The sequence below is a fragment of the Lathyrus oleraceus genome, chromosome 1 (assembly GCF_024323335.1).
Source record: "Lathyrus oleraceus cultivar Zhongwan6 chromosome 1, CAAS_Psat_ZW6_1.0, whole genome shotgun sequence".
NCBI classification, from domain to species: Eukaryota; Viridiplantae; Streptophyta; class Magnoliopsida; order Fabales; family Fabaceae; genus Lathyrus; species Lathyrus oleraceus.
The window spans coordinates 305,460,421-305,532,509 of NC_066579.1; the positions used below are offsets into that span (position 1 = coordinate 305,460,421).

Consider the following 72,089-nt stretch of genomic DNA (forward strand, 5'->3'; position numbering starts at 1 on the left):
ATGTGTCATGGTCAGTTGTATCAGCAAAGGATGAAAAAAGCCTTTGATAAGAAGGTCAAGCCTCGTGTGTTCCGAGAAGGTGACCTCATGCTCAAGAAAGTCTTATCTTTCGCGCCCGATTCCAGGGGCAAGTGGACTCCAAACTACGGAGGTCCATATGTTGTTAAGAGAGCCTTTTCAGGCGGTGCTTTGATGTTAACAACTATGGATGGGGAGGATTTCACTCGTCCTGTGAATTCAGATGCAGTCAAGAAATACTTCGCCTAAAATAAAAAAACAGAATAGCTCGCTAAGTTGAAAACCCGAAAGGGCAGCTTAGGCAAAAATGAGCGTCTCGGTGGATTGAAAACCCGAAAGGGCGATCCAGGCAAAAGTTAGAGACATGAAAAAATGAATATATATCCCGCTAGATTGAGTACCTCACTCTAGGGCAATCTAGGCAAAAATTAGGGATTTGGCAAGTAACTGCATCCTGACAAGACTTTGTTCTATAACTGTCGTCTGTCAAAGATTCTTGCTCAGTCATCGTCAACTAAAGCTTCAAATACATTGGATTCAGAGTTGGTGGAGAAATGGTCATTATTTTCAATGTAGCCCTTTTTCCAATATATATCACCAATTTCAAATTTGTAAAGATCCATGGAGTCTTGCCATTTGTGGACTACCATTCTATCAAATAAATTTGAGCCTTTATCCAATTCTTTGCACTCTTATTTGTTTCTGTTTAACAAATGTTTGCATGTTTTTGATTGATAAATATCATTGTTTTAAACAAATTAAGTTTTATAAACTGTTTTAAACAAAGTGAACATTCACAATGAATGAAAGGATAGTTGGAACGTCTTCCGTGCTCTCCCAAGGATAGTACGATCTCCAAAAGGTAAGACAGTTGTTCATACTTCTGGCATGTTTATATCCTCTTCATCAACTTTCAAGTTGTCTCCCCAGTGAACGCAGAAAGAACAAAACATTATCAACTCCCCAGAGAGTCTAGAGTTTTGGCCTCGATCTTTTAGAGATGTGTATACCTCTATATCAGGCACTAGCATTTGTATTTTATCAATTATATGGTTGTCATCCCTTGGGTGGACTGACCTAAAATCCCTTATAGATTGATAAAAATTGATATTCTATCTATTCACGAGGAAGTTTGTCTTTCCCCAGTATGAGTAGAAGTCCTCTGCAGAGTAAGCATTTGTTCCCGGCATAGTTATCTTTCAGATATCTCCTCAGTAGTAGTGGCCTAGAGCAGTTGGTGAAGGGTTGTTCCCCTTTTTCACCCCCAGCATGGCACATGTTGATGAAGTATTCATTTCCGATCCCCTCAGCCAGGACAGTTCCTCCGGGAATGCTTGCAGTTCATCCCCAATAGGGTTGTCAGCAGACTATCCCCAGTATGGCCGTCCACAGTTCATCCTCAGTGGAGTTTCCTGATCCTAGCTTGACATTTGTATCCCCTCCATGGTTGAAGATTTCTTCCAGTATTGGACGACAATGAGGAAGATGTGTTATTTTCTTCCCCAGTGGAGCAATGGTTCTTTCTTCCCTCAGCAGAGTTGGTTTCTCCAACAGTTAGAAGGGAGTGTTTGATTGATGAGTATCTGTTTGGCGGTTGTTCCCCACAGAGTTTTACATCATTCCTTGATAAGATCCCCAATAGAGTTCTCCTACGACAAATCTTATTGACATCCAGTCACTTATTCCCGAGAATTGTTGGAAGATCCCTGGCAGTGACTCTGCATGATCCCCAGCTGAGACTTTGCCTGTCCTCAGCGGTGATTGGCATCTCTTGTTATTTGATGCATCTCCACCAGAATTGATTTCCCCTGTGGGCCTGGTTTTTTTCTCTTTTGAGATGTTATACCGGATGTCCGTCCATTGATTCTCGGACCTGTTTGTGTTAGATATGTCTGTCTGTCTGTCAGCATTAATTATGCATAAACTGCGCATATACATGCATAATCATAGCATTCAGATATTCATGTTGCATTCTTTGCCATATATCTTTGCTTGTTATCTCCTGCTAGTGGTGAAATGTTCTTCCCCAAGCAGATGTTTGTGATCTCTCCATTTAGAGTCAGCCTCATAGGCAGAAAGTGTCTACCTTTCCTTCTTTATTCCCCACTAAGTTATGTCCTCGTGGATGATTTTTGTTTCAGTTCCCTCCCCAATTATGTGTCGGGATGGAATTACTCCCCTGAGTTATATCCTCATTGGGTTGAGTCATGTTTGATCGTGTCTTTCTAGTTTGTTCCTGGATTGACTTTCCTTTCTTGTTATTCCCTCTGCAGTTCCCTGTGGTTTAGCTGTTCAATTGCTCAGTAACCAGTAATTGTTCATCTTTTCCCCAGTGGATCTTGTGGCCTTCTATCCAGTAACCGGTAGTTGTAAGTCCTATTTCTGTGCTTTTTTACCCAGTATCCGGTAGATGTAATCCCCTATTTGTTGGTTATCTTTATCCAATATTCGGTATTGATGTTCCTTCACTTTTGAGTATATCACCCAGTAATCGGTGATATATCTCTCGGATGATTGCTTTTGTTAAAGCAATTCATCCCCCGCGAGTCATCTTTCATTTACCCTTGTTTGGTGATGATTGTTTCTCCTTTTGTTTGGTCATCATTTTATACCCAGTAACCGGTATCCCGATGTCCTTTCTTTTTGGTCGATTTATCCTTTATTAACCCAATAACCGGTTGTGGATAATCTTCCATGCGAGTATGTTATCTACGTTATGACGGTAATAGATAATATATCTCATGCGCTCTTCGGTCGAAGCCTTTTTCTTCCCCAATTGAGTAAGATTCGTATTTCCCTGTGGAATCAAATATCCATCCTATAAGTCGAGTTTGCTTTTTCAGCCCTCCTTTCGGATGATGAGTGTCTTGGATATGTTCCCATTTCACGCCTGGTTGGTCACCTATTATATGCCCAGTAACTGGTATCCCTGGTGTTCTTTCCTTCTGCTCCCTATTATGACATTTTGTCCCATGTGGAGTCAGATTTTCCTGAGTTGAGATGTGCCTTTTAGGTCCTCCTCAGATGTTTCAGATGATTTATATCTCTCACCCTTATACCGGTCTTAGATATTCTTTCTCCCTGAGCGTGTTGTCCTCTCACCCAGTAACCGGTGTCTTAATAACATGTCTCTCTTAGAGTTTATTACCCAGTAACCGGTAATATCTCGTTGTTTTCTTCCTCAACTGAGTCCTTTGTGGACGTCCCCGCCTGAGTCCGGATTTTCATCCGATGTATCCTTTATGGATAGCTTCGTTGTATTGGCATATTCCCCAATGCATGCGTCTTTGCGTTAGCTCGAGTCTTTCCATCGATTTATTTTTTATGGAATCCCTTCATGTCTCCCAACAAGTTTTCAAGTCGTGACATGCTCACGCATTTTTGCCCTATTTTCCCTAAAGTCTCTGTACCCCTAGTGAGTGTGTTACTCCTACGGGTTCTTCAGTTTCTTCTAATTTTTTTTCCTTTGTGGTAAGTATTCACCATGAAGATTTATTTTTTGCATGCATACATTTGTATCATGAGGTCTCTTAGGGACCAAAATTCATCTCTTTGTTATTATTTAAGCCCATTCTACCTCGTCAGGACGAAGATTTTAACCTTCATATCTCCGGCTAGAATGACCTTAAATAGGGGCATATGTAAGACCCTAATTTTGACCCTAAGATCCCTCATGGCATCATATCATTGCTCATTGCATTGCCTCAAGGATCATAGCATGTTTGGTTCCTTAACCCTAGGGGTGGGACTTGTGTGAGTGTTTTGAGACCACCAAGCATGCTTGTATTGTATATTATTGCTTTTCTTATTTTGTTTACTAACCAAAAGCATAAAAATATGTCACTAACCCTTTTTTTTGAAGTTCAAGTGATCATGTGTGCCCTTGCTCCTAGGAGACTCCCAAGCTCAATGAAGTGGCTAGATGAAGGTGAGAACAAACATGAAAATGGTCCATAAAGTTCCTAATCATCATATATGCCTCCCAAGTATCTCAATTTGCCAATTTGATCAAGATAACCCAAAGGGCTTGAGGATTGTTTCCTAAGGAAACCCTAATTCAACTGTGCATTGATTGTGCCTTGCTCATGAAGCAACCTCAACCTATGATCAAATTCAATCAAGGGAAGTTATTTCATTCACTATTTTATGCATATATGTGGCTATGTTAGTATCCTCAATCATTCATTCATTAAGATTTGAAGTTTGACCTTGAGAAGTTGACCAGTCAAGTCATCTATCTAAACTGAGGATCACTGAGATATAACTTTTGATATGTTTGTAAAATGAAGATGACCCCAAGAGAAACACTGTTATTAAGAACCATATGAACAACTTTCATGTTCATCAAAAATCCATTTGAAACTTGTAAAGTTATCATTCATTTCAAAACATTATAGGTCATTTTGACTGAAACCCTAATTTTGGGTCAAATTCCCAAGGACCTAACTTCCTTATTTTTTATGATTTTGAGGTGAGACCAATTGAATTGGAAATTTTAAGATGTCTAATTCAAATGTTATGTTGGACAAAATTTCATAATCCTAAAATAAACACATGTGATAGTAACAAACATTATAGGTCACTTTGGACCAAAACCATTGAATTTGAAAAATGTCCAACTTCAAGGGCACATAACTTTCTCATGAAAATCCAAATGATTCAAAATTTAAGTCTAAATTTATCACCTTGAAAATATCTACAACTTTGATATTGGAGGTTTTTCCATTTAAGGCTTGCATCATTGAAACAAAGGGGTTTGAAGTTGCTTGGTTTTGGCAAAATTTTTCAAAGGGAACCTAAACATGTTTTGTACCTCAAACTTCACAGCCAGTTTTCATAAATTTCCAAACTCCAAATGGATTTTTGACCAACATGACTTTTGTTCCTTATGTCAAGAGATTTCCAACCATTACTCACATGCCAATTTTTGGATTTTGCATGTGGGAGTTTCGAAGAGATAAATGTTTATGTGCATTTTGGCATTTCACTTCATAACTTCATGTGCAAGCAAATACCAGGCTAATTGCACGTCCAATTCAACTCATTTTGATCTCAGTATGCATTTCCATCCATTCTTGGGCTTTGCACGCGCCTGTACATGCCCATGCATGGAAGGTCCAAGTTTCATGCACACGAGCAAATCACCACATTGCATCAAGTTCAACTATAAATATGAGTGCTTGCTCATTCAAAATTCAACCTGAAGGAGATCTGAAACTCTGCTGAATTGGAAACCCAACCCGCACTAAAAGGAATTTCAGTTTTCATTTTCAATTTCAAGCTTGAATTTCAACATCCTTAGTTGATCTTCAAGTCTTAATTCCTTAGCCTTGCATCATCATTACATCTCCAGATCAAATTTGGATCAAAAGCTTGGAGAGATCGTGTTGTTCAAAGCTGCATTTCAGAGGTATATCATCAAACTATTTTAATCTGGATCTTGCTATACAATGTGAATTGTTTGAATTTGAACTGTTTTCTGAAGTCCTTAAGCAAGAGGTAGGCCAGTGGTGGTCTTGATTTCATGAATCGTGCCATTTCAGTTTGTGTACCATGATTTTCTAGCTCAGATTTCTCATTAAATAGAAACTTTGAGGAGGATCCAAGGTTACAGGGGGGATGTACATCACCCCAGCTTCATTTTGCTATCTTTAGTTTTCATTTTTATTAAGGTTGAAATCCCTTTGCATGGTGGCCGGAATTAGTTACCTGACCGGAGAAGATGGTGGTTTCCACCACCATCCCCACGTGGGAGCATCTGAACCTTTGGATCTCATTTAAATGTTATAATCCTGGCCGTGTGTTATATTGACTTGTTTTAAATCTTTATGTGGCGCGCTTGACCAAGGTCCTTTGTGCACTAACGCTTCTAAGCCGTGTGATCATGCCACGTCAATTAACGAAAGGATCATGTGGTGCTGGATTTTTCTTATTTCTGTTTTAATTTCATTAATTCCTTTTATTTTCAAAAATGCATAAGTATTTTATTTGAAGTCAAAAAAATATGAGACCAACACCAAAATTTTTCTTGAAAAATCTAGTTTCATATTTTGATTTTTAATTATTTTTGTGACTTCATTTAATATTTTTTATGAATTATTTGGTTTTTAAATAGTTTTAGTTCATTTTAAATACTTTTTGATATCTGAAAAAATTCAAAAATATTTTCTTAGCACATATGGATCATGATAAGTTAATGAAAAATAGTCTCATCAATTTCTTAATTGATTTGAGATTTATTTGAGATTTTAATTCATATTGTATTATTTTTATTATTTTTAATTATTTTTAAATAGTTTCTGATTTAAAAAATTATTGAAAAAATTTGTCAAACCTTGTTTGACCATGTTAGACCTATGAGAATTTAATTGGAATTGTTTAAGTTGATTTGAATTGAATTTGAGGTTTGACCATATTTTATCCATTTTAATTTTGCATTAATTTTAATTCCAAAAATACCAAAAAAATATGTTTGACTTGTTGACTTCTAACCTTCATTTCTCTTCTGTTTAGCATTGGTTGATGATGATTTGATTCACTTTTGACCAATTGTGTTTGACATTTGAATTCTCCTTTTATTCATTTCATCTTCATCTCACTTCTTTTTTTTTATTTTGGCCAATGAGTTAATGTCTTATGGTTGGTCTTGACATATGAGAGGTTTAACCTTCTTTGATCCAAATCAAACTCAACTTGATCCATGATGAAGTGAGTTGCTTTGTGTCCAAGATAGGTTGCTTCTTGGTCAAGCAAAAAACCTAAAGTCCATACAAGACCCTTCTTCTTTTCTTTTGGCATGACAAGTTGTAGTAGCTTGGCTTACTAGTCATGATCTCTAACTTGTGTTTATTTGCCTATAGTTTTATTGACCGGCCTCAGATAGGTGTGACTACTACATTAGTCCACTTACGATTGCTTAACATAGCGCTAAATTGTCTTATGACACACTAACATAACCACTAATTACTAACTTTAATTTGAGCATTTAATTTCTTGCAATTTACTTTAATGCAATTTACTTTCTTGCTCATTTATTCATATTGCTTTTCCCTTTGCTCACTTGAGCACATATTTTATGTTTATGTCATTTTCCTTTTGCTCATTTGAGCTCATTATTGTATATAAATATATTGTTGTCTTGTGGTTGTTCTGTCTTTGTTTGTGTGAACCCATTGCAAAGGGAGAAAGGACTTAGAATTAGGACTTACCCATGCTTAAAGGAGTTCAAGAGCAACTAGGCCTCATGCCTTTAGAATGCTAAATCTTAAAGTTGATTTCAAAGGACCCCTAATCTAAACTCATTCTTTGTCCATTCCTCTTATTGTGTTGTGAACTTTTTGATGTTTGCTCTTGTGTGATAGGGATTCCATCTTGAGATAGTAAGAAGGACCATTGTCATGAGTAGCCAAGTTAAGAGAGACAAGCCAAATGGAGATCCTAGGAGCTTGAATCCCAAATGTTGTGATTGCTTGTTGTTTTCTAAATTCAAAGGAAAGGAGCATCTTGAATTATCTCTATGATTTCAAGAAAAGGAACTCCAAGGGTTTTATCTCTTCTCTTAGCTTTGTATGCTTTAGGACTAACCCTTCTCTTCTTCTCTCCACTCTAACCCAAGCCAAACTCTTTATGTGCAAACTTTGACATTATTTTCAAATTAGAAACCTAGGCCTTAGGCCTTTGAATTTTCAAATTTTTTTCATAAATACTAATTGTGAATGAATCTTAATCCAACTTTGACTTCATTTTGTAAATACACTTAACTTGTAAATGTAACTCACTTCAAGTTGTTTTTGTGGTTCCAATGACCACCTTTGTTAAAAACTTTTCATAAACATTAGTCATAGGTTTGAGTTATCATAGTGGTTGATGTAAACCTCACCTTATCCTTAATGATTGGATTATAAGCCTTCCATACTTATTATAGGGTTAACCCCTCACTAGTATGTTGAAGCTCTCCTCACATGGTGGATTGTTGGTTTAGGTTGAGTTTTCTCCCTTTGATAACAAAAGACCTTAAGGCTTTTGATCAAATCAGTTCACCAATATTTTGAGATTTTTACCCCGAACTACGAGATTTTGATCCTACCTTTGTGATGGTACGTAGGCAATGGGTTCATCCATTTAAACAACAAAATTGTAAATATAATCTACTCTCTTCTCATCCCCCCCAATCTTTTGCACATATTTTCACAAATACCAACCTACAACACATATTTGCAAAAAGAGGTTCCCTTAGAGTACTAAGGATGATTTGGGTGCATAAAACCTTCCCATTTCATAACCAACCCCCTTACCTAGATCTCTAACATTTTTATTAGTTTTTGATTTGATAAAACTTCTTACCTGGCTTTTGTTCGCTTTTTAGCCTTTCCTTTGGACAAATAAAAGTGCGGTGGCGACTCGAATTGTATTTTGGTTTAGTCAATAAACCATAAGGTAACGAATACTCCGCTACACTCACAAGAGAAGAGATCACTGACCTTTTTCAGCGAGAAATTAAGTAATGCTCGCCAAAAATGTAGTCCTTATGATCAGGAATTCTATGTAGTCTTTAGAGCTTTCCGCTAGTGGGAACATTAATTAGTTTTGAAGGAATTCATTTTGTTCACTCACCATCAATCTTTGAAGTTCCTACACAGCTAGAAGGTGATAAAAAAGATGCATGCTCAGTGGGCGTGTTTTGTGCAAAAATTTCCTTTTATTATTCAACACAAGTCTCGGCCTTTTAACAAGGTAGCATATACATTCAGCAGGAGGGCCTCCTTGCTAATTACCTTAGTGCTAGAGATACTAGGCTTTGAGTGTCTGAAAGAGTTGTATGAAGGTGATGATGAATTAAAGGATTTATGGGCCAAGTACAGTGGAAAATATCCTTGTGCATATTTTCATATTCGAGATGACTATATTTTTAAAGAGAATCGACTATGCATTCCTTGCTTATCTTTAAGAGAGAAGTTAATTCGAGATCTGCATGGTGGTAGTCTTAGCGGTCATCTGGGTAGAAACAAGACCACTGCTATCCTGGAGAGTAGATATTATTGACCAAACTTGAGAAGGAGCGTTGGTTCTATAGTCAAGAGGTGTTATACTTGCCATGTTTCTAAAGGACAATATCAAAATACTGTTCTTTGTATGTCTTTACCTATTTCTGATGATATTTGGCAAGATTTAGCCATGGATTTTGTGTTGGGCTTGCCTTGTACACAATGAGGTGTAGATTATGTGTTCGTGATAGTAGATAAATTCTCCAAGATGACACACTTCATTACTTGTCAGAAGACTATTGATGCATCCAACATATTGAATAGAAGTTCTATAGTTCATCCTCAGACAGATGGAAAAACTAAGATATCCAATACATTTAAAGTTGCTGACATTCATGAGTATCAAGTAGATGAGACTCTTTATCAAGAAGAGATTTCTGGGTCGAGTTCTTCAGGGGTGGAGGAGACCGATGTAGAAAAGTTGACTGCGCATATCATGAAAAAATCACGCATCGGAAAGGTTCGACGGACTTTGTGCAATTTTTTGGCATCCGATATCAGAATGGTTATTATTATACCAGATCTAAAATCAACATTTTACTATTTTACGCAATTTCTATTTTATTAATGTTTTGGATTAAAAATTTATTAAAGTTTCTTTGTTTATTTATTTAAACACCTTTGACGTGGCTGTCACGATTATTTTTTAGCATAATAAAATTCAGCACTTTTTTTCCATCCGGTGGATTCCAGAATTTTATCTGGCAAGTTTTTTTTTGCTTGCAACCTGTATATTCATTCTTGGTTTTACGCTTAATCCGTAGTATTTCCGACTGTGTTAAGATAGATAAGTAAAATCTCACGAATTCACATTTTTATCTTAATATATATATATATATATATATATATATATATATATATATATATATATATATATATCAATTAAATTGGCTTAATCAATCTCAGCACTAATATTGAATCTAATATAAAAGGAGGGAGAGAGAGAGAAACTGCAGAAAAATCAAATAATGAACATTGGATTACCAAGAAAAAAACTGAATGAAAAAATAAACACATGAAGACTTAAATGGTATATACTATACTATACACTATGTTCAACTCTTATATGAGTAATGAACATTTTATTATTTGTTATAGTATAGCATAAAAAAAATTCTATACATATAGTTATACATAACAACATAATATAAACTCTGATACACATCATTCTTGTGACAACAACTGAGAAATTAAGTACTCAGCAAAAACATGTAACCAGAGAAAACAGTAAAAAAAAAAATAGTTGAGATCAACTTAGGAGAATTTTGAGATGAAAATCAGTTTCTTTGATTATCATCATGTCTTGTTGTTAAACAAATTTCAAAGCCATTCACTAACCGAGCTGACGGAAAGAAGGACATTCTATCTTCCTTCATTTGTTTCCATCTGTCATACATCATTCAATTACATTAGCTACATATAAACCAGATACATCAGTCGTTCAATGAACTATCGAAAATGTGCATAAGATGGACAAGAGAGCGAGAGAAGTACCTATAGTTTGTTACGAAGTAATGAAGAAAAAGAGCGATTTGAAGACGAGCTAACTCGGCTCCTGGACAAAATCTAGCACCTCCTCCAAAGGGTGCAAAATATGGACTAGTTCTCCAGTTTCTCTTTTCTTCATTTTCAGGTTCCATCCATCTCCAAGGATTGAAGTTTGTAGCTCCGTCGTATACCTTTTCGTCTAAATGAACCGCCGAAAGAAATGGCACCACAAAGCATCCTTTTGGAATAACAAAATCTGCTCAAAAACAGTGACCTTGTATCATTAGCTTATTATATAAAGCTGATTATAATAAGCTTTTACTCTCAAAATTTATGTACCTTGGTATTGAATGTCCTCTTTTGCTTCTCTCATTAACCAAATTGCAATGCCTCCAAGTCGAAGCGTTTCATCAATAACCTGTTATGAGATGAACTATCTCATCAAAATTGAGTTCGAGAATCAAGATAATCGGTTACGAAAAATAGTCTAATGTTAATCACTTACACATTGAGTAAACGGCATTGCTTTATAGTCCTGCCATGTAAGAAATTCTTCTCTAGAATTAGTCCTTAGAGAATCTTGTTCATCCTGTGCAAGAGAAGAAGTTGCGGAAACTAATAAGTTGTTTATCCAAACAGGACCGAAATAAGAAAAAACGATTTCGAAAATATATCTATTATGCATACCAGAAGTTCCTTCATGGCATTAGGAGATTGAGTAAGGAAATAGACTGCAAAAAGCATTGTTTTTGTGGTTGTTTCATTGCCGGCAAAGAGAAGATTGATGATGAAGTCTGCAACAGCCTCATCTGGCAAGCTATCTTCCTCTAGTAACCTTCCAAGTACACCATTATTAGTACCTTCTTTTGCCGCACCGTTTTTTCTGTAAGTCTCTATGATCTTGTTTATCTTGCTTATGATTTTATCCCTTGCCTAAGAATAAAAATTCATCAAGAACAATCTTATAAAGTTATGTATCAGTGTCAGTGTTGTATCTGTTGTCCGTGTCTCAGTGTCCGTGCTCCATAAATATATATCAGTGATTCTAAGAGTTTATTCATGGTACCTTCATAGCAGTGTGATATGAAGAGCCTGGAATGTTGATTGGAATGGATAAACAACCATCAACAAAATCAGAAAACAATTGAGCCATTTCATTGACTTGAGACTCACTCGAAACTCCTAATAGTTGATTAACCATTAAGTTTATAGCTACCTGCACAAAAACATTGATCTTAAGATTAATCATGCGCCCTCTACAAATGAAAATGTTGGAAAGTAAACGCGTCATGGGCCATTACCTTTCTGCAAACATCTTGGAGAAGAATGACTTGATTGTTGTCAAAATTGCTCAAAGTTTGGATCATAACATTTTGTATATCATTCATGAAATGGAACTTAAGCTTATCTAGGCGCATCATATTTGACGCAATCCCATGTAGCTTCCTTTGTTGATCTCCTTGAACTGTTATCACACCATTTTTACCAACCAAATCTCTAAAAGATTTTGGATAACTCGAAATGAATAACTTCCCTTCGTTTTGCATTACAAAACGGTTGAAACTCGGCTCCAACGACACCACTGCCCATTTTCCAAATAGGCTGCAAGAAAATATCTTACCATACCTACGCCAAACGAAAAGTTTTATCGGTTATAATCCGTGTTTGTCTATCGCAGATAACAGAAAATAATCGTCTGTTTAAATTCCGCTACACATAACACATAAGTGCTATAGCGCGATTATAACCATTATTTGACAATATTTTGTACTAAATAGAGTATCATCAGAGAAAAAAGTTGTGACATACTATACCTTTGCGCCATTTCTTCAACGAACCGAGGAGGATGAGAACTTGCAACAGCATTGTACCAATTGATACTGTCACCAATCAAAGGCCAGCCTCTCCTTCCGGGCGGTAATCTGCATAAACTCTTCTCTCCTTTCCTTTTCTTGATTTGAATTAGTCTTGCAAATAATGCAGTCACCAATATCACAATGATCATAACCAACCATGTTTCTGATATGGTTTCTCTCATTTTCTGTTTAAAATAAAATAGAGAAAAAAAGATAGTCACAACTCTACCATGATGAGAAATAAATACATTTATAGTTAGATAGACAACATGGTAATCACTTTTTCAATTCAAATGTGAACTTATTATTATAAAAATGAAAGAACAAAAAATGTAACTGGTGAACATGCTTAGTTGACCTTATATGAAGATCTAGTAGGGCCATGTTAAGTTACTATTGTACATGAATAAGTCATTCTCAGAATCTATTTTTTTTTATAAAACTAGTAATTTGAACACATAATAGAGAGAAAATTAAATAAATAATTAAGTTGTAGCAAGATCACAAGCTAGCATATTCCTATTTTTTTGAGTTAAATATGAAATCTAAAGATAATCACATATCTAAGACTTGCATAATCAAAAGATTTTCTGACATTTTCATAATCTCAGAAACAAAAGTCTCAAATCCTAACAACTAAATGATAGATAGTATGAATCTTTCTGATGTGTGAAACACTTAAAAAAGAAAATAGAGCAAAAGGTGTCTATAGTCACCTTATGATTCAGTTGATGAGTGTGTTTAGTCCTTAGAAGCTTATAGCTAGACTTGGAGAGAGGTGTACAAAGAGAAGGAGATTAGTTGAAGAAGCTGTTTTTTTGTAATGAATTTGTTGTAATATGAATATATATATAAGGAAAAGGGTGTGTTAAATTGGTCCAAAATGGCACTTTTTTAGAGTCTATATTGATATTTTAGAAGTTAAATTTCTTGAGCATAAAATATGGTGTGTAATCATCAAGTAGTAGAGGTTGTCATAAAGAAAAGTTAGCTAGAGTTTGACTTGTCCATTTTACGTTATATAGTTATGTGGCAACTGGCAATGAATTGAACAATTTGTCATATTAAGTGATGGACACATAGTTTTGTAATTAATTTTATTTTTACGTTATATAGTTATGTGGCAATTGGCAATGAATTCAACAATTTGTCTTGTTATATTTATCTTCTAAAATATTTTTTTTTCTAAATTAGTCATTTCAAATATACATCAAATTTTACCAAATTTTCCTACTCACAGGATATCGGAAAAAACCTAAGTATCACGTTGGTTAAAGATAAAGTCCACACAGAATTTATAGAGTGATACTCTTCATTTTATAAATCAATTTTATAAATAAGAGTTAATCGAAACTTCAATGAGAATTTTTTAATGCACCTTATATATTATTGAGGCACCATATGAAAATATTAAAATATTTTTAGGTCTCGAAGATGCATCTCCGGACGCATCCTCAGTTCATAGAATCCTGACTTAAAGTTAAAATACTCTGGAGATGCATCTTCAAACTTATTTCGAAGATGCATCTCCGGAAGGTATTGGAGTTTAAATCGCGTCAGAACCCTTCTACTTCTTCATTTCTAAAAAAACTCAATTTACTAAATTCTCTAAAAAAAATTCATCAACCAAGTTCAAAATCAAACAACAAAGTTCAAAGGTTCTTCGATCAACATCAAGTACATCATCCAACACTGAAGTAAAGTCTAAATTTAAAAGCTTTTGATGTTTTGATAAGTTTTTTGAGATTTTGTGTAAATGAGTAAAAATGAAGATTTAGATAAGAAATAAGTAGAAATTGCATGAACGGTAGTTTATTGTTGAGTGTAGGGTTAGAGTGTCGGGTTTTTGTTATCGTCTCCACAGGGATTGTGAGATATCGCCACCGTTCGACAGTTGTTAAGTTCTTAACTCGTAGTAACAAGGGGGTTTTTGGTTTTAGGTCACGGTAGCTTGCATAAAAAGTAAGAAATTGCGGTAAAAGTTTTGGTTTTTCGATATGAGAAAGATTGTCAAAGTTAGGGTTCGACGATCACTTTGCATGCATATGTTCGATCAACAAAACTCATAAACTCCTTTAGATGATAAACTATTTCGCAAAGTCCTCCCAATGTGTTTATCTCTAACACACATTGTGGGTTTTCCCATTTTGATCCATTGTTGATCTCTCACACAATCTATCAAAATGACAACTTTTTGGTTCAACTTTATGGTGAACAAAATCATTCATTACTATCTCTAGCTAACAAACAAGATTGGATGAAAACCTAGGTAAAGAGTTGGAAAACATCTCTCGATCATAAACCAATACAAAGAGTTATCAATAAAACAAAGTTTTCACCATACATTCATCATCAAAGAGTTTACAAATGAAGATCATCCCATATACATACAAAGCTTATGATCATCTACATCTAACCTTGGCAAAATGAAAGACTTAGCTACTCATTTTCATGGTAGCTTGGTCAACAAGTTTCGGTTGAAGGTTGATCAACATCTGAGTCGAAGAATCGAGATTGGATGGGAATCCACCTTCTTTTTGTAGAATATTGTTAAGAGATGAAGAAAATATGAGAAAAATGGGTTTCTAGGTTACAAAATATGATCCCAAGAAATGCTGAAAAATATCTAAGTCTAAAGTTGTGTCCTTTCCAAAAAGTAGCCCCTGCTACTTATAGTACTGGTTCCTGAGCTGTCATGCTCGCTAGGCGAGCAGAATGGTTCTCCTAGCGAGCCCCAAAATAAGCCACCTGAGGCACCTGCGCCCAGAGAAATATCTAAGTCCAGAATGCATACGTTCGCTAGGCGAAGAATCCTTCGCTAGGCGAAGCCCACGCTTCCTCCTTCGCTCCAGCGAGTTTTGATGTTTTGCTACTGGAATTGCTCGTTGGGAGCTCGCTAGTGGCTTGCCTAGCGAGTAAGTGCTAGCTATGGATTTGTCCAAGTCTGGGAGTGTTCGCTACATCCTTCGCCACAGCGAGTTTGATCATTTTGCTACTGTAAAATTCTGGGAATGTTCGCTGGCAGCTCGCTGGGTGCTCGCCTAGCGAGCACTTCGCTACATCACTCGCCTAGCGAGCATGCTGATGAATGCTTCCTTTCTTGGTTCCTTTGCCAACTTTCTTGTGTCTTTGTTTTCTACTCTTTCATGCCTAATTTCTGCACAATAACACACAAATTAAGGGTACCAAGATCATTTCACATTGTATTGCAAATCATCAAAAGCAAGGGCGGTTTCGAACACTTTTTCTACAAAAAGGAGTGAAAGATGCCCATATTTGATAGCTCAAATAAGCACTTTTGGGCATCTAACAACTCTCCCCAACTAGATTCTTGCTTGCCCTCAAGCAAAGTATGCCTCTTGAAGGACAAGAGGATTTGCTTAAAGAAAAAGATTTCTCCGATTTTGGATAAAACGGCTTAAACACAAGAGAATCAACTAGACACAAGTTCCCAATGGTTAGAATAACATAATGCGCAAGAACTAAAACTTTATAGCAATGCAAAACATGTAACAATCCACAACAATGTTATCCTGAATGAATCACCCTATCTCTCCTCTTCGAATAAGGATTGAAGAAATTACGCGTTTGCAACCGCGGGGACAATTTCACTCTCCAACAAACAATGCAGAAATCAATTCAATTCATACAATGTCTAACAATTATAAATGGAAATGCGGAAGCACGAAGATCACTAAGGTCTTTTTCGATTGTAGCTTGGTTAGGTTTACAAACAAGGGTCATATCTAAGGCCATTGAAAACGAACTTGCCGATGCAAAAGAGACATTCAATGTACAAGCTATTCACACATCTCAACTTCGTTCCACTTGTTTCTCATTTGAAACCTTCACAACTCTTATGTCACAACTCAATTTTGTTTTTCATTATTTTTCTTCCAAGCAAGCATTCATTTTCATTTTCTCTATATATTTTTTTTCTTTTCACATCGTATTCACAAAACAATGTTTCTCTTTTCTATATATATTTTTTTCAATGCTTGCTCGGTTTTTCAAGAGTTGTGGCACTTACCAATTCTCATTTTCGTTCTCCCCAACTTATCTTTTACTCATCCTAAGTGAATGCTCTTGACTTTTTACGGCAAAAGAACAATTATCAAAAATTTCTGGGTTTCAAGAAAAAAGATTTTTGACATCTCGCTTTATTTCGAGCTGAGATTCAACTGTTTAAGCTCAAAGGGGTTAACGAATACTCTCTCTGCTCACGGGTAAGTTGTATTTGGAATTGGTTGTGCTCGAAAGAAAACAAGCGCCTTGATCATTTCTAATTGCTTCCACAAATTCATAATAATAAAAGACAAAGCATGAATCAAATGAATCAATAAAGTTTATTAGAATCCAGCATTTTAGTGTACAATGGAGGTTTCCTCACAATTTGTGGTTTTAAGTCCTAGATGAATCATTCATTCAATTATGTTGCAAAAAGAACAATATTCAATTACGAAAAGAGTAAAGTTCTTAATGCATTCTAAAATTCTAACCGGAGGTAACCATGTACCTTAGCATTATTCGCTTGTTTATTTTTATCATTGCCATCCAAGCTCAGATGCACCTTCATTGGATACTTCTTTGAGGAGCAACCAATCTAGAAGGTTTGACCCTCAAGCAACCAAAAATTTATTAAAACAAAAGAAATTTAAACAAACACAATAATTTAAAACATAAATAATAACCATTACTTCAAAATGTTGAAAATGTGCGTGGGGGACAAAACACTCCAAAAGTACATAACCAAATATAAAAAAAGTACAAGAAAATAAAACATAACATAAATAAAAACTTAGTCCTCATAGGACTCAGAACTCTCATCACTACCGGCCTCAGAACCGGAACCATCCTCATTATCACCATCATCATCATCAACACCACCAGAAATATCAGCACCAGATGCACCAGCACCCGCCCCCTCTCCGAAAACAGGCCTGTCCACAGGCCAGCTAGCGTGCTGCAAGAACTGCTCACGCGTCATCATTGGATGCTCTCCGGAAGGGTCACGTACCTGCAACTGTAACAACTGCATAGAATCGTGAATATCAATCATGGCGCGCTGAGTCACCGCCATCCAATCCCAATTATAGTTGCAGACAACCTGCTGGAAAGGATCAAATCCCTGAGCAAAAGCACCAGGACCATCAGAAGCCCCGGTATCATCAGCAGCTGCACTACTCCTGAAGTTCTTTGGCTTGCAATACTTGGCCACATATCTATCGTCGATAGTCGACAGAATCCTCACTTGGCTGTGGGAGGGTAGCTTCACCCTCGACTGTTGGCACAAAGCCATGATGAGACATGAGAAAGCAAGGGGGTAGTTAACTCGTGCCCCCGACTTCAGCCCGCTCTCCACCACGGACTTCATCTCTAAAGCAATGATTCTCGCCACATCGATCTGAATATTAGTGAGAATGCAGTGGACCAAGTGTGCCACTGTGATCGGCACGGTTGATGTGTGAGACTTGGGTTTAATATTGGTCAGAACCAGCATTAGGATCAGTTGAGCCAAGGGAATCATGTCCTCCCTATGGTACCTCATAGGAACCCCAGATGGGTTCATCTCAACTGATTTCCCCTCAAATAACAGGGCTGCAGAAATAGAGTCGGTATCTCTATGGAGCCTCAAATCACGGTGGTATGTGTCCCTCTCATTAGCTCCCAGATGGAGCGGTTCACCCAGCACACGGTTGATTGCATCCCGATCGAAAGCAACCTGACGGCCAGACACTCTTGTGGTCCAAGTGAACGGCTCGTCGTCGTTAGGAAGTGCGTTCGCGTAGAACTCACGCATTATCTCGATGTCATAGCTCTCGAGTGGAGAGATCAACCGGTCCCATTTCTTGCTATGTATCAACCCAACAAATGTCCGATAGTCGCCTTCGGGGTTGATCATAAACCTTTTCTCTGGAAATTTTTTTCTTTTTTCCAAAGCCACATAGTGAGCGACTTGCTTTGCCCCGACGAATTTGTCAGTGTCAAACTGAATGGGCACAGTACGGGAGGTGTTCCCGACCTTTCTCTTTTTCGAAGCGCTCAACCTGGATGCCATCTGTAAAGTCATAGAAAAGAAACATCACAACCACAAAACAGATTAGAGAGCAAAACAGAAAAACCAACTACTGTCATGGTCGCTACTGCTTCGCCTAGCGAGGACCTAGCGAAGCTTCGCTACAGGTTCGCCTAGCGAAGTGGCAGCGAATGCTCGCCACTGATTCGCCTAGCGAAGATGCTAGCGAATGTTTACGGGTTCTGAGTTCTCCATTGTTTAACAACCAAATTCAGAAAACCCTAAGTTTAATGGTACCCATTTCAGAAACTAAGTGATTTATCATGCAAGGCATTGTTCTAAACATTCATGCAAATCTAAACCCACATGCAAAACCTAATGATAGCCACTCTCCCAAATTCACCCTAAATGTCTCATACTTCAGAAATTTCAACTTGACAACATAAAGTAAATGAGATAGGACAAACCTGATGGAGAGATCGTTTGAATTTGGAATGCAACGGTGGTTAGGGTTTGCAATGTAACAGTTGGGGTTTGTGTGAGATGGAAAGTGAGAGAGTGATTGTGAGTTCGTGAGGTTCAGACTACAACACTTAAAAATGGTTTTTTGGGCCCAAATGAGTGGCCTGCTGAAAATTAAATGGGTTTCTGCCACGCAGCGCTCGCTACTGCTTCGCCTAGCGAGCAGCTAGCGAATCAGTTCGCTACTGCCTTCGCCTAGCGAGCAGCTAGCGAGCATGACAGCATTTTGTTTTTTTCAAAACAGCATGCAAAGCACATCTCAGCAAGTTTCCAACAATTTGAACACCAATTCCACACAACAGAAAGCTGTAAATACTTACAATGTTGGGGTGCCTCCCAACAAGCGCTTGTTTAACGTCGGATAAGCTCGACGGTTCGAGATGCTCACAGAGGAGCATCCAAGGAGATAGCACAGCTCTTGCGATCCACAAGACCGCCAAGATACACCTTCAAACGCTGGCCATTAACCGTCCAACTCTCTTTCTCTTCCAAGTCCTCAATGACAATAACTCCATATTCTTTGACTTGTTTGACACGAAATGGCCCAGACCATTTAGATTTCAATTTTCCGGGGAATAGCTTCAACCTGGAATTGAAAAATAGGACCAATTGTCCGGGTACAATTCCTTCTTCCGAAGCTTTTTGTCATGATACTTTTTTACCTTTTCTTTGTACAACCAACTCGAGTGATATGCGGCATTGCGCATTTCTTCCAACTCAAGCAATTGCACTTTCCTTTTTTCACCGGCCAAATCCTTATCAAAGTTTAATAATTTAAGAGCCCACAAAGCTTTGTGCTCAAATTCAACCGGCAAATGGCAAGTTTTACCAAACACCAATTGAAAAGGAGTTAGCCCAATTGGAGCTTTAAAAGCGGTACGGTATGCCCATAACGCTTCATCCAATTTTTGTGACCACTCTTTTTTCGAATTTGACATGGTTTTTTCAAGAATTCTCTTAATCTCACGATTAGAGACTTCGGCTTGACCATTTGCTTGTGGGTGATACGGAGTCGCCACTCTATGTGATACACCGTAATGTTTTAAAACGTTTTCTAACGGTGCATTACAAAAGTGTGACCCTCCGTCACTAATCAACACACGGGGGGTTCCAAAACGGGAAAATATGTTTTTCTTCAAAAAATTTATTACCGTTTTAGCATCCGCCCGAGGTGAGGCAATCGCCTCAACCCACTTAGAAACGTAGTCAACCGCCACAAGCATATATTCATTTCCATAAGAGGGTGGGAATGGTCCAACAAAATCGATACCCCAACAATCGAATACTTCAACCTCTTGGATGTTTTGGAGAGGCATCTCGTCTCTCTTACCAATCCCACCACTTCTTTGGCAACTATCACAACTTTGCGCATGGGCATGTGCGTCTTTGAAAATAGTAGGCCAATAAAATCCTGACTGAAGGACTTTAGTGGCCGTTCTTACCCCATTATAGTGTCCGCCGTAAGGCGAGTTGTGACAATGCCAAAGAATGCTTTGCGCTTCTTCGCCAGTAACGCACCTCCTCAAAAGGTTATCACCACCCAACTTAAACAAGTATGGGTCATCCCATACATAGTACTTGGCATCCGAGAGAAATTTCCATTTTTGGTTCGAAGTTAGGTCGGGAGGCACCAAACCACTAGCCTTGTGGTTCGCAAAGTCCGCAAACCACGGCCTAACTTGAATTTTGAAAAGTTTTTCATCAGGAAACTCTTCCCGGATTTCCTTCTCGGAAGCGGTAACCTCCACATTAACTAAGGGAGATAAATGATCCGCCACCAAATTTTCCGATCCTTTCTTGTCTTTGATTTCAACATCAAATTCTTGCAACAAGAGGATCCAACGGATGAGCCTTTGCTTCGAGTTCGGTTTGGTGAGCAAATATTTAATCGCCGAGTGGTCGGTATACACTACAACCTTGGACCCAATAAGATAGGACCTAAACTTTTCAAGCGCATACACTATCGCAAGTAATTCTTTTTCAGTGGTGGCATAGTTAACTTGAGCCTTATTAAGAACTTCACTTGCGTAGTGTATCGCATGAAATTTTTTCTCTTTTCTTTGGCCTAATACCGCTCCGATTGCATAATCGCTCGCATCACACATGAGCTCAAAATTTAAATTCCAATTTTGAGCGACTATAATTGGAGCGGTAACCAATTTTTCCTTTAAAATTTCAAAAGCTTGTAAACACTCATCAGTTAAAAGAAATACCTGATCCTTAGCTAGCAAGTTACTCAAAGGCCTAGCTACCTTTGAGAAGTCTTTGATAAAGCGCCGATAAAAACCGACATGCCCCAGAAAGCTTCGGATTCCCTTCACATTCACCGGAGGAGGCAACTTTTCAATCACTTCAACTTTAGCACGATCAACTTCAAGCCCTCTTGAAGAGACTTTATGGCCAAGCACAATCCCCTCGGTCACCATGAAGTGGCACTTCTCCCAATTAAGAACAAGATTTGTCTTCACACATCTTTCAAGAACCGTTTCCAAGTTTGCCAAGCATAGACTAAAGGAACCACCGAATACTGAGAAGTCATCCCTAAAGACTTCCATTGTTTTCTCGATAAGGTCGGCAAAAATAGCTTGCACACATCTTTGGAAAGTCGCCGGTGCATTGCACAACCCAGAGGGCATTTTTCGGTATGCGAAAATTCCAAAAGGACATGTGAAAGCCGTCTTTTCATGATCGGCCGGGTCAACTACAATTTGGTTATACCCGGAATAGTCATCTAAGAAACAATAGTATTGTTGCCCCGAAAGTCTTTCTAGCATTTGATCCATGAACGGGAGTGGAAAATGATCTTTTCTAGTTGCGGTATTCAACCGCCTATAATCAATGCACATACGCCACCCCGTTGCCACTTTTGTCGGGATCAACTCATCCTTTTCATTTCGAATCACGGTAATGCCACCTTTTTTCGGAACCACATGTATAGGACTAACCCATGGGCTATCCGAAATCGGGTAGATCATTCCCGCATCCAACAACTTAACAACCTCCTTTCTAACAACTTCTTTCATAGTAGGATTTAAGCGGCGTTGCGGTTGAGCTACCGGCTTAAAGTCCTCTTCCATTAAGATCTTATGCATGCAATAGGAAGGACTAATTCCTTTGAGATCGGAAAGAGTCCAACCCATGGCTTCTTGATTCTTTTTCAAAACATTGATCAAACGGGCTTCTTCATTCTTTGTCAAAAGATTGCTTATGATAACCGGCTTTGCTTCGGTCTCGTCGAGGAATGCATACTTCAAAGTAGAAGGTAACATTTTCAATTCAATCGGCGATTTTTCTTCATCAACCTCCTTCTTCAAGTCTTCCTCCTCAACTTCCCACGGATGCAACTCTTCTAGACTATCCAGTTCCCTTAGGCATTCTTCAAGAGCTTGCTCTTCTTCAATTGTGAAAACGTCAAAGGAGTCATCAAGAGCTAACTCCATAGGAGATATCTCATGAATATGTTTAGAAACCTCAAAAGTTGCCTCTTCGATCACATCAATGCGAAAGCTATCACTTCTATCCTTTGAATGCTTCATGGCTTTGAATAGATCAAAAGTAACTTCTTCATTTTGGACCCTTACTTTCATCAAACCGTCGTCAACGTCAATCATCATGCGTGCGGTTTTCATGAACGGTTGGCCAAGAATGAGCGGAGCATCGTCATCCTCTTCCATATCAATCACAATGAAATCAACCGGAAAGAAGAATTTGTCAACTTTGACCAATACATCTTGAGCTAACCCATGAGGATGGGTAGTCGACTTATCGGCCAATTGCAAAGTCATCCGGATGGACTTCATTTCAATGTTGCCAAGCCTCTTTACAATAGAAAATGGTATTAAATTAATGCTTGACCCCAAATCAATTAGCCCTTTTCCGGCATAGACATCACCAATTTTAACCGGCAAAGTAACTCGTCCCGGGTCAACCTCTTTTTTCGGAAGCGTCCGTTGAATGATTGCACTACAACTAGCATCTAGGACAGTTGTCTCCGGTTCCGTGTACCTCCGCTTTTTAGTAAGTATGTCTTTCATGAATTTTGCATACTTAGGCATTTGCTCCAATGCTTTGGAAAACGGAATGTTCACTTGAAGTTGTTTGAATATATCCATGAACCGGGCGTAATACCGTTCATTCTCCCTCTTAGATGGAGCATGCGGATACGGGAGGTTTTGGATTGGAGTAGCGCTCACTACCTCCTTTCCTTTAGCAACTCTAGAATTCCTCTCTCTTTTCTTTTTCACTCCCTCCACCATCACTTCATCATTCTTATTTTTTTCGACTTCCACACTTTCTTTATTTTCTACTTCACCATTTTTTTCATTCTTTTCAACTTCTTCCTCACTCCACTCTCCAACTTCACCATCAATACTATCCTCTATTATTTTCTCCTCATCTTTTTTCTCATCCACTCTTTTTTCACTCCCGTCTCTTTTTTCACTCTCACTAATCAACTCCCTTCCACTTCTCGTCGTTATCGCTTTACAATGCTCTTTTGGATTCGTTTGCGTGTTCGTCGAAAAAGATGGTCCGGGTTGTTGTTCCGTTAGTTGTTTAGCAAGTTGACCGACTTGAGTTTCGAGATTTTTGATTGCCGCATCGTTGCTCTTTTGATTAGCCATCGACAATTGCATAAATTGTGTCAATGTCTCTTCTAACTTTGAAGTCACGACCGGCGGTTGTTGAGGTTGGTAAGGATTTTGGGGAGGATTTTGACGGCTAGAAGTACCACCCCCATAACCTTGGTTATGGTAATAGTTAGCCCTTGGTTGGAACCCTTGATTCCCTTGAAAGTGTTATTGTTGATTTTGAGGATGTGGTTGATACGGTTGTTGTTGTTGTTGCCTCGGTTGGTAGTCTCGTTGGTTCGCCATGTAATTCACTTCTTCGAACCCGGGAGGTGGACAAAACCCGGTGTCATGATCACCCTTGCAAAGCTCACAACAAGCTATTTGTTTAGCTTTTGAAGGTTCTCTCAACTCTTTTATTTGTTGAGTTAAGAGTTCAACTTGTTGCGAAATGAGCTTATTTTGGGCAAGAATAGCATCGTTTGTCCCAAGTTCAAGCACTCCCGGTTTCTTCAAAGTGTTGCCTCTAGTTTGACTTTGGAGGTCATTTAGAGCCATACGGTTAATGATATCAGTAGCTTCTTTGACGCTTTTAGACAACAAAGAACCACCCGAGGTAGCATCCAACAAAGTCTTGCAATTTGGTTGAAGCCCATTCTTGAAAATGTGGATTTGAGTCAATTCGTCAAAACCATGCCCTTTGCACTTTCGAAGCATGGATTTAAATCTTTCCCATGCCTCATTCAATGATTCGTTTGTTCCTTGCGAAAACACGGAGATAGCCGTTTTGGATTCCATGAACCGGTTGTGTGAGAAAAATCTTTCAATGGACTTCTCTTCCAACACATTCCAATCTGTCATGACTGCAGGTGTTTCATCTCGGCTTTCCTTCCCGTGTAGTTGGCAAATTGAGTTGTATTCCTCGGACTGTTGATACATGGTGTGGAAATGGGCGGTGGTTGTGGTGGTTGATCCATGATAGGTGTGAAAGGTGGTGTGTGTGTTGTAGAAGAACCTTCTCCTTGTTTTTGTCGTTGTCTAGCTTGTTGCCTCCTTCGTCTCGTTCTGCTATTCAGTCTCCTTGCGGTTCTTTCGATCTCGGGATCAAAAAGAAGTTGGTCCTCAGGAACCTGCCCTCGCATAAAACGAAAGCTGCACACTAAACCAAACAAATTAACAAGCACAAGTCGAAAATTCAAAAGTTAAAAATTTAGCAACTATTGCGATGCTCGCAATATCAATTCACAATCCCCGGCAACGACGCCATTTTGTTGGGTGTAGGGTTAAAGTGTCGGGTTTTTGTTATCGTCTCCACAGGGATTGAGAGATATCGCCGCTGTTCGACAGTTGTTAAGTTCTTAACTCGTAGTAACAAGGGGTTTTTTGGTTTTAGGTCACGGTAGCTTGCATAAAAAGTAAGAAATTACGGTAAAAGTTTTGGTTTTTCGATATGAGAAAGATTGTCAAAGTTAGGGTTCGACGATCACTTTGCATGCATATGTTCGATCAACAAAACTCATAAACGCCTTTAGATGATAAACTATTTCACAAAGTCCTCCCAATGTGTTTATCTCTAACACACATTGTGGGTTTTCCCATTTTGATCCATTGTTGATCTCTCACACAATCTATCAAAATGACAACTTTTTGGTTCAACTTTATGGTGAACAAAATCATTCATTACTATCTCTAGCTAACAAACAAGATTGGATGAAAACCTAGGTAAAGAGTTGGAAAACATCTCTCGATCATAAACCAACACAAAGAGTTATCAATAAAACAAAGTTTTAACCATTCATTCATCATCAAAGAGTTTACAAATGAAGATCATCCCATATACATACAAAGCTTATGATCATCTACATCTAACCTTGACAAAATGAAGGACTTAGCTACTCATTTTCATGGTAGCTTGGTCAACAAGTTTCGGTTGAAGGTTGATCAACATCTGAGTCGAAGAATCGAGATTGGATGGGAATCCACCTTCTTTTTGTAGAATATTGTTAAGAGATGAAGAAAATATGAGAAAAATGGGTTTCTAGGTTACAAAATATGATCCCAAGAAATGCTGAAAAATATCTAAGTCTAAAGTTGTGTCCTTTCCAAAAAGTAGCCCCTGCTACTTATAGTACTGGTTCCTGAGCTGTCATGCTCGCTAGGCGAGCAGAATGGTTCGCCTAGCGAGCCCCAAAATAAGCCACCTGAGGCACCTGCGCCCAGAGAAATATCTAATTCCAGAATGCATACGTTCGCTAGGCGAAGAATCCTTCGCTAGGCGAAGCCCACGCTTCCTCCTTCGCTCCAGCGAGTTTTGATGTTTTGCTACTGGAATTGCTCGCTGGGAGCTCGCTAGTGGCTCGCTTAGCGAGTAAGTGCTAGCTATGGATTTGTCCAAGTCTGGGAGTGTTCGCTACATCCTTCGCCACAACGAGTTTGATCATTTTGCTACTGTAAAATTCTGGGAATGTTCGCTGGCAGCTCGCTGGGTGCTCGCCTAGCGAGCATGCTGATGAATGCTTCCTTTCTTGGTTCCTTTGCCAACTTTCTTATGTCTTTGTTTTATACTCTTTCATGCCTAATTTCTGCACAATAACACACAAATTAAGGGTACCAAGATCATTTCACATTGTATTGCAAATCATCAAAAGCAAGGGCGGTTTCGAACACTTTTTCTACAAAAAGGAGTGAAAGATGCCCACATTTGATAGCTCAAATAAGCACTTTTGGGCATCTAACATTTATACATACTGTAAAATATGTGTGTTGGTTGAAAATAACGATCAAGCCATTATTTTTGGGGTTTGTATGTCTGCATTGTCACCATTGACAGACCTGAAGAGTTGCAGAAAATTCTGGAGATGCACCTCCAAAAATTTTCAACGTTTAATTTTTCTGTAACCGAAGATGCATCTCCAGAAATTATCAGTCTGTTTTTCTTCTTATTTGTAGTGTTGCTTGTACTAATTATCTAGTTTACTTATATGAGTTATGTCTGATAGAGATGATAGAATGAGGCACAAGAGGATTTCACAACATGCATCAGTGCGAAGGGAGAAGAGTCGGGTTTCAGAGGCTCCTGTTCACTCTAGCCATGTAGAGACATCTACTTCCGGGGCTGATGTTGTTGGTGTAAGCCCTAGAGGCCAATAATTTTGGTACTTGTATCGAATTATTTATTAATAATAAAAGGCTATTTCTTTATTATGTTTGTTTAATAAAGTCCCTAGAATAGCTAGTCCGTTTAATGTATCAAGTGTGACTTAATCATGAGATCACATTAAACATAAGGACACTATTCTTAAAGTATCTGTAGTCGAGCTTTATTGTGAAGTGGGATAACAATAAAGCATTAAGACTATTATGTATATAGACTGATGATCACATCTCATGGATCATGGATAAGGAGATATCAAGTCTTAAACATAGGTATGAATATTAAGAGTAATATTTATACCGGATTGTCCCGCTATGAGAATACTATATAGAATGTTATGCAAAGTGTCATAAGTTATTCTCATGGTGATAATGGTGTATACCACCCTTCGACCTAAAACCACTATGGACCCTAGATGTAGAGTTGAGTGCCTCATTGTTGATCAAACATTGTCCGTAACTGGATGACCATAAAGACAGTTGATGGGTACTCCACGAAGCATGCTAAGGGACATGAGTGACCTAGATGGAATTTGCCCATCCTGCGTAACAGGATAAATGTGTATGGGCCCAATATTGAACTGGACAAGGATGACACGGTCTATGCCTTGTGTTCAATATAGACATAAGGGCAAAGGGGTAATTGTACATATAAGTATTATCACAAAAGGATTTGTCATATCACATAACATTTTCGTATCTTGGGTAGTAGTGATGTGTTGCTAGATACCGCTCACTGTTTATTATGTTAAATACGTGATTTAATATAATTGCCAATGCCGCAAAAACCTACAGGGTCACACACAAAAGGACGGATTGATGAGAGATAAAGTAACTAAGGAATAACGTAATGTACGGTGCCCTTAAGTGAATTGTAGAACATCGTAAGGTACGGTGTACTTAAGTAGAATACGAAATATGGTAAGATACCACGCGCTTAAGTGATTTTGGCATATTATAAGATATGGGCCACATACACTTGAGTGGGCCTTTTAGCTTGCAACCCACACAAGTGGTTCTATAAATAGAACCCTTGTGTATAAGTATTAGTGCAGTTGAAATTTCGTTTCTCTCTCTCTCTCTCTCTCTCTCTCACACACACACACACACACACACACACACACACACTCAAAGCCTTCATTCGTAGCAGCTAGCACTGAGATTGAAGGAATCCGTTCATGTGGACTGAGTAGAGGCGTTGTCATCGTTCAACGTTTGTGATCGCTCCGTAGGTCTGCATCAAAGGTTACAATCGTCACAAGAGGTAACGATTCTATCACAGATCATGCCCATTCGTAAGGATCACTAAAGGAGAAACTTTAAATTCCGTTGCATTTTTGATCGCCCTTCTCCTTCAGTGGTATCAGAGCCACTTACGAAACCATGCATCGGATAACTGTTTATTTTCTGTATTTTCTGTATTAATATGATTAAAAGACAGAATGAATCAAAGAATAAACGAGTAATTAAATTTGGCATCATGTGTGTACGATTTGGATGTTTGATGTTGACTATGCTTCGGAATCCGACATTAGTATGGTGAAGCAGCGATACATCGATCGTCCATAGGTTATGCAATTGAGATCGATCAAGTTGTATATATGATATAAGTAATCCTGATGCAAAATACAATATATATGATATACTGTTTCTGTTTTGTTCATTCAAACACTTAATGGTTGTTTTCCTTTGAGCGATCAATGGTTGTTTGCTTCTTGATCCGACATTAGTATGGTGAAGCAATGATGTGTTGATCAATCATACTGAATCAACAATCGAGATGTGTTTGACGGTCTGAAATTGGTGCATTAGGGTTAATGACGGCACAAGGGTTGTGTTGTCAAAGAGTTATGCGATTAGGGTTGTGACTGCGCAAGAGTTGTGCCTTAAAGTATCAAATATTGATGTGAAAAACAATGTTGATTTCAAATGAATTGTTCATTAAAATTTTTGGCGCGGGGCGCTGCCCCCTTGATCCCCGTTCCCGCTGACCGGGCAGCGGACCCCCGGCTAACTCTGCGTAGTGTGATTGGTCGCCAAAATTTAATTTGGTTTTAATTAATTAAAAGAATTAAAATTAATAATAATAATTTGTTTATTATTATTGTCTTATGGTGATCGGTTATGGCATTAGTTTTTCTTTATTTTGTTTTGGGTTTTTAAAATACGACATGCGTGTCGTGCCTCTCTTTTAATCTCTTAATGTAACTTCTTTTCTCATCTCACTCCCTCGTATGTAAAACGGGTTTCTTTTATGTAATGTAATGTTATGAAGAAAAAGAAGAGTTCAATATCAAAGGAGGACAACCTTGAAGATCTTGCTTGGAGAAGCTTAAATCGTTATTAGGTTAGCTTAGGTTCTCTCATTGTCTTGGGAGAACAATTGCGTTAGGGGCCATAATTGTTTCATTATGTATGTTGATGCATGTGAATGTATGTTGATGCATGTGAGAGACGATTTATATGATAAATAAGCCGGTGAGATCAGAATAATTGCAAATTCCCTCAAATTAAATATTAAGTTTATGCTTTCCAAGTTTTAGCACTCATCAAGACTAGTATCGGATAATGTAGGTTTCGCCTACGCGAGGTGCATGTTCTATATTAGTAAGGTGCGATGGGATAATTGTAATATCCAATTGCTAAAACAATGGGTCAAACTTAACTAAACAAATTATAGTAAGATTATATATGTTTAGAAGCAAGAGTTGGAAATGATCCATGTGATGGATTGGAATAAGGAGTTATTCACCCAACTAAAATATTCGAGAGTTGTATTAGATACAATTGGAAGGAGTTCATACCTAAATAACCTAGTTTTGTGTAATCCGTCTACGCGGACTTAAAACAAAGTGAAATGTGGATCTCGACCCACTAGAAAATCTTCCAACAGGATTTTCTGAATCAAATGGTGAGGGTCATTTGTTTTGAGTAAAATAGTGGGAGCATATTTAATTAAAGGCCTAATTAAATATGTTATTGATACTTATATTTTCATTATTTTCATGTAGATTACCATGACAACAAACACCTCTAACAACATTTTGCGATCAATCCTTGACAAGGAAAAATTGTCTGGGACAAATTTTCTGGATTGACACCGAAATCTGAGGATTGTCGTCAAACATGATAGAAAGTTGTATGTCTTGGAGAAACCTGTTCCTGAAGAGGAACCTGCTAGTTCTGCACCTAAGGCAGAAAGAGATGCTTATAATAAGCATGTCGATGATGCCAATGAAACTACTTGTCTCATGCTAGCTACCATGAACTCAGAGTTGCAAAAGCAACATGAGAACATGGTAGCGTTCGATATGATCGAACACCTGAAGAGGCTCTATCAAGAGCAAGCAAGGCATGAAAGGTTTCAAGTTTCAAAAGCCCTTTTTCAAGGTAAGTTAGTTGAGGGAGCCCCTGTAGGTCCCCATGTGCTCAAGATGATTGGGTATGTGGAGAACCTTGAGAGGTTGGGTTTTCCCCTTGGAAAGGAACTTGCGACTGATTTAATCTTACAATCGTTGCCAGATAGATTCAGTCAATTTGTCCTAAATTTCAATATGAATGATATGGACAAATCTCTTCCTGAACTGCTAGCCATGTTAAGAAGAGCAGAATCTGAAGTCAAAAGGGAAGTCCATTCTGATGATTGGAAATGGAAAGAGACAGAACAAAAGACCCGCCAAGCAGGGTGATAAAGGGAAAGGCAAGGAAGTTGCCAAACCCAAACCCATTGTTGCTGCTTTGAAGCCTAGTGGAGGCATATCAAAGGAAGGCACCTGCTTCCATTGCGGTAAGACCGGACACTGGAAGAGAAACTGCCCAAAGTATCTGGAAGATAAGAAGAATGGAGTAGAGACTTCAACTTTAGGTATTTTTGTTATTGCAATTAATTTATCTACTTCTGCATCATGGGTATTAGATACTGGGTGCGGTTCTCACATTTGTACCAATGTGCAGGGGCTAAAAAGGAGTAGAGATTTGGCAAAAGGTGAAGTTGACCTACGAGTTGGCAATGGAGCAAAGGTTGTTGCTTTGGCCGTAGGAACTTATGTATTGACTTTACCTAGTGGTTTAATAATTCAGTTAGAGAACTGTTATTATGTACCTGCAATTAGTAGGAATATTATTTCCGTTTCTTGTTTGGACAAGTTTGGTTTTTCATTTATAATAAAGAATAATTGTTGCTCAATTTATTTGAATGATATATTATATGCTACTGCACAAATGAACAATGGACTATATGTCCTTGATCTTGAAATGACTATTTATAACATTAATACTAAAAGGATGAAACATAATGAGTTAAATCCAACTTACCTTTGGCATTGTCGATTAGGCCACATAAATGAGAAACGCATTTCCAAACTCCATAAAGATGGACTCTTGGACTCTTTTGATTATGAATCATATGAGACATGCAGATCTTGTTTAATTGGAAAGATGACAAAGTCTCCATTCACAGGAAAAGGTGAAAGAGCTAATGATCTTTTGGCCCTCATACATACTGATGTATGTGGACCACTGAACATACCAGCCAAAGGAGGTTTTCGGTACTTCATCACATTTACTGATGATTTCAGTAGATATGGTTATGTGTATTTAATGAAACACAAATCAGAGTCCTTTGAAAAGTTCAAGGAGTCCAATAATGAAGTACAAAACCAACTAGGTAAGAATATTAAAACTCTTCGATCAGATCGAGGTGGTGAGTATTTAAGCTTAGAGTTTGATGACCATCTGAAAGAGTGTGGGATCTTATCCCAACTTACACCTCCTGGAACACCCCAATGGAATGGTGTATCTGAGAGAAGAAATCGAACCCTATTAGACATGGTCCAATCCATGATGAGTCACGCCGATCTTCCAAACTCCTTTTGGGGACATGCACTATTGACAACAACTTACACACTTAACCGTGTTCCATCCAAAAAGGTTGAGAAGACACCATATGAGATATAGAGTGGTAAGAAACCACATATGTCTTACATGAAGATTTGGGGTTGCGAAGTTTATGTGAAATGACAAATTTCAACTAAGCTTGAGCCCAAATCTGACAAATGCTTATTTGTGGGGTATCCTAAAGAAACAAGAGGGTATTACTTCTACAATCCTTCTGAGGGAAAAATGTTTGTCGCTCGAACTGGAGTTTTCCTAGAAAAGGATTTTATTTCCAAAGGAATCAGTGGGAGGAAAGTAGAGCTTGAAGAAATTCAAGAATCACAAAGCATCGATACACCTATGGAGGAATTAGAGCAGGAAACACAAGTAGTTGTGGAAGAGGAACCTACTCAAGTAGAACAATACCAGCGTAGGTCAAGCAGGATACGTCACCAACCAGAGAGATATGTATATCTCATAATTGATCAAGGTGATGTATTACTCATGGATCAAGATGAGTCTATGACCTACCAAGAGGCCATAACTGGTCCCGAGTCTGAGAAGTGGCTAGAAGCCATGAAATCTGAAATGGATTCCATGTACACAAACCAAGTTTGGACCTTGGTAGAGCCTCCTGTAGGAGTTAACCCTATAGGATGCAAGTGGGTCTTCAAAAAGAAGACTGACATGGATGGTAAGGTACATACCTATAAGGCAAGACTGGTTGCAAAAGGATATAAACAAATTCATGGGGTTGACTATGATGAAACCTTTTCACCAGTTGCAATGCTTAAATTTGTTCAGATTTTACTTTCTATCATTGTATATCATGATTATGAAATATGGCAGATGGATGTCAAAATTGCTTTCCTTAATGGGAATCTTCTCGAGGATGTGTACATGACACAACCTGAAGGATTTGATATACCAGAAGAAGCCCAAAAGATATGTAAGTTACAAAGATCAATCTATGGATTGAAGCAAGCTTCCAGAAGCTAGAATCTTTGTTTTGATGAAACAGTAAAACAATATAGATTCATCAAGAACGAATATGAGCCTTGTGTCTACAAGAAGGTTAGTGGAAGCATGATCATTTTCCTGGTATTATATGTAGATGACATATTACTCATTGGAAACAATGTCCCTAACCTGAAACAAGTAAAGTCTTGGTTGGGGAAATGCTTTTCTATGAATGAACTAGGTGAAGCAGCCTATATATTAGGAATCAGAATCTATAGAGATAGATCACAAAAACTGCTTGGCCTAAGTCAGAGTACATACATAGACAAAGTGTTGAGACGCTTTAATATGCATGATTCCAAGAAAGGATTCATACCTATGCAACATGGCATGTGTCTATCAAAAACACAATCCCCTTCAACTAAGGAAGAAAGGGATCGCATGAATAAGATTCCATATGCATCTACAATAGGATCTATCATGTATGCCATGTTATGTACTCGACTAGATGTCTCGTATGCTTTAAGTGAAACGAGTAGATACCAATCTGATCCCGGTGATGCTCATTGGGTAGTTGTCAAGAAGATCCTTAAGTATTTGAGAAGGACTAATGACTCATTCTTGATATATGGAGGTCAGGAAGAGCTGGCTATAATTGGATACACCGATGCTAGCTTCCAGACAGATAAGGATGACTTTAGATCGCAATTTGGTTATGTGTTTTGCTTAAACAGTGGCACTGTAAGCTGGAAAAGTTCAAAGGAAGATACAGTTGCTGATTCTACAACTGAGGCCGAGTATATTGCTGCCTCAAGTGCAGCAAAGGAAGATGTTTGGATCAAAAAGTTCATTAGTGAACTTGGCATAGTTCCTAGCATTGTGGATCCCATTGGTCTTTATTATGATAACAATGGTGCTATCGCACAAGCTAAGGAGCCTAGATCACACCAACGATCCAAACACATACTTAGGCATTATCACCTCATTCGAGAGATAATAGATAGAGGAGATGTGAAAATATGCAGAGTACCTACACTTGACAATATTGTTGAACCACTGACAAAGCCTCTTGCGCATCATAAGCATGATGGCCATACTAGATCTATGGGCATTAGGGGTATGCTTGGTAGGCTCTAGTGCTAGTGGGAGATTGTTGGTGTAAGCCCTAGAGGACAATACTTTTGGTACTTGTATCGAATTATTTATTAATAATAAAAGGTTTTTTCTTTATTATGTTTGTTTAATAAAATCCCTAGAATAGCTAGTCCGTTTAATGTATCAAGTGTGACTTAATCATGAGATCACATTAAACATAAGGACACTATTCTTAAAGTATCCGTAGTCGAGCTTTATTGTGATGTGGGATAACAATAAAGCATTAAGATTATTATGTATATAGACTGGTGATCACATCTCATGGATCATGGATAATGAGTTATCAAGTCTTAAACATATGTATGAATATTGATCACACTAAAATTCACCGTATTTCTGACTCCGATTTCGCATGCATTCTTAGCTTTTATTGTTGTTTTGCTTTGTTATTTCTTTGTTTTCTTATGTTTTCAGGTTTTTATAATAATCGGAGCTTGAATCGGGAAAAGGAGCGAAAAAGGAGTGAAAACGGGCGAAAACCTAGAAATTCAGCGTTTTGCACTTACGGCACCCACCGTGGCGGGCGCCATGGGGTTAGCCATGACGTGGCCACGTCTCAAGACCACTCCTCAACCGTCAAGACCCACGATCCCCACTCCATCATCCCCTGTAGGGACCATGGCGGGCGCCATAGGCCTGTGGCGGGCGCCACAAGGCCAAAATCAGTAACCTCCACTTTTTAGTGGAGGGGCGTCCCTGTCATTTCATGCTTTCAGTTTTTACTATAAATAGGACCTTAGATTTTCGTTTTTCTTCATCCAGAATTAGAATTCTCTAGGCATATATCAGTTATAAAGCAGTTGCCATTCCACATCGGGGTGCCTCTGCAATCGAGTGATCGAGTCTGTAATCTGTCTGTGGTTCGAGTTTTTGGAGCACTCTGGAGGAAGTTAATCCTGCCGCCATTTTAATTCAAGTTCGTATTTTACTTTTATTTATTTCCTGCACTCGCACATTTACGTTGTTTATTTCCTGCACTCGCACATTTACGTTGTTTATTTCCTGCACTCGCACTTTACTTTGTTTATTATCCGCACTCGCTTTAAATTACTTTTATGAAAAACTATAAAAAGAATATTTACTTTATCATGTCTAACTAATTCTATAAAGGTTAGAATGTGAGGATCGTAATTAAACCAGTAATCAGTGTAATTGTTCGTGGAAACACCTAAGGGCTATTTTATCTTTCAATTCAAGTAATTGTTTTTAACTATTTCAAAAACAGCCAAAAGCGCTTTGTCTAGTTTATTAGGAGATTTTAGATTAAAAAGAAAAGAGATTTTAAAACGATTTTCGGACGCGTTAGGAAGTTTAAACTCTGGTTCGTAAGAACCTCTTTTTGCTAAGAAGTCCAGGTTAAAATACTTTTCAACTTAGTTAAGATACTATATTTCTTAAAAATAGGTTTACTACTCTAACGCAGTACGCACCTTTTTATCCGTGACAATAGGAGGGGTTGATTAGAGAGTACAACTCGGTTCTGAATACGCGAAAGCGACAGTTCCTGTTAAATTAGTTCTTTTCAAAGGAGAAAACATTGCCCATAAGTAGTTCCACTAACAAGTACTGGATTATCATTGATTGCGTGAATTACATTCGAGCCTGTCTTTATTTATTATTTAAAATTATAATTTTATTTACCATTGCACCCTTATTAAAACCCTTAAAAATAGTTGCCTTAGATACACACCATAACAACAGGTTTGATAGATTGACACTTGGTCTCTGTGGATTCGATAATCTTTTATATTACTTTGACGTGATTCGTACACTTGCGAAAAACACGCATCAAGTTTTTGGCGCCGTTGCCGGGGACCAATTTCGTCAAATTTCATTACCCTGTAGTTATACCGTTTAGACTAAGGTTGTTACCCACCGGTCAATGCGAAAGACTCGCAGTGCCGGAAGTTTAGTAGACCCTCTAGCTGAACCTGAACGTTACGCTCGCGCACGTTTATTTTTCCATAGGAATAGGATAGCTATGGCCGAAGAACAAAACCGAAGACCTCTTAAGGACTTCGCCCAACCATCAAACGAGGAACCTAGTTCCAGTATAGTAAACCCCGTTATCCCAGCCAATAATTTTGAACTTAAACCATCCCTGCTGCAATTAGTGCAACAGAGACAATTCTCAGGTCTCGCTACTGATAACCCAAACCAACATTTAAAAAACTTTCTTCAGTTAGCAGACACCTTTAAAACCAATGGAGCTTCTCCTGAGGCGATACGCTTAAGATTATTTCCCTTTTCCCTCAGAGATAAAGCTCTATCATGGTTAGATTCCCTTCCACCCAATTCAATAACAACTTGGGATGACCTTAGGAAAGTTTTTCTTGCTAGATATTTTCCCCCAAGTAAGACCGCTCTTCTTCGAAACCTTATAACTAGATTTACCCAACTCCAAGGAGAGTCGTTGTTCGAAGCCTGGGAGAGATATAAAGAACTATTAAGAGCATGCCCACACCATGGCTTAGAGAATTGGCTAATCATCCAAACCTTCTATAATGGACTTCATTATAACACTAAGATGACCATCGACGCTGCCGCTGGTGGCGCACTGATGAATAAACCTTACCCTGAAGCTAGTGCCCTTATCGAGGATATGGCCCAAAACCATCAATCATGGGGAGTAGAACGAGCGACAGTGGAAAAGAAGGAAGCCCAAGGAGGAATACATGAGCTAAGCTCTATAGACATGATGCAGGCTAAAATGGACGCGTTGGCCCTTAGAGTCGAACATATGTGTACAACTCCGAATACTGTAGCCGCAGTTTCGCCGAATTGTGAGATATGTGGAACGCAAGGACACCAATCCGCCGAATGCAATCTGTTAAATGAAACCAACACTGAGCAAGTGAACTATACCCAAGGGAACCCATTTTCTAACACATATAACCCTGGATGGAGGAATCACCCAAACTTCTCCTACAAAAATAATAACCCTATTCAAAATACCGCACCTCCGAGACAACAAGGTTACCAAGCCCCTAGAACAAATCAACCTATGCAACCTGTACCGCCAAACCCGAGCTTTGAAGAAATTGTAAAAGATTTCATCGTTGCTCAAAAACAGAAAAACAAAGAGTTCATGAACCAAAGCGTCCATGTTAACGAACTAATTACCCAGTTAGGAACCAAGGTTGATCAAATCATTACTCATAATAAGATGCTTGAAACCCAGATCTCTCAGGTAGCGTTAAACCAAGCCCCACAGACTACCCCTGGAGGACAGTTCCCTGGACAACCTCAACAAAACCCGAAAGGGCAAGCTAATGCCATTACTCTACGAAGTGGAACCGCTTATAAGGAGCCTTTAAACCCTAGATTAAGTGAGCCTGAAACTTCTAAGAGGAGTGAGGAAAAGGAACCAGAGAAGCCTGAAACCCCGGAAAGTCAAGAAAAAGGAGAAGAACCTAAAAATAAAACCTATGTACCACCACCGCCATACAAACCACCAATACCATACCCTCAAAGATTAAAGAAAACCCAAATCGATAATCAATATCAAAAATTCGTTAAGGTTATAGAAAAACTTCACGTAGAAATCCCCTTTACAGAAGCCATCACCCAAATACCTTCTTATGCTAAGTTTCTCAAAGACATACTTACGAATAAACGTAGACTTGAAGATCCGAAACCCGTGGAATGTAATTCTATTTCCGAAGATAGGTTAGCAAAGAAAGATAAAGATCCCGGAAATTTTTCCATTCCTTGTATTTTAGGGAATCATGTCATCGAAAAAGCTTTTCTAGACTTAGGAGCTAGTGTGAGCTTAATGCCTTTAGCAGTTTGTGAGAGATTAAACTTAGGAGAATTACAACCTACTAAGATGTCGCTTCAATTAGCCGATAGATCCGTTAAATACCCTATAGGCATACTTGAAGACGTCCCTGTTAGGGTAGGTCAGTTGTTTATACCTACTGATTTTGTTGTCATGGACATTAAAGAAGATGACGACATACCAATCCTCCTAGGTAGACCGTTCTTATCGACTGCTGGAGCCGTAATAGATGTTAAAAAAGGAAAACTAACTTTTGAGGTAGGTGAAGAGAAGATAGAATTTATATTGTCAAAATTTCTTATGGCACCTGTGATAGGAGATTCTTGTTATGCCTTATATATCATCGAAGAATGCATTAGGGAATTAGAACAAGAAGAAGAAAATAAATCTATAAAATTGCCATCAACCCTTATTTTGGAAGATGACAATTATAAAACACCCTACATTGATGATAACCTTCACGAATGTTTATCTCTTACCCCAGATCCTATGCCTTGCCCTATGAAACCGACCGTAAAACTTAAGGAACTGCCTAAAAACCTGAGATATGAATTTCTGGATGAAGATATGAATCGTCCAGTTATAGTCAGTGCTACCTTAAACCAAAAAGAAACCGATCAATTATTAGAAGTTTTACGTAGGTACCCCTCAGCCTTAGGATATAAGATCTCTGATCTAAAAGGAATAAGCCCATCCGTATGCATGCATCGGATTTTGCTTGAAGAAGATTCAAAACCTTCCAGAGAACACCAACGTAGAATAAATCCTATAATGAGTGCGGTAGTTAAGACTGAAGTTCTTAAGTTACTAGAGGCAGGTATAATATATCAGATCTCGGACAGTAAATGGGTGAGTCCTGTGCATGTAGTACCCAAAAAGGGAGGCATCACAGTCGTGCAAAACGAGAAGGGCGAACCTGTAGCAAAAAGAACCGATGGAGGTTGGCGTATGTGCATAGATTATAGAAAATTAAATAAAGCAACTAGGAAGGACCATTTCCCATTACCATTCATAGATCAAATGTTGGAGCGCCTAGCCAGACACTCTTACTTTTGTTATTTAGATGGATATTCAGGATTCTTCCAAATACCTATTCACCCCGAAGATCAAGAAAAAACTACCTTTACATGCCCAGTTGGAACTTTTGCCTATAGAAGAATGCCTTTTGGACTTTGTAATGCTCCTGCAACTTTCCAACGCTGCATGATGTCTATCTTTGCTGATTATTTAGATGGAATTATGGAAGTATTTATGGACGATTTCTCAGTTTGTGGATCAGATTTCAAAAATTGTCTTGTCAACCTTGAGAAAATCCTGGAGAGATGTGTGGAGGTAAACCTTGTGCTAAATTGGGAAAAATGTCATTTCATGGTCACCGAAGGGATTGTTTTAGGACATATAGTTTCCGAAAAAGGTATAGAGGTAGATAAAGCAAAAATAGAAGTCATAGAGAATCTAAAACCGCCGAAGACTATCAGGGAGATAAGAAGTTTTCTTGGACATGCCGGATTTTACCGACGTTTCATCAAAGATTTCTCCAAAATAACAAAGCCCTTAACTGGTCTTTTAATGAAAGATGCTGAATTTATCTTCGATGAAAAATGTACTGAAGCATTTAATCTTCTGAAGGAAGCTCTGACTTCAGCACCTATAATGAAACCCCCTGATTGGTCAGAACCGTTTGAGATAATGTGTGACGCCAGTGATTACGCTGTTGGAGCCGTTCTAGGTCAGAGAAAAGATAAGAAGTTACATGTGATTTATTATGCCAGTAGAACCCTAGACGCTGCACAGCTCAATTACGCAACAACCGAAAAAGAGCTCCTAGCTGTAGTTTTTGCAATAGACAAATTTAGATCTTATCTAGTAGGAGCCAAGATTATAGTTTATACCGACCATGCTGCCATTCGTTACTTACTAAGCAAAAAGGATGCCAAGCCTAGGTTACTTCGATGGATTCTATTACTGCAAGAGTTTGATTTGGATATCCGTGATAAGAAAGGCACTGATAATGTGGTAGCTGATCACCTATCTAGGCTAGAATACCTGAAACCTGATCCAGTTCCCATAAATGACGATTTTGCCTATGATAGACTGATAGCCCAACTAGAAACCATTGAAGAAGATAACCCAGACCCTCATGAGTATTTTCAAAAATCCTTAGCCATAAGTGATGTACCTTGGTATGCAGACTTTGTTAATTATCTAGCCGCTGACATCATACCCCCTGATCTAAACTACCACCGGAAGAAGAAGTTCTATAGTGATGTGAGAAACTTCTATTGGGACGAACCATTTCTTTTCAAAGAGGTAAAGATGGCATTTTCCGCCGTTGTGTTCCAGAAGAAGAGGTAAATAATATAATTGAGCATTGTCACTCTGCACCCTATGGTGGACATGCAAGCACATCTAAGACCTACGCCAAGATTCTTCAAGCTGGCCTATTCTGGCCTACTATGTGGCGTGATGTCCATGCTTTCATTGTCAAGTGTGATAGATGCCAACGCACAGGAAATATTTCAAGACGTAATGAAATGCCGTTAAGAAATATCCAAGAAGTAGAACTCTTCGACGTATGGGGTATAGACTTTATGGGACCGTTCCCACCATCTTTTGGAAATCAGTACATCTTAGTAGCTGTTGACTACGTGTCTAAATGGATTGAAGCTATCGCCACACCCACAAACGACACCAGAGTAGTCATCAAATTATTCAAAAATTATATATTTCCCAGGTTTGGAACACCCCGTTTAGTCATAAGCGATGGAGGATCGCACTTCATATCGAGAATATTTGATAAACTTTTAAGCAAGTATGGAGTTAAGCATAGAGTAGCAACACCATACCACCCACAGACCAATGGACAAGTGGAAGTATCTAATAGGGAGATAAAACAAATCCTCGAGAAGACTGTCTCTATATCTAGAAAGGATTGGTCACAGAAACTTCAAGAAGCATTATGGGCCTATAGAACCGCTTTCAAAACTCCTATAGGAACAACCCCTTATCAACTGGTCTATGGAAAATCATGTCACTTACCTTTTGAATTGGAACATAAGGCCTATTGGGCCATCAAAACTTTGAATTTGGATTACTTGACAGCTGGTGAGAAACGTATCCTTGACATCCACAAATTAGAAGAGCTCAGACAATCTGCCTACGAAAATGCCATCATATACAAAGAAAGAACAAAAGCTTGGCATGACAAAAGAATCATAAGAAGAGACTTCAAAATAGGCGATCCTGTTCTCCTGTTCGATTCTAGGTTACGACTTTTTCCAGGTAAACTCCGTTCGAGATGGACTGGCCCTTTCGAAGTATCTAAGATCCTGAGATCCGGTGCTATTGAAATCAAGAACCAGACATGTAAACCGTTCATCGTCAATGGACAGAGGTTGAAGCCCTACGAAGGAGGTGACATCCCGACAACATACACCTGCCATACTCTGAGTGATCCACCATATCCTTCCAATGATGTTTAAATATCGGTCGTCGAGCTAATGACGTTAAACAAGCGCTGCATGGGAGGCAACCCATGGTTTTTCTTATTTTTTGTACTTTTTATTTTTTACTTTTACTTTATTTTGTTTATATTATTATTATTATGTCAGGACTAACGATTGAATGTTTTATGTGCTTTCAGGACTTGTTTGCTAACCTTGTACAGAATGCAGAACCCTGATGACATGCACGTGGCCTTTAGAGATGATGCACAGAGAGAGCGTTACTATGTTCACATGAGACGCCCTATGGCTCCTACCAGGTACCCTGACCATGACTGCATGGATGCCTTGGGGATAGAGCCAAGCGTCAGATTTTTATGCCATCAACTCCAGTGGGAACAGTTTGACTACAGGAACAACACTTATAGGAACTTGACTCTTGAGTTCCTCAGCTCGTTTCATTATGACCCCTGGGCTGGACCCGATGGACTCGCTGTTTTCAGGTTGTTCGGGATTGACTACTCATTCTCTCACAAGGAGTTTGGTGATTTGCTAGGTTTCCAGACTACTCCTGATGCTATTCCAGATACACCGATGGGGTATTTTATGAGCAGAGAAGTGGAAAAGTTTTGGACTAAAATATCCGGCGGAGGGAGCCAAGATCCTTCTACCCAGTTTTCTCAGGTAATCCACAACCCTGCATTGAGGTACTTCCAGATGATTCTAGCACATTCTTTCCTAGGTTTTCCAGATACAGAGACACTGCTAAGTGAAGAGGAGATTTTCCTACTGTTTTGTGCGACTCAGTCTCGCCCTGTTGCTTGTGGCAACTTTCTGTTAAAGGGCTTGGCTAGTGTTGCCAGATCATCCGTAGGCATCATCCATGTCGGTGGGATTGTTACACAGATTGCTACTGCATTGGGTCTGTCTCGCAAGTTATTGCACCTCAGGACCTTCTGCTTCTACACCACCCTGGATATTGATTTTTGTCTTGATAGAGGACTGATGAGGAGGGTTTCTTTTGAGCCCAACATGTTTAGACTGCTGATCGACGGCGAAGCGATACACTATTTCACATTACCAGATCAGCTGATGACCAGTGTCCATGATCCTGAAAATTGGAGTTATGCTCTAGAGGGTTATGGAGAGACTGTCGAAGAGCCGAAATCGCCTCCCGCCGCTGAGTACACTCCTACACCTCTTACTCCCCAGATCACTGTTATGTCTAACAATTTGTCTCTGCAGCCACCTGACCTACAAACACAGATTTATGAGCTCCGTAAGGAGACTGCCCTGCTCAAGCAGGAAGTGGCAGACTTAGAGTTACAGATGCAGGTTTCTGATCTCACTCATGCCTCAGAGACCGATGCTCTACATCAGGAGATTGAAGAGCTTCGGAGGGAGATAGCTGAGTTTCGTGGATCAAGCCAGGAAAAGACGCCTACCACATGACTCATTCTACCCTGACAGCATTACCCTAGTATTTTATTTATCGCATTTCCAGACATATTTTACTTTACTGCAGCTTTTATATTTTCATGCACTCTGAATTTCTTATATATATACATATTATGCACTAATGTTAACTTTTTCTTTTTCTTTTGTTTCTTTAATTATTTTATTTTTTGTCGTGCAAAGAAAAAAAAATATAAGACAAAAATATTTTCATTTTTGTCTTTACAAAAAATATGCAAGCCTCAAGCCTTGAAAAGAAGAAGAAAACGCTATTCAGACCCCCCGGAAGACAAAGGTGCAAGAAGGCCCAAAAGGGGGATCCAAAACCACAAGGCCCAGGAATTGGCCTTGTGGCGGGCGCCATAGGCCCTGTGGCGGGCGCCACACCGTACCAACAACAAGTACGGGGCTGAATCCCCATTTCCACCATTTTCATCCCTTTCTTCACCAAAAACCCATTTTTCCAACCTTCCAAATCCTCCTTGAACCCCATTAAAGCTCCCTCATTTCCAAAATACCCACCATCCATAAAACATATCCAACATCCATTTCCATTTTCATCCATCAAAAAACCCAAAAAAATCAAAACTTTATCATTCCCTCATAAACCACTTTTTCTACCATTTTCACTACCTAAGGAGCATTCAACAATGGAGTTCAACGGATTTCTTCTTCGTGATGGAAGACCGGGCGAAAGGCAACGGAAAATTATTCAGAGGCTTCAAAGTCGAGAAATTCTCTCGACTAGGTACGTCGACGATAACTGTCTGTATGCTTTGGGTATTTATCATAGTGTTTTTAATTTATTAGAATTTCTAGGCTTGCATAATATTTTCATTAATCAGGAACCTACCTATGAGCGACTGACAACTGAGTTTTTGAGTTCTTTAATATACACTGTCAGTCCTAACACTGCTAGCACTGTTGGTACTGTTATTTTTAGACTGTTCGGAATTGAGTATGAATTCAGTACCGACAATCTAGCAGGTTTGTTAGGAATCCCTCATAGGGAAGATGCAATTTGTGAGGCACCTTTGGATGCGGAGTGGTCGGCCGAGGTATTTACCTTCTGGCAAAGGCTTTCAAGTTCTTCAATTAATTCTTTCGAAGGGATACTTGCGTCGACCATTCACAACCCGGCCATAAGAGTTTTTAGACTTCTTTTGGCATGTACTATTTTTGGCCGGGAAAGTCCAAACAAGGTAAATGCTCGTGAACTCCTATTTTTGCAAGGATGCCTCACTAGAACCCACATCAATCCGGTCCCGTTTATGCTTGCTCATATGACTTTATTTACTAACAAAACAGGACCGATTGTTTTTGGAGGGCTTGTTACGTATATTGCTCGGACTCTTGGCCTGAACGATGAGATAGCTACACTTGAACCACTACCTCCTCGCACAATTAATTTAAAATTTCTGAAAGACATGAAATTGTGCCGAGCAAGGAGAGAAGGTGGTTATGAGTTGATGGTTCATGGGGTAGCTATCCCATCTGTTGCTTTACCATGCAGTAGACGTACTGATGTACGCGATGAAAGGAACTGGACCTATGATCTTAATGCTCCACGTGTTTTGGGTCCACTTCCTCCTAATATTCCCGATGGGGAGGCACATGACACTGATGATGAGTATGATCGGAGAGAGCAGTCTCCCATCCCTCACATGTCCCCCCATCGTCCTTCACAGTCACACACCGCACCATCTTCCTCTAACCCTGTTGCAGGTACTGCTCCTGGATTCCATGTCACCGAGGAGATGTGGCGTGATATGACAGCTAGAGAAGAAAGGCGTGATGGCCTTCTCTCTACTATTTCACAGCAGCTGACGGACAATATGAGCTTCATGCAACAATCGCGATTGGTTTCGGATCGTGCCTATAGCAACGTTTGCCGTACCTTGAACGATATCTCATTAGAGCAGAACCGTCAGAGAGAGTTCAACAGCCAACACTACCAGCTTGTCGAGGCCACTCAGGGTTCCATCTTAGGTAACCTTCGAGAGGTTCGGAGTGCTCAGGCTGCTTTATCAGCACGACTCGACCGGAGGGACCAGCATCGTAGTAGATCCCGTCGTTCCAGACCATCACATCAGGACGGCGAAGGCACCAGTGCCCCTCCTCAGTAGTCTTTTTCAGGTTACCCCCCTTATCTTATTTCGAAACATTGGGGACAATGTTCGATCTAAGTGTGGGAGGGGATTTTATTGCTTTCTGTCATTTCCCTTTTAGTTAATTATTTCCTTTCAGTTATTTCCTTTCAGTAATTTAATTTTCTTAGATAATGCATGAGTCTGACGAGTCACCAGTATAGTGTCTTTTTAGTTCATCTTCATTTTTTCCCATTTCCTTAGCCTTACCAGAAAATTTTTAAAAAAGAAAATGATGTTGTTTCACATGTTTTTTGGGCTTTGGGACAGGTTTAGATTAGGATGTAGTGACCTAGGTCAACTTTTTGAAACATCAGAACCATTTTAGCACCATAGACCTCTTGAATATAGGAATCACTCCTAAACCCCACCACCTTGGCCTTTACTATCATTTTAAAAATTGTCCTAAGTAGTTTATCTTAGCAGTCAGCTCCGGCTTAAGCATGCTCTACGTAGGGGGCCGATGAACATAAGTGAATGATCCAGTGCTATTTAAAAAAAAAAAAAAAAAAAAAAAAAAAAAAAATTTGCAAGTCACCTATTGTTAGTTGGTTCAGAGGTATCTGGCACTGAACTTGGTAGGGCGGATTACGATCCGATCCCCCGCAGCTACATTTAGGCGAAATAAAACAGGTTTACACATGCTTATGTGCCAGAAACCTTATGTTATGGATCAGAATCACTAACCGGTCACTCTACTATGAAGCATGTACAGATAACGGGCTTAATGTGATTGCGCCTGAATGAAAAGGACACAAAAAGATGAGAAGATAGGCCTAGGTATTGTGGGATGATATGGAGTGGTTAATATAGGATTGAAGTTTGTGTTTGTGTTACTATGGTACCCTTGGTTCACTTAGTTAGTATCTGTCACTGCATCCTGACTTGAACTTAGAATCCCTTTAGCCCAAAGACAAGTGTTGACACCATATTTTCTTAAGCTTTAATGTTTGCTTGAGGACAAGCAAAGGTTTAAGTGTGGGAGAATTTGATCACACTAAAATTCACCGTATTTCTGACTCCGATTTCGCATGCATTCTTAGCTTTTATTGTTGTTTTGCTTTGTTATTTCTTTGTTTTCTTATGTTTTCAGGTTTTTATAATAATCGGAGCTTGAATCGGGAAAAGGAGCGAAAAAGGAGTGAAAACGGGCGAAAACCTAGAAATTCAGCGTTTTGCACTTACGGCACCCACCGTGGCGGGCGCCATGGGGTTAGCCATGACGTGGCCACGTCTCAAGACCACTCCTCAACCGTCAAGACCCACGATCCCCACTCCATCATCCCCTGTAGGGACCATGGCGGGCGCCATAGGCCTGTGGCGGGCGCCACAAGGCCAAAATCAGTAACCTCCACTTTTTAGTGGAGGGGCGTCCCTGTCATTTCATGCTTTCAGTTTTTACTATAAATAGGACCTTAGATTTTCGTTTTTCTTCATCCAGAATTAGAATTCTCTAGGCATATATCAGTTATAAAGCAGTTGCCATTCCACATCGGGGTGCCTCTGCAATCGAGTGATCGAGTCTGTAATCTGTCTGTGGTTCGAGTTTTTGGAGCACTCTGGAGGAAGTTAATCCTGCCGCCATTTTAATTCAAGTTCGTATTTTACTTTTATTTATTTCCTGCACTCGCACATTTACGTTGTTTATTTCCTGCACTCGCACATTTACGTTGTTTATTTCCTGCACTCGCACTTTACTTTGTTTATTATCCGCACTCGCTTTAAATTACTTTTATGAAAAACTATAAAAAGAATATTTACTTTATCATGTCTAACTAATTCTATAAAGGTTAGAATGTGAGGATCGTAATTAAACCAGTAATCAGTGTAATTGTTCGTGGAAACACCTAAGGGCTATTTTATCTTTCAATTCAAGTAATTGTTTTTAACTATTTCAAAAACAGCCAAAAGCGCTTTGTCTAGTTTATTAGGAGATTTTAGATTAAAAAGAAAAGAGATTTTAAAACGATTTTCGGACGCGTTAGGAAGTTTAAACTCTGGTTCGTAAGAACCTCTTTTTGCTAAGAAGTCCAGGTTAAAATACTTTTCAACTTAGTTAAGATACTATATTTCTTAAAAATAGGTTTACTACTCTAACGCAGTACGCACCTTTTTATCCGTGACAATAGGAGGGGTTGATTAGAGAGTACAACTCGGTTCTGAATACGCGAAAGCGACAGTTCCTGTTAAATTAGTTCTTTTCAAAGGAGAAAACATTGCCCATAAGTAGTTCCACTAACAAGTACTGGATTATCATTGATTGCGTGAATTACATTCGAGCCTGTCTTTATTTATTATTTAAAATTATAATTTTATTTACCATTGCACCCTTATTAAAACCCTTAAAAATAGTTGCCTTAGATACACACCATAACAACAGGTTTGATAGATTGACACTTGGTCTCTGTGGATTCGATAATCTTTTATATTACTTTGACGTGATTCGTACACTTGCGAAAAACACGCATCAAGTTTTTGGCGCCGTTGCCGGGGACCAATTTCGTCAAATTTCATTACCCTGTAGTTATACCGTTTAGACTAAGGTTGTTACCCACCGGTCAATGCGAAAGACTCGCAGTGCCGGAAGTTTAGTAGACCCTCTAGCTGAACCTGAACGTTACGCTCGCGCACGTTTATTTTTCCATAGGAATAGGATAGCTATGGCCGAAGAACAAAACCGAAGACCTCTTAAGGACTTCGCCCAACCATCAAACGAGGAACCTAGTTCCAGTATAGTAAACCCCGTTATCCCAGCCAATAATTTTGAACTTAAACCATCCCTGCTGCAATTAGTGCAACAGAGACAATTCTCAGGTCTCGCTACTGATAACCCAAACCAACATTTAAAAAACTTTCTTCAGTTAGCAGACACCTTTAAAACCAATGGAGCTTCTCCTGAGGCGATACGCTTAAGATTATTTCCCTTTTCCCTCAGAGATAAAGCTCTATCATGGTTAGATTCCCTTCCACCCAATTCAATAACAACTTGGGATGACCTTAGGAAAGTTTTTCTTGCTAGATATTTTCCCCAAGTAAGACCGCTCTTCTTCGAAACCTTATAACTAGATTTACCCAACTCCAAGGAGAGTCGTTGTTCGAAGCCTGGGAGAGATATAAAGAACTATTAAGAGCATGCCCACACCATGGCTTAGAGAATTGGCTAATCATCCAAACCTTCTATAATGGACTTCATTATAACACTAAGATGACCATCGACGCTGCCGCTGGTGGCGCACTGATGAATAAACCTTACCCTGAAGCTAGTGCCCTTATCGAGGATATGGCCCAAAACCATCAATCATGGGGAGTAGAACGAGCGACAGTGGAAAAGAAGGAAGCCCAAGGAGGAATACATGAGCTAAGCTCTATAGACATGATGCAGGCTAAAATGGACGCGTTGGCCCTTAGAGTCGAACATATGTGTACAACTCCGAATACTGTAGCCGCAGTTTCGCCGAATTGTGAGATATGTGGAACGCAAGGACACCAATCCGCCGAATGCAATCTGTTAAATGAAACCAACACTGAGCAAGTGAACTATACCCAAGGGAACCCATTTTCTAACACATATAACCCTGGATGGAGGAATCACCCAAACTTCTCCTACAAAAATAATAACCCTATTCAAAATACCGCACCTCCGAGACAACAAGGTTACCAAGCCCCTAGAACAAATCAACCTATGCAACCTGTACCGCCAAACCCGAGCTTTGAAGAAATTGTAAAAGATTTCATCGTTGCTCAAAAACAGAAAAACAAAGAGTTCATGAACCAAAGCGTCCATGTTAACGAACTAATTACCCAGTTAGGAACCAAGGTTGATCAAATCATTACTCATAATAAGATGCTTGAAACCCAGATCTCTCAGGTAGCGTTAAACCAAGCCCCACAGACTACCCCTGGAGGACAGTTCCCTGGACAACCTCAACAAAACCCGAAAGGGCAAGCTAATGCCATTACTCTACGAAGTGGAACCGCTTATAAGGAGCCTTTAAACCCTAGATTAAGTGAGCCTGAAACTTCTAAGAGGAGTGAGGAAAAGGAACCAGAGAAGCCTGAAACCCCGGAAAGTCAAGAAAAAGGAGAAGAACCTAAAATAAAACCTATGTACCACCACCGCCATACAAACCACCAATACCATACCCTCAAAGATTAAAGAAAACCCAAATCGATAATCAATATCAAAAATTCGTTAAGGTTATAGAAAAACTTCACGTAGAAATCCCCTTTACAGAAGCCATCACCCAAATACCTTCTTATGCTAAGTTTCTCAAAGACATACTTACGAATAAACGTAGACTTGAAGATCCGAAACCCGTGGAATGTAATTCTATTTCCGAAGATAGGTTAGCAAAGAAAGATAAAGATCCCGGAAATTTTTCCATTCCTTGTATTTTAGGGAATCATGTCATCGAAAAAGCTTTTCTAGACTTAGGAGCTAGTGTGAGCTTAATGCCTTTAGCAGTTTGTGAGAGATTAAACTTAGGAGAATTACAACCTACTAAGATGTCGCTTCAATTAGCCGATAGATCCGTTAAATACCCTATAGGCATACTTGAAGACGTCCCTGTTAGGGTAGGTCAGTTGTTTATACCTACTGATTTTGTTGTCATGGACATTAAAGAAGATGACGACATACCAATCCTCCTAGGTAGACCGTTCTTATCGACTGCTGGAGCCGTAATAGATGTTAAAAAAGGAAAACTAACTTTTGAGGTAGGTGAAGAGAAGATAGAATTTATATTGTCAAAATTTCTTATGGCACCTGTGATAGGAGATTCTTGTTATGCCTTAGATATCATCGAAGAATGCATTAGGGAATTAGAACAAGAAGAAGAAAATAAATCTATAAAATTGCCATCAACCCTTATTTTGGAAGATGACAATTATAAAACACCCTACATTGATGATAACCTTCACGAATGTTTATCTCTTACCCCAGATCCTATGCCTTGCCCTATGAAACCGACCGTAAAACTTAAGGAACTGCCTAAAAACCTGAGATATGAATTTCTGGATGAAGATATGAATCGTCCAGTTATAGTCAGTGCTACCTTAAACCAAAAAGAAACCGATCAATTATTAGAAGTTTTACGTAGGTACCCCTCAGCCTTAGGATATAAGATCTCTGATCTAAAAGGAATAAGCCCATCCGTATGCATGCATCGGATTTTGCTTGAAGAAGATTCAAAACCTTCCAGAGAACACCAACGTAGAATAAATCCTATAATGAGTGCGGTAGTTAAGACTGAAGTTCTTAAGTTACTAGAGGCAGGTATAATATATCAGATCTCGGACAGTAAATGGGTGAGTCCTGTGCATGTAGTACCCAAAAAGGGAGGCATCACAGTCGTGCAAAACGAGAAGGGCGAACCTGTAGCAAAAAGAACCGATGGAGGTTGGCGTATGTGCATAGATTATAGAAAATTAAATAAAGCAACTAGGAAGGACCATTTCCCATTACCATTCATAGATCAAATGTTGGAGCGCCTAGCCAGACACTCTTACTTTTGTTATTTAGATGGATATTCAGGATTCTTCCAAATACCTATTCACCCCGAAGATCAAGAAAAAACTACCTTTACATGCCCAGTTGGAACTTTTGCCTATAGAAGAATGCCTTTTGGACTTTGTAGTGCTCCTGCAACTTTCCAACGCTGCATGATGTCTATCTTTGCTGATTATTTAGATGGAATTATGGAAGTATTTATGGACGATTTCTCAGTTTGTGGATCAGATTTCAAAAATTGTCTTGTCAACCTTGAGAAAATCCTGGAGAGATGTGTGGAGGTAAACCTTGTGCTAAATTGGGAAAAATGTCATTTCATGGTCACCGAAGGGATTGTTTTAGGACATATAGTTTCCGAAAAAGGTATAGAGGTAGATAAAGCAAAAATAGAAGTCATAGAGAATCTAAAACCGCCGAAGACTATCAGGGAGATAAGAAGTTTTCTTGGACATGCCGGATTTTACCGACGTTTCATCAAAGATTTCTCCAAAATAACAAAGCCCTTAACTGGTCTTTTAACGAAAGATGCTGAATTTATCTTCGATGAAAAATGTACTGAAGCATTTAATCTTCTGAAGGAAGCTCTGACTTCAGCACCTATAATGAAACCCCCTGATTGGTCAGAACCGTTTGAGATAATGTGTGACGCCAGTGATTACGCTGTTGGAGCCGTTCTAGGTCAGAGAAAAGATAAGAAGTTACATGTGATTTATTATGCCAGTAGAACCCTAGACGCTGCACAGCTCAATTACGCAACAACCGAAAAAGAGCTCCTAGCTGTAGTTTTTGCAATAGACAAATTTAGATCTTATCTAGTAGGAGCCAAGATTATAGTTTATACCGACCATGCTGCCATTCGTTACTTACTAAGCAAAAAGGATGCCAAGCCTAGGTTACTTCGATGGATTCTATTACTGCAAGAGTTTGATTTGGATATCCGTGATAAGAAAGGCACTGATAATGTGGTAGCTGATCACCTATCTAGGCTAGAATACCTGAAACCTGATCCAGTTCCCATAAATGACGATTTTGCCTATGATAGACTGATAGCCCAACTAGAAACCATTGAAGAAGATAACCCAGACCCTCATGAGTATTTTCAAAAATCCTTAGCCATAAGTGATGTACCTTGGTATGCAGACTTTGTTAATTATCTAGCCGCTGACATCATACCCCCTGATCTAAACTACCACCGGAAGAAGAAGTTCTATAGTGATGTGAGAAACTTCTATTGGGACGAACCATTTCTTTTCAAGAGAGGTAAAGATGGCATTTTCCGCCGTTGTGTTCCAGAAGAAGAGGTAAATAATATAATTGAGCATTGTCACTCTGCACCCTATGGTGGACATGCAAGCACATCTAAGACCTACGCCAAGATTCTTCAAGCTGGCCTATTCTGGCCTACTATGTGGCGTGATGTCCATGCTTTCATTGTCAAGTGTGATAGATGCCAACGCACAGGAAATATTTCAAGACGTAATGAAATGCCGTTAAGAAATATCCAAGAAGTAGAACTCTTCGACGTATGGGGTATAGACTTTATGGGACCGTTCCCACCATCTTTTGGAAATCAGTACATCTTAGTAGCTGTTGACTACGTGTCTAAATGGATTGAAGCTATCGCCACACCCACAAACGACACCAGAGTAGTCATCAAATTATTCAAAAATTATATATTTCCCAGGTTTGGAACACCCCGTTTAGTCATAAGCGATGGAGGATCGCACTTCATATCGAGAATATTTGATAAACTTTTAAGCAAGTATGGAGTTAAGCATAGAGTAGCAACACCATACCACCCACAGACCAATGGACAAGTGGAAGTATCTAATAGGGAGATAAAACAAATCCTCGAGAAGACTGTCTCTATATCTAGAAAGGATTGGTCACAGAAACTTCAAGAAGCATTATGGGCCTATAGAACCGCTTTCAAAACTCCTATAGGAACAACCCCTTATCAACTGGTCTATGGAAAATCATGTCACTTACCTTTTGAATTGGAACATAAGGCCTATTGGGCCATCAAAACTTTGAATTTGGATTACTTGACAGCTGGTGAGAAACGTATCCTTGACATCCACAAATTAGAAGAGCTCAGACAATCTGCCTACGAAAATGCCATCATATACAAAGAAAGAACAAAAGCTTGGCATGACAAAAGAATCATAAGAAGAGACTTCAAAATAGGCGATCCTGTTCTCCTGTTCGATTCTAGGTTACGACTTTTTCCAGGTAAACTCCGTTCGAGATGGACTGGCCCTTTCGAAGTATCTAAGATCCTGAGATCCGGTGCTATTGAAATCAAGAACCAGACATGTAAACCGTTCATCGTCAATGGACAGAGGTTGAAGCCCTACGAAGGAGGTGACATCCCGACAACATACACCTGCCATACTCTGAGTGATCCACCATATCCTTCCAATGATGTTTAAATATCGGTCGTCGAGCTAATGACGTTAAACAAGCGCTGCATGGGAGGCAACCCATGGTTTTTCTTATTTTTTGTACTTTTTATTTTTTACTTTTACTTTATTTTGTTTATATTATTATTATTATGTCAGGACTAACGATTGAATGTTTTATGTGCTTTCAGGACTTGTTTGCTAACCTTGTACAGAATGCAGAACCCTGATGACATGCACGTGGCCTTTAGAGATGATGCACAGAGAGAGCGTTACTATGTTCACATGAGACGCCCTATGGCTCCTACCAGGTACCCTGACCATGACTGCATCTATCGCTTGGTGAGATGTCTATCACACCCGACGATGTATCGTATTTGTTAGACCAGAGACAACACCGAAGGACGGTGGATAGTGGAGGCCGAGGAGCCAGAGGATCTATATGAGATGTAGTCTGACATACACATTAGTGCAGTAGTATATAGTAGTTTTATTTCAGATTCATTATGGATTGTATTTTATTTTCACTTCATTCTACTTTATTGTGTATTTCTACTTTATTTATATATGTCATTTTTGGACCATCTGAATTTATATATGTTAACTTTTGCATATTGATTGTATGGGTTAAATCTCATCACATAATAGGGTCGTTAACATTGATAAATGTCTATGGGCCCAATATTGAACTGGACAAGGATGACACGGTCTATGCCTTGTGTTCAATATAAACATAAGGGCAAAAGGGTAATTGTATATATAAGTATTCTCACAAAAGGATTTGTCAGATCACATGACATTTTCTTGTCTTGGGTAGCAGTGATGTGTTACTAGATACCACTCACTGTTTATTATGTTAAATACGTGATTTAATATAATTGCCAATGCCATGAAAACCTACAGGGTCACACACAAAAGGACGGATTGATAAGAGATAAAGTAACTAAGGAATAAAGTAATGTATGGTGCCCTTAAGTGAATTGTAGAACATCGTAAGGTACGGTTACTTAAGTAGAATACGAAATATGGTAAGGTACCACGCGCTTAAGTGATTTTGACATATTATAAGATATGGGCCACATACACTTGAGTGGGGTTTTTAGCTTGCAGCCCACACAAGTGGTTCTATAAATAGAACCCTTGTGTAGAAGTATTAGTTAAATTGAAATTTCGTCTCTCTCTCTCTCTCTCTCTCACACTCAAAGCCTTCATTCGTAGCAGCTAGCATTGAGATTGAAGGAATCCGTTCGTGTGGACTGAGTAGAGGCATTGTCATCTTTCAACGCTCGTGATCGCTCCGTAGATCTGCATCAAAGGTTACAATCGTCACAAGAGGTAACGATTCTATCACTGATCATGCCCATTCGTAAGGATCACTAAAGGAGAAAATTTAAATTCCGCTGCGTTTTGGATCGCCCTTATCCTTCAGATGCTTCTCCATCCATTTCTTCCCGTAAGAGACGAGTTTTACCTACCAACGAATCACTCCCTCCATCCTTCCGCAGGCAACAGGTTTCACATATTCAGACACCAGAGGTACTGAGTCACCGGTGGTACCTGAGGCAGCAGTGCCACCTACTACTAATGATGCTTCTGAGTCAGTGCCACCTACTACTAATGATGCTTCTGAGTCAGTGCCACCTCTGACTAATGAGACTTCTAAGTTAGTTCCACCTCCGATTAGTGAGGCTGCTGAGAATGATGTGTCGCCTCAGGCATTTGGAGGAGGCCTTGTAGGGTTGTCATTGTTGCCTCTGTACTCAGACCATACTACCATACAAATATGGGGAGGAGATGCAAAATTAGTTGGATTCATTTTTTTAATTTACGTTATTATTACATTACAAGTTTCTGACATAGATTTATTTTTCTGCGGGACCGTGATCCACTGAAGATTATTAACCATGGGCGGAAGATTACTAGATTTCCTTTGCCTAATGAGAAGTGGTTTCAGGTTGCTTTGTCCCTAACTGGTATGAAGAACTTATGCATGGACGATTATATTATGGTCAACCACGGGATGCTTAATGCATTCGTAGAGTGATGGCACACTGAGACCTCGCCATTTCATCTATCGCTTGGTGAGATGTCTATCACACCCGATGATGTATCATATTTGTTAGACCAGAGACAACACCGAAGGACGGTGGATAGTGGAGGCCGAGGAGCCAGAGGATCTATATGAGATGTAGTCTGACATACACATTAGTGCAGTAGTATATAGTAGTTTTATTTCAGATTCATTATGGATTGTATTTTATTTTCACTTCATTCTACTTTATTGTGCATTTCTACTTTATTTATATATGTCATTTTTGGACCATCTGAATTTATATATGTTAACTTTTGCATATTGATTGTATGGGTTAAATCTCATCACATAATAGGGTCGTTAACATTGATAAATGTCTATGGGCCCAATATTGAACTGGACAAGGATGACACGGTCTATGCCTTGTGTTCAATATGGACATAAGGGCAAAAGGGTAATTGTACATATAAGTATTCTCACAAAAGGATTTGTCAGATCACATGACATTTTCGTGTCTTGGGTAGCAGTGATGTGTTACTAGATACCGCTCACTGTTTATTATGTTAAATACGTGATTTAATATAATTGCCAGTGCCATGAAAACCTACAGGGTCACACACAAAAGGACGGATTGATAAGAGATAAAGTAACTAAGGAATAAAGTAATGTATGGTGCCCTTAAGTGAATTGTAGAACATCGTAAGGTACGGTTACTTAAGTAGAATACGAAATATGGTAAGGTACCACGCGCTTAAGTGATTTTGACATATTATAAGATATGGGCCACATACACTTGAGTGGGGTTTTTAGCTTGCAGCCCACACAAGTGGTTCTATAAATAGAACCCTTGTGTAGAAGTATTAGTTAAATTGAAATTTCGTCTCTCTCTCTCTCTCTCTCACACTCAAAGCCTTCATTCGTAGCAGCTAGCATTGAGATTGAAGGAATCCGTTCGTGTGGACTGAGTAGAGGCATTGTCATCTTTCAACGCTCGTGATCGCTCCGTAGATCTGCATCAAAGGTTACAATCGTCACAAGAGGTAACAATTCTATCACTGATCATGCCCATTCGTAAGGATCACTAAAGGAGAAAATTTAAATTCCGCTGCGTTTTGGATCGCCCTTATCCTTCAGATGCTTCTCCATCCATTTCTTCCCGTAAGAGACGAGTTTTACCTACCAACGAATCACTCCCTCCATCCTTCCGCAGGCAACAGGTTTCACATATTCAGACACCAGAGGTACTGAGTCACCGGTGGTACCTGAGGCAGCAGTGCCACCTACTACTAATGATGCTTCTGAGTCAGTGCCACCTACTACTAATGATGCTTCTGAGTCAGTGCCACCTCTGACTAATGAGACTTCTAAGTTAGTTCCACCTCCGATTAGTGAGGCTGCTGAGAATGATGTGTCGCCTCAGGCATTTGGAGGAGGCCTTGTAGGGTTGTCATTGTTGCCTCTGTACTCAGACCATACTACCATACAAATATGGGGAGGAGATGCAAAATTAGTTGGATTCATTTTTTTAATTTACGTTATTATTACATTACAAGTTTCTGACATAGATTTATTTTTCTGCGGGACCGTGATCCACTGAAGATTATTAACCATGGGTGGAAGATTACTAGATTTCCTTTGCCTAATGAGAAGTGGTTTCAGGTTGCTTTGTCCCTAACTGGTATGAAGAACTTATGCATGGACGATTATATTATGGTCAACCACGGGATGCTTAATGCATTCGTAGAGTGATGGCACACTGAGACCTCGCCATTTCATCTATCGCTTGGTGAGATGTCTATCACACCCGATGATGTATCGTATTTGTTAGACCAGAGACAACACCGAAGGACGGTGGATAGTGGAGGCCGAGGAGCCAGAGGATCTATATGAGATGTAGTCTGACATACACATTAGTGCAGTAGTATATAGTAGTTTTATTTCAGATTCATTATGGATTGTATTTTATTTTCACTTCATTCTACTTTATTGTGCATTTCTACTTTATTTATATATGTCATTTTTGGACCATCTGAATTTATATATGTTAACTTTTGCATATTGATTGTATGGGTTAAATCTCATCACATAATAGGGTCGTTAACATTGATAAATGTCTATGGGCCCAATATTGAACTGGACAAGGATGACACGGTCTATGCCTTGTGTTCAATATAGACATAAGGGCAAAAGGGTAATTGTACATATAAGTATTCTCACAAAAGGATTTGTCAGATCACATGACATTTTCGTGTCTTGGGTAGCAGTGATGTGTTACTAGATACCGCTCACTGTTTATTATGTTAAATACGTGATTTAATATAATTGCCAGTGCCATGAAAACCTACAGGGTCACACACAAAAGGACGGATCGATAAGAGATAAAGTAACTAAGGAATAAAGTAATGTATGGTGCCCTTAAGTGAATTGTAGAACATCGTAAGGTACGGTTACTTAAGTAGAATACGAAATATGGTAAGGTACCACGCGCTTAAGTGATTTTGACATATTATAAGATATGGGCCACATACACTTGAGTGGGGTTTTTAGCTTGCAGCCTACAGAAGTGGTTCTATATATAGAACCCTTGTGTAGAAGTATTAGTTCAATTGAAATTTCGTCTCTCTCTCTCTCTCACACTCAAAGCCTTCATTCGTAGCAGCTAGCATTGAGATTGAAGGAATCCGTTCGTGTGGACTGAGTAAAGGCATTGTCATCTTTCAACGCTCGTGATCGCTCCGTAGATCTGCATCAAAGGTTACAGACGTCACAAGAGGTAACGATTCTATCACTGATCATGCCCATTCGTAAGGATCACTAAAGGAGAAAATTTAAATTCCGCTGCGTTTTGGATCGCCCTTATCCTTCAGATGCTTCTCCATCCATTTCTTCCCGTAAGAGACGAGTTTTACCTACCAACGAATCACTCCCTCCATCCTTCCGCAGGCAACAGGTTTCACATATTCAGACACCAGAGGTACTGAGTCACCGGTGGTACCTGAGGCAGCAGTGCCACCTACTACTAATGATGCTTCTGAGTCAGTGCCACCTACCACTAATGATGCTTCTGAGTCAGTGCCACCTCTGACTAATGAGACTTCTAAGTTAGTTCCACCTCCGATTAGTGAGGCTGCTGAGAATGATGTGTCGCCTCAGGCATTTGGAGGAGGCCTTGTAGGGTTGTCATTGTTGCCTCTGTACTCAGACCATACTACCATACAAATATGGGGAGGAGATGCAAAATTAGTTGGATTCATTTTTTTAATTTACGTTATTATTACATTACAAGTTTCTGACATAGATTTATTTTTCTGCGGGACCGTGATCCACTGAAGATTATTAACCATGGGTGGAAGATTACTAGATTTCCTTTGCCTAATGAGAAGTGGTTTCAGGTTGCTTTGTCCCTAACTGGTATGAAGAACTTATGCATGGACGATTATATTATGGTCAACCACGGGATGCTTAATGCATTCGTAGAGTGATGGCACACTGAGACCTCGCCATTTCATCTATCGCTTGGTGAGATGTCTATCACACCCGATGATGTATCGTATTTGTTAGACCAGAGATAACACCGAAGGACGGTGGATAGTGGAGGCCGAGGAGCCAGAGGATCTATATGAGATGTAGTCTGACATACACATTAGTGCAGTAGTATATAGTAGTTTTATTTCAGATTCATTATGGATTGTATTTTATTTTCACTTCATTCTACTTTATTGTGTATTTCTACTTTATTTATATATGTCATTTTTGGACCATCTGAATTTATATATGTTAACTTTTGCATATTGATTGTATGGGTTAAATCTCATCACATAATAGGGTCGTTAACATTTATAAATGTTAACGACCCTATTATGTGATGAGATTTAACCCATACAATGCATGATGTATGTTTTAAAATATTTTAGAGATGCATCTCCGAATCAGCTAACATTTTGATTTAAAACAAGATGCGTTCGGAGATGCATCTTTGGAATCTGAGGGGCATTTTGGATTTTCCATAGGGTGTTTTTCCATCCCATAGGGTGGAATAAGAAATTCCTACTCTAATTTTATCATGGTATCTCGAGCCTATCGATTCAGACCACCCACGATTTATATGCGCACCAAGTTCAATAGTGCTAGGCGGAATGGGGTGTATTGGAAAAACCAAGTCCCACATATCAATAATTCGGGTCACCCACCATTTATATCCATGCATTAACTCAAATAGTACTTCTGTTTACTAGTGCTTTTGGTAAATAATCACGAGTTTAAAAGTCTGTGAGATTAACTCGAAAAATCTCCAAAGTAATTTGTGCAAATGATACACGTGCGTGTGAATTGAATGCAGTCGTCGTGTGAACGATTATGACATAGAAAAAGACTTTAGATGAAGCCAGGTTGTGATCAATGATAAGGTAAAATGAAATAAATGACATTAAACAAAGAAAAAGTAAAAGTACATGTCCCGTTTAGGGAAATAAAAGACTAATGAAAAAGACTAGACGCATACGCATGCATGTTTCTCACTCAACCATTTCGCTCTTTAACTCGGGTACTCCAGTAGTATGGAGAGTATGTATGATATTTTTCGATCCTTGATCCCATCTATGAGTCTTCTATTTATTCTATTTATAAAGTAACTGTCGACGATAGTCATGACCACTAGGATATTGTTGCATCTATTCCACATTCAATCTTCAAGTTCCCACTAATGTGTTTATGTGTTATCCACGTTGTTATTTGTGTAAAACCCACGTTGAGTTGTAACTGCTTCCAACTTCATCACGAACCCTCGATGGTAATCGCTCCGACGTATTTTCGTCGCTGATTATCAAGACCTATGGATTTGTAAATTTACTAAGTCTTTCACCTTACGTGGTTTAGTCAATTGGTATTCTTGAAATAGAGGTTTCTGTCGATTGCCTTTTTTGAGATTCTAGACATGTTTTCCAACAATCCGGGTCTTGGGGATTTACCCCTGAGATTCCTCCAAACCACATTTCCTTATCGACACAACATTAATTCTCTTTAAGACACTTCATTAATGTTTTCTCACATCAAATGTATTTTCATTGACATTCTTTGTTAACTTTCCACTAGCTGAAAAATCCAAGTGTAACAGATTCCCCCAAAAAAATATCGCTGTCAACCCATATCTGAAGGGAGAATGTGACATTTTTTGTAACCACTTTATCACTATTCATACTCTTTGCCACATCATCTCAGTCATGTTTGTATTAGAACAAGATTTGGTTATGCATCTGACCTTATATTTTGATGATAACAATACATAGTTTTTTAGAGAACAATTTTATACCCTAATAATTTTGCTCAATGTGTAGATTTTATATTCAAGTTCTGACTCTGACTAAATGATGTATGACATCATCAGATTTTGAAACTAGTGCACTCTGACTCTGGGTTATGTGTTTACAAAGTCGATCAAGCTCTGGATTCTATACACAATGCTTATGACATCCACTTATCCAAGGCTTTGATGCTCTGAAGCTTCAAAAGTTGTTATGCTCTGAAGCCCTGCGCTCAACCCGACTATGAATTATGTAAATACACTTTGAAGACCAGGTTCTGAGGAACTGGATCAAGACTCTGAAAAGCAAAGTTTATGAAGATTCTCTCAACCAGACTATTACTCTTCTCTTATGCATGTTTCATCACCAACTTATCAGAAGCCTCTGAATATTGAAGATAAGATCAAAAGGTTTTACGTGAGAAAAATAATACACAATACAATATCAAATACCCCTTCCACTACACTGATTTTGTGGGATAAGGATTGTACTATTATACCATTTTGTCTCCCATTTTCATAAACCATTATGCAAGGATACAACTGCATTTTAGTATTCTAATTCTATCCTCCAACGAATATCTTCAGTTCTTATATAAAGAAGACTTGGAAGAATGGAAATTTAAAATTTTGTACGAGACTAAACATATTAAGATTAAACATCATTTTATACGAGACTATGTTCAGAAGGGAATTTAAGTTTTAAAATTTATTGATACGGACCATCAATGGGCTAATATCTTTACAAAACCCCTTACTAAGGATAGATTTGTTTTCATTCTAAAGAATTTGAAAATGGACTTACGTCTAGAATGAAAAAGATGTATGTCTCATAATGTTTAACTTCTCAGAAGGATTAAAATGAGACTATGAGATTTTCTTTTCTCTGAGCAGTGAGTCTTTTTAAGTGAGAAGGTTTCTTGTATCAGAAGTATCCAGTCAGAACCTCTTTGTAAAAAGTTTTGCCTTCTGGATTTTGAAGAGTTGCTACATTAATTAGTTATCAATCAATCCTAAGTTTGTGGTTCAGATTTATGACAATTGTCTTGAACTGAAACACTTCTAACGGTTGAGTGCCACCATGGGAGAATAGATTCCTTAGGGAATAAGTAAAATCTCTCTACGCCTTCCCCTATGTCAGATTGCTACACTATTCAAGATTTTTTTGTCATCATTGCAAAACCTTTATAAAACCCTTTTCACTCACAACTCACACACCTACGCTACTCACAATCTTACACTTTCTCTATATCAAACCAAATTCTCTACAACCTTAAAACCCATTCTTCACCATGGATTATGCTCAACAACAACAACAAGTTTCTCAACAACAACAACAATAGTCTACACAAAATCAACAACAAGAACAAGTGAAAGAAGGACTTAAAGAGATTACTTTTTCTATTCCTGTTATTGAATTAGAGGTTCTCTTTGAAATGATCGCGGACTTTGGTAACCTTAAAGAAAATGGGTTTGATCTTACTGAAGGTGTGAGATCTCAAGGATAGAAGTAGTTCTTTAATCGTCATAAAGGGCCAGTTTACCCTGAATTGGTCAAGCACTTTTGGATTCACGATGTTGCTTCAAAACTTCAAGTAACTTCATATGTTTTGGGGCACAAGATCAACATCCCTAAGAAGTCCATAACAAAGTTTCTCAATCATGATGGATCTGGAAAACAATGCTTTGATATGATAGCTAAAAGGACTAAGCTGGAAGAAAACGCTTCTTTGATATTTCAAGATGGAATGAATTCTTCAAATGCTAAGAATCTGCACAACCATCTCAGAGTGTCGTTCAAGATTCTTCTGGGTTGTGTGCATTGCATACCTTCAACCAACTCTTCTAACTACATCAACATAGATCAAAAGTATATGCTCTACTACTTATCTTATGGAACCAAGATGAACCTACCCTAAATTCTCTTCAAGTATCTAAGGTATCTAGTAAAAGAAACAAAAAATGGAAGTCCTAAACCCATAAAGTGGATTCCCTTAGGAAGACTTATTTCATATGTGCTTTTTGAAAGCAATTTGGTTCAGACTCTGATAGAGGTTGGTATGACAAGTATCCAATCTTCACAAAAGAGGATACCATAGAATTTCTGGAATCTTACATTTCTGATTGTTTAGCCACAAGTATCACTCCTGTTGCATAATCCTTCGAAGAACTTCCAGAACATCCTCCTAATGTTCTTCATCTCAAGAGGAAAAGGAAATCTAAGAAGATGGGTGATGAACCCTCTGGTTCTGAGAAGTCTCCAACTAAGATGGCTAAAACTTCTAGAGTTTTGAAGATGTCTATGGGAACTATATTGGAAGGAGAAGGTACATGCTCTGAGACTGCTAAGCAAGTTGAAGTTCCTCCTGCTCAAAAGCAACCATCTTGTAAGTCCCTTATAGCTAAGACTTCTTTATTTTCTGATTCTACTATCAATTCTACTTCGTCTTTCAATCCTCTCCAACCTCACCCAAGACCTTATGTATCCATACCTTTTGGAACCATCACTAACCCTAAACAAAAACAATAAACTACAACTTATGTACCTAAACCAGTCAAACAACCTGAACTAACTAGAACATCTGTATCTGAAACCATTGTTTATGAACCACCACAAATATAAAAAACACTCATTTCACAAATTCAATCCCAAGATACACAATCTGAACATCCCACTACTACAATCATGGAACAACCATTTGAACCCACACAACCACAACTTTCTGAAACTGTCCCCTCATAATCTCCATTAAGTCAACCTGAAAATTCCCCATCTGACAATATCCATTCCATCCACACATCTTTTAACATTGTGATTCCTGAAGGTTGTGCCTTCATAGAACAAACACCAACTCCACCTCAACCTAATGTCTTTGACACCCCTATCATAGACACTCTTATAGACTGTATCCTAAACAATGGCCCCTCAACCACTAACTCATAAGATAAGACTATTTCAATCTCATCTAACACTAAGCCTGAAAAAGAAACTGAAACTAATCCTTAACCTGAACCTAATCATGAACCGGATTCTGAAATTGAAAAAAGAACCTAAACATGAGCTTGAAATTGACCCTAAGGAGGTTAATGAACTAGTTAGGCAGATATGATTTTGTTAAGTGTGTAGATACTAGATATAAGTTCTGACTCTGAAGAAGTGATGTGTGACGTCATCAGACTCTGAACCTAGTGCACTATGACTCTAAGAAGTGTGTTCTACAAGATAATCAAGCTTCAAACTACTCTAATCATTACTTCTGAACATTTATTTTCCAAATCCATATTACTCTAATAAGAGAAGCCTCTGACATTGTCAAGCTCTGAAGTATTGCACTCAACAACTTTGATGAACTGTGTCACCAGACTCTGAAGACCAGGTTCTGATGAACTGGATCAAGATTCTGAAGACCATGTTTCTGAATAATCTCTTATGCTGACTTTGATTCTTCTTCTATGCATGCTTCATTAACTCTTTATCTGAAGCCCCCTGGATATTTGAAGATAAGATCGAAAAGGTTTTACGTGAGAAAATAGTACATGGTACAAGATCAAATATTCCTTCCATTACCCTAATTAAGTGGGAAAAAAGATTATACTATCTGTAAGACCCCAATTTTGGGCCCTAAGATCCCTCATGGCCCATATCATTCATATCATAACCTCAAGGATCAATGCATGCCTTTGCTTTCCTCTTAGTGGGTAGATTGCCTTGTAGGTTCATTTCTTGATCACCAAGCATACTTTGCATTTGTATATCTTTGCTTTCATATGTTTATCATTCAAAAAGTACAAAAATATTGTCAGTCTAACCTTTTTGCTTGCAGATAAAGTAGTCATCAGCAATTAGGTCAAGATCAGTCAACAGTCAGTCAAAGCAATGGATGGTGGCCATTCTTGCAGAATTTGGGCACCATGATCACTAATCAAAGGTTCATACATCTTGTGACATCATTTGAAGTCAAGTTCTCAAGGATTTAGGGTTTGGAACTCATCAGAAGAAGTTCAATCAGTCCAAAACCCTAGAAAAGTCAACAGACAGTCAAACTTGGTCAACAGTTGATTTAATCAGTGATTTGATGGATAGAATTGATCTGAAGGAGTTCCTTCATGCTTGTATAAGTCTCATATATCATGTTCAGCCTCATCATGGAAGAAAATCAAGCCAATCAGAAAATTTTCCAGAAATAGAAAGTGGACCTGTAATTTCAACTGCCAAAAATGGAAACTTCTTGATCTTAAACTTACATCATGATACAAGCTTCAAATGAATTTTTGCCCAACATGAAAGTTGAAGATCTTGTCTTCCCATTTTCAAAAAGTCCAAGAACATCAAAATCCCATGTGTGGTTGTCAAGATATGATCAAATCATTTTCACCAATTTTTGAACTTCAACAAGCCATATCTCCCAAACCATAAGGCCAAATTTGGTGGGGTTTTTTCCTACAAACCACATTTTTCATCCTCTTTCCAAAAATATAAATTTCATGACCTAAAACCTTACCATTCAAAATGGCATTTTTGGACCTTTTGCATTTAAATTCAAAGTTTGACCAAACTTTGACTTTTTGAGTTTTTGACTTTTTCTTGATTTGGTCAATTGGGAAATGTTCCATATCACATTTTTGACTTGTTCCAATTCCAAAACCATCATCATACCATCATTCCATCATCATTTTGGATCAAAATTCAAAATTGGCAAAAGGTGCAAATAGAAGTACATAAGGCAAAATCAGTACAGCTTTTTCTTGTACAACCAAAACAGCAAATATGTTGTCCTTTTTGCAGCCTGTAGCAGCCCAATTCGCAGCAGCACACACCCTCCATTTCACTTGTTCCTCAATTAGCAAAAATGCAAATCACCCATTTTGAACAAAACAAGCTTACCATTTAATTAAGTGATGATTAACAGATGAATATAAGGACATTTTCTGACATTGCAAAACCCTAGACACTGCAGCCACAGACCAAGAACCTTGATACTCTCTCATTCTCCATTTTTCGTTTTTGGCATTTTCTGCTTAAAACACAAAAAACCCTTGAACAACTGGGATTGATTCTTCATCTGGACATTCTTTGGAACTCCTTTCGAGTATAAAACATCCTCTGCACAGTTTTTATCCGGTTCTGTTTTCAAAGGAGTCCTTCAATGGCAGCTGGGGTTTAGAGTGAAACCAAGCAAGTTTAAACTGATCTTCTTCAAGCCTTCATCATTAGCAACCATTGTGCTCACCTGTTTTTGCTCACAACCACAAAAGGACCACTGTAGCTCACTTTTCTTCAAAACCAAGTAAGGTTTCGACCTTCATTATCTGCTATGCTATGATATGTTTTTGATAGTTTTTGCCATGCTGAATGTTGTGTGCTTTACATCATTTGATTTGGTTAATCATATTGCAAGAAATCTGAACTTTCATTTCTAGGTCCAAATGCATTCTCCATCGATTGGCTCACATGTTTATGATTTCATGAAAACCCTTGCTATATAATGCTTGTATGTAGTTTGATGAAGCTATTGATATGCATATGGTTGATTTCTGGGCATGTTGATTTTTGGTGATTTTGTATGTTGAATGGTGTATACTGCTGTTAAACTACCTGTCCTGTCCAGTTTTTTTGATTGGATGTTGTATTGGTGTGATTGTTATTGGTATATGCTGTTGTTCATGATCTGTGTTATAATGATGATGACATGATGTTGATGAACCAAGTTGCTAACAATGCTAGTTGAACCATGCTGTTGTAATTGCTGACCAAGTGTTGGTGTGGATGTTGAAAATACTGAAACCATGCTGTTACTACCCTGCTATTGTTGCTGCATATACCCTGTCCATGAACCTTAGAACTTGTCCAGGATTTTGCATTGAATGTGTAGGGTTTGTGCTGTTTTGGTGCATGAGTATGGTTGCATCATTGCCTTGTTGTTCGTGTGCTATTTTGGAATCCCAATTTGATATGATTTTGTTTGAGAATGTGGTCTGCATTGCCAAGACCATAAACTGCATGAGCTGCCATATTGATTAAAACCCTAGCTGCCTTCCAGAATCCAGGCATATGTTTGACTGTTGTTGCTGCCATGTTGTTTTGACAAATTCTAAGATTAATTTCCAAAAAAAACTGTCCTACTGATTGCTTGATGTCTTTTCATGATGATGCACATGATAATGATGAATGATCATTACCGTTGCTGTTGCTTGCTTTTGTTTTTGATGAACATGAGCTTGAAGTTGCCAAGCCATGCTGTTGTTTGTTTTTGTTTGTTTCGATGATGATGAAGTTGAACATGTGTGCGGCTGTCATTGCAACCTTGAACGTGCTCAAAAAAATCCATATGGTCATGTGCTGCTATTGCTAAAGTCCATATTGTTGTGTGCTGTATGTTTGGCTGCTAGTAGAGATCCTAAGGTCTGCATGAGAATCCAGAGAATTGTGAAGTTTATTGGCTGTTGTGGCTTGTATTTGTATGAGCATATTGTTATTGCTGTGCTGTTAGTCATGCTGTAGACTGATGAATGAATTATGCTGCTGCTACAACCTGCCTTGTCCAGTTTTTGTGTTCATGATTAACATTTGCTTTGTTGTGGATTGATGTTTGATGATGATTTTGATGAACACATTATGCTGCAGTTGTGAAATATGCTATATGCTGTTGTGTGCTGTTGTCTGTTTTTGTTTGGGTTGCAGCATGAACATTCCCATGAGCATGCTTGTTCCAATGTTGGTTGATGTTCCATGATGATTGTTGTTTTGGCCTGTTGGATTATTGATACTGTTTTGTTGTTTGGTCATGTCCTGCTATATGCCTTGCTGTTTGTTTTTCGATTAATGATGAGTTTTCAATGAAAATGTGCAATGCTCTGCTGTTTAAACCTGACCATGCCTAGAAAATCTATGCTCCATGTGCAATATGTTATATGCTGTTGTGCTGTTGTTGACTGATGATGCATGGTGCTAATGTTCATGATTTGTGCTCGTTTAATTGCATGATGATGGTTGTTGCTGTTGTTTTTAAACCCAATAAACCCTGCTGCTGATTTGCTGCCTTAATATACCCAAACTTCCCATGAACATGTTTGTTTTGTGTTGGTTTACTATTGCTTTAATTGTATGAGAGTCCATACCATTGCCATATTGTGTTTTCCTTGCTGTTGGAACTTTGCTGTTGGGTGAACAACATGAGCTTGACCTGTTGCTGCCACAACCAAACACATAAACCTCAGTCATTTTCTAGACTCCTGTTGGCTGCTTTTGTTTGTTTTAATTGCATTGAACCATTATCACTTACTATGCTAGATGCCTGCTGCTGTTGTGCTGCCATTAGCTGATAAGAAAATCTCATGAATGCCCTGCTGTTTGCTATTTTTGAGCTGCCATGAAAAACCATATGAATTGTGAACATTGCTGTTGTTTGTTTTATTGGTCGAATGATACATAAAACCATGATGCTGCTTGTTTGAAACTTCCTGAACATTGCTCATAAAATCCACATGTTGGTATTTGTTGTGTTTGGTCATGAATGTTGGTTTGTTGTATGATCAAAGTTTTACATGCTGCCATGCTAAAACCATGCTGCAATTTTGAAACATGTTGTTGCTTTTGTTTGTTCTATTTGATATGATGATTGATGAACATGATGCTATGCCTTGCTGTTGTGATAAGGAGGATGACTATCCTGCTGTGTATGTTGGTCTGTTGATGTTGGTCGCATGAGCATGAATTGCTATACCAACCATAAAGCATGTCTGCCCAGATTTTTTTCATGAATCATGTTTGAATTTTATTGTTTGTATGTTGTGTCATGAACCTGCTGCATCAACGCCATGCTTTTTGTTTGATGATGTTGAAATTCGTTGTTGAGTTGGTTGCACAAGAATGCCTTGCCATAGTTGAAACCCTAGGGTTTATGTTGCCCAGCAACTTGATTTTCGATTGGCTGTTGTTGTTGTGTGTACTGTTGCATTGAGGGCCAACCAATCAGGTTATTTCGTTTGGCCCTCCAAAACACAGCCGTTTTGATAAGTGATAGTTAGAATTGCAAAAATGCCATCGGTCAACTTATGTTGACTTGCCATGCCTTACTTTTGTTCATGTTTCATCCAAATATTTACCAATCTTCCATAATTCATATTTCACTCAAATCAAATCCAAAAATCATGAAACTTTTTCCATCATTTTCACAAGAGTGTCTAGTATTTGATTTTGATTTTTAATAAATTTTTCATTGGCTGGATTTTTATTGGCATTTGTTTTCCCAACATGTGTGCATAAATGATACATCTCACCATTTCAATTGTGAAATATTCATGTTATATCCAATGCCTTTGAAATTTTTTGTGGTAAAACTAGACACATTGACCTTCATTTCCATATAAAGTTTGTGCATTTCTCATTTGTGGATTGAGAGTTATGATTTTCTGAAGTTATGTGTTACATTTGGTGCTATACCATGATCATGCATTTTCCCAATTTTTGTTCACATGCTTCCTCTTATCCAAATGACTCCAAATTTTGCATGAATGATCCCTTGAATGTCTAATTGATGTATGAATTTTATTGGAATTAATCATGCTGTTTTCCATTTGATTGAGAATTTTCTTCCATATGTGGTCATTTGTTGACTTTTTGTGCTATGCCTTGCCAAATCTTTTGTGAAATTCTCAAATCTTATTGTATGTCCATGAAATTTCATATGTGACAACTAGACACTTCAAGCTTTGCATTGGTGTTAATCTCATTCATTTCTCTTCTGTTTTCAAATTAATATGATTTTTTGAAGTTGACCCATGCTTGTTGACTTTCACCATGCTTACTTGAATTTGATTTGACTTCATGATTTTATTTGACTGCCTTCCTCTCATCCAAATGCCATGAAATTTTGCATGTATACCATGTTAGATGTTAGGATTGAGTGTGATTTATTTCATAATTTTTGAAAATGTTTGAGTTGACTTTTGAATGAAGTCTTTGCTGTTGACTTTTGTATGCTTCTCTTGCCATGCTTTGCATCCTTTTGCATATGAAATGACTTTGATGCATGATATAAGTTTGAATCCAATTGTGTTTATTTTCCTACATGATTGAATTTGACTTTGATTGAACATTGCTTGCTGCCTTGACCTTTTTCTTTCATCTTTGACCCTAGGCTAGTCCTAGTGGTCTTCTGAGCTTATGTTGAGTTCATCTGTTTCAGGTTAAGCATCAATGCTTTGAGGATCATTCTAATGTGCCTGATTTGAATTGTTTATATTGTGCTAACATTTGTTTTGTAGGTGACTCATATGCTTGAGTCTTTGTGCCTTGCACAATTGGTCCCTCTGTTGGTTGACTTTTGGTTCATTTCTCTTTGTTTTAATTGTTGAACTGTTTACTAATTGGTTTGACTTTTGCAGGTACTTTAGTTGCTTAAGTTCTTTGAACTTGCTTGCTTGCTTTGCTTTTTAGCATTTGCTTTGAGGTATAATTACTTCTTCTTCATGTAGTCTGGAGACCCGGTCTGTTATTTGACCGGGCAAACTGTCTGAAGTCCTCCTTAAGAGGCAATGCCTGTGTGTGTTTATAATTGTCCCAAGCAGGAAAAGTCCTTCAAGTAAGGCAATTGGTGGAAGGTAGGGATAAGAAATCTATCCCCCACTATTCAGTGTGTCCTCTCTTTGCTCCCAGTACCTGGTTGAAGCAATGAGATAAATACCCAAGATCTAATCGAGTCAATAATGTGGAGAGAGTTCCTACTTTCTGAACTCCCACACTTTCTTTGATGCTCTCTCTGATCTGAGATTGAAGCAATGAGGCACACCCCTCATCTCCTTTTCATCTGCTTCACCTGAGCCCCTCAATGGCCAGGTTAAGAGCGACACTTACCTATTACAGTGGGCTGTTAAAGTCAAACCCTCTTGTGTGAGCCCCCCATTGTTTGGCTATAGAGTGTGCTGTTTGTTATTCATTGATTGATTGATTGCTTCATATGTACTTGCTTGCCCATATGCTATGCATTTATCATCATCATCAATTGCCATTAGTGCATGATCATCTCATTTGTTTTGTGATGTTATCATTGTTGTTTGCCCATTGAGGACAATTGTAAGTCCATCTCTTTTGGCCTTTGCTCCTATGATATGGAAGGATAGAGTGTAAGACCTCATTGGTCACTCATATCTTCTGTTTATCTGTTTGTATGTGAGGATACAGTTATAAGTCCCTGTAAGTTGGCATCTGTTATCCTGTGATCATAATTTGATCTGTTTGATTTGTATGTGAGGTTGCAGTTATAAGTCCCTGTAAGTTGGCATCTGCTTTCCTGTGATCATAGTTTGTTTTCTTTGTTGATGTGAGGTTGCAATTATAAGTCCCTGTAAGTTGGCATTTGCATACCTGTGATCATATTGTTGCTCTTGTTCTTGTATGTGAGGATCCATTGTAAGTCCCTGTGATGTGGCATTGGATTTCCTGTGAGCATACTGTGGAGTTAACCTAAGTCCAGATAGATTGGCAGTTAACTTCCATATTTCATCTTTGTTTTTCTTTTGAGGAGATCGGTGTAAGTCCATTGAGTGGCATCTGATATCCTGTTCTGTTTTAGGAGACTGGTGTAAATCCATTTGTTGGTATCCGGTATCCGCTTTTATTTCTTTTCCTGTGGAGATTAGTGTAAGACCATTGAGTGGCTTCTGATATCCCGTTTTGTTTTAGGAGATTGGTATAAGACCATTGATTGGCATCCGATATCCGCCTTTGCTTTGTTTGTTTGTTATTATTAACTGCTATTCCAAAGGACACACTTGAATCATCTGCTATATGATTTCAAGAAGTGAACCTTCTAAGAAGTTTTACTTTCCATCTCCATCCATTCATCATTCATTATGTCCTAGACTTTTCACACTTTATCTTTTAAAACTTGACATAAGTGTTGTGCAAACATTTTCATGTTTTCTAACTAAAAACCTGGACTCAAGTCCTTGACCTTTTTCCAAAATCCATTTCATAATACTTATTTGAATTGATCTTAAGTATACTTTGACTTCATTTTCATAATCATAATCAGTAATTCCACTCATTCACTTGTTTTGGCTTTGTCCATTAATCTTTCCATACATAAGCTATAGGTTTGATTTATCTTAGTGGTTGATGTTAATCTCACCTTCTGTCTTTAGTGATTGAATTGTAAGCCTTCCTTGCCTATTATAGGGTTAACCCCTCTCTGGCAAGTTGAAGCTGTTCTCACATGGTGGACGTTGTTGTTTGTATAAGGTTGAGTTTTCTCCCGTGGATAACGTAAGACCTAGGGTTTGTGTTTAAAATTGAACCTAACCCACTTTTGGAAATCTTTTAGCCGAACTACGGCGTTCTGATCCTTACCTTTGATGGAAGGTACGTAGGCAACGGGTTCATCCGTTCGAACCCAATACCCAATAATAATAAAACTTGTATATTCTTTTCTCACCATCCCAATCATGTTTGCACAATCTTTTTGTCATAACAAATAATAATTTTTGCATAACAAGTGTGAAAAGGGCTCCCTAGGAGTACCTAGGACGTAGTGGGTGCCTAACACCTTCCCATTGCGTAATTTACCCCTTACCCAGAATCTCTGATCTTTTTATTAGTTTTCTACGTGTAAAACTTCTTAGGCTTTTGTTCGCTTTTTAGCCAATCCTTTGGATAAATAAAAGTGCGGTGGCGACTCGAAATTTCAACGTATCTCTTAGCTTATGATTTAATCGATAGATCATATAGCGACGAATACACCGTCACACTATCGTACCACTGTATCTCCCATTTTCATAGACCATTATGCAAGGATACAACAACATTTGTGTATTCGATTTCTATCCTCCAACATATATTTTCATTCCCTATATAAAGGAGTCTTGGAAAAATGGAACAACGCCAACACTAAGAGAATATCATTTACGTGAACATTGTATATTGTGAATATTATTGAGAGAAAGAGAAACAAACACACAAGGAACTTTTGTTCATATTCTTCATAGAAAATATTTCATGTTTAGTACTTTGTAATTCATTTATGTATTATGCTTTCTTAGAAGCATCTTGTAACACACTTTGTATTTCAATCCTTGTGATTGTAATTCCTTGAGTGACTAGGCTTTAGTTAGAATTACTTAAGAAGACATTGACAATTAGTCTTTGTGACTGTAATCAAGTTTGGTTATAGTGGATTAAGATCTTATGATAAGGTAAACTCACCTTGGTGGGTGGAATGGAGGTAGCCTTGTTAATAGCGAACCAGGATAAAAATAATTATCATTATTACTTTTGTTGTTAGTTCTCTCCTTATGGTTTGGGGTAGAAAAAGTTTTAAATTTATAAACCCAATTCACCCCCCCCTCTTTCTTTTGTTTTCGTTACCT

General features: G+C 38.5%; 1 protein-coding gene and 2 non-coding genes across 3 annotated transcripts; all 3 read right to left on the minus strand.

Annotated features, from left to right (window-relative positions):
• Positions 1-10,237: 10,237 nt before the first annotated feature.
• Positions 10,238-13,250, minus strand: LOC127132030 (cytochrome P450 720B2). Its single transcript, XM_051060901.1, has 9 exons — positions 13,123-13,250; positions 12,365-12,591; positions 11,852-12,176; positions 11,617-11,766; positions 11,238-11,483; positions 11,056-11,139; positions 10,890-10,968; positions 10,557-10,806; positions 10,238-10,448 (listed from the first exon to the last, which is right to left on the minus strand). Exons 2-9 carry the CDS (start codon positions 12,586-12,588, stop codon positions 10,340-10,342), a joined length of 1,467 nt encoding a protein of 488 aa, XP_050916858.1. The 5' UTR covers positions 12,589-12,591; positions 13,123-13,250; the 3' UTR covers positions 10,238-10,339.
• Positions 13,251-36,020: 22,770 nt separating this feature from the next.
• LOC127116739 (small nucleolar RNA R71) lies at positions 36,021-36,127 on the minus strand. Its single transcript, XR_007801534.1, has one exon. It is a non-coding gene; the product is annotated as a small nucleolar RNA R71 (small nucleolar RNA).
• Positions 36,128-47,524: 11,397 nt separating this feature from the next.
• LOC127116740 (small nucleolar RNA R71) lies at positions 47,525-47,631 on the minus strand. Its single transcript, XR_007801535.1, has one exon. It is a non-coding gene; the product is annotated as a small nucleolar RNA R71 (small nucleolar RNA).
• Positions 47,632-72,089: the final 24,458 nt, after the last annotated feature.

What these genes read in the sequence shown, in the direction of transcription:
- LOC127132030 (XM_051060901.1), bottom strand. Translation starts at nt 12,588, where the DNA reads ATGAGAGAAACCATATCAGAAACATGGTTGGTTATGATCATTGTGATA. An exon ending in GTTGAAGAAATGGCGCAAAG is followed by an intron (nt 12,177 to 12,364) that starts GTATAGTATGTC and finishes CGTTTGGCGTAG; the next exon opens with GTATGGTAAGATATTTTCTT. An exon ending in CATATCACACTGCTATGAAG is followed by an intron (nt 11,484 to 11,616) that starts GTACCATGAATA and finishes TTTTATTCTTAG; the next exon opens with GCAAGGGATAAAATCATAAG.